This window comes from Notolepis coatsorum (assembly GCF_963971535.1).
Source record: "Notolepis coatsorum genome assembly, chromosome: 8".
NCBI classification, from domain to species: domain Eukaryota; kingdom Metazoa; phylum Chordata; class Actinopteri; order Aulopiformes; family Paralepididae; genus Notolepis; species Notolepis coatsorum.
In genome coordinates this window covers 48,557,325-48,629,413 of record NC_140172.1, presented here as the reverse complement: position 1 = coordinate 48,629,413, position 72,089 = coordinate 48,557,325, and the positions used below count along the sequence as shown (strand labels likewise).

The following is a 72,089-nucleotide window of genomic DNA, read 5'->3' as shown; positions in this document are numbered from 1 at the left end:
GGTTAAAAAATAGCAGTGTTAAAATAATTGTGGGTTAATGCGTTAATAAAGCTTTAACTTTGACAGCCTTAGTTATTACACATTCTTACACATACATGTATGTTGAACATCTGAGGTATTGATGAAGTAACAAAGGAAAAAAGCCAAAAGCACTTACTCCTCAGACATTATTTGACAATTTTACAGCCCAAAATACAAAAAAGATCCAGGCGGAATAGGTAACAAAGGGTTGAAGAAATATTGTCTGAACTGTCAGATGCAAACTGGCTGTGTGACATAATCGAGCATCTCGCTCAATTGAATAAGAAGCTGTAGGGACGCAAACAAGTCCCACCCAAAACTTGACCAATATAGTTGTGAACTGAGACAACCCTTATTTTGTTATTTTTGAGTACAGTTACAGTTGTGTGTTCATGCAGACACATAATAGCAATTTCATTACGAATTGAAAATGGGGGACCCTGATGTAAACAAGTCGAAAGTCTTTCTCTGGTCTGCATCCCCTTAACAATTGTGTGTATTGAGCTGTACTGTACCCATTTTGCAATCTGTTAATTAAAGTTAATTAAACTATCTTCCATTAGTTGGATGTATGGCCTCTGCAAGGTTGTGTGCAGCCATTTGTTTTTGTAACATCTGCTACATCTGTCCCACGTGTTCTTTGCAGCTCACAGTTGTTAGTTCTGCCCCTCTTGACTGCGACAAAAAGGTTTTGAACAAACTTAATGTCATATCTTGTATTTGATGATATTCTTCTTTGTTATTTACTTGAATGGTTTGATCATTGATTGATGGAGTAATATGGGGTTCTGATAAAATAAAATTATTTGTTAAAATAACATAAGCTAACATATATTTTTACATTTATGCAAATGCATATGCAATATGTATAACTTGAATAAGTAATAAATACAGAAACAACATGTTTAACAATATGTAAATGTGTAGCTACATTTATTTTATATTACATTAACATTTATACGGTCTTTGGCCCTTTGAGGGCAACCATAATGCTGATGTGGCCCTCTGTGAAAATGAGTTTGACACCCCTGATCTAGTGGGCCGCGACCAAGACTTGGGAAAAACCCGGGATTCTCTGGACGAGCGGATGCTTCTCTGTCCCGTGCAGGCCCCATCTTTCACATAAAAGTGAAAGTACACCCTAACGAGGAAATGTGGGCATAGGATCTTCTTTATCGGGAGTTCCATGCTTAAAGTCGGCTGCAGCCTGGATGGGAATTGTGCTGGCTCCGCTGTATGTCTGGTAAATCACAGTTGAAAACTGTGTTTGACATTCTTTTTCTCGTCCCTCTTAGGATGGGGAGGGACTTGGACAGCGGCCTGTCTGAAGTGTGGCTTGTTATGTCGTTGTGTACAGTTCAGGTGTTAGCTGCTTAGCTGGCGTGCTAGTTTGTGGCCTACTGTGTTAGCCAGTCAGCTGTTAGCTGCGGCGCTAGCTCGCTGTGTTTACCAGGCTAGTACACGTTAGCTTGTTTCTATCAGTCGGACGGCTGTTAGCTTAATGCTACACTGTTGAAACGATACTGTGACTATAACATGCCTTAAAACACTCTGACTACGACGTCATCTTTGACAGAGGATGTTAGTCGACCCTACACCCGGTTGCCAGTGCCAGCGAGGACTTCGTCAACATGGAGAATGGCGGCTGGGTGGCGTTGCGGACATACCCTCGTCACCGGCGCAGGAGACGCTGGGTTCAACTCGGTGTCCCGTTAACCAGTGTTGCTGTTCTTTCGGCCGGCGTTCTGGGTGAAGGTAGGAGTCCTCCGGACTTTAAACACTTCTTCTTTTCTTCCCTTATAAATGTTTTGTAATAACGATGTTTCCAAAACATGTGTTGCTGCAATACATTGAGGATACAATGCGTGTTGTGTGTGAATTGTCTTGTCACTGGTATAGCTTCTCTCTGTAGTAAATCGGCGTTGTTTTTTACATGTGTAAACATGAACTGGTTTGGTTGTGATGAGAACATGTGTGTTCATGTAACGTTGTACTTGTACCGTGGGTGAACTCACAACTAAGAGGGTTATTTAAACCTGTAAAGCTATGCTTAGTGACATGTGATTGAGGAATGAATCTTTTTCTCAGCCTGTGATGACAATGAACAGTATGTTCACACATTAACAGAGGTGCCTGTTCGCCTTGGTCGTATCAAGGGTAAGATGGGAGGGGTGTCCCCCCGGTTCCCTGGGGCTTCCCCCCCTCCTCTCAGACATGTTTGGTTACAATATATTGTGTCACTGTGTTTGTGGGGATACGATGTAACCCTCAGCTTAATTGCTGGGGTTGTGCTTTCTGCTTGAGAAACTATTTGTTGGTCACTTATCATAATGTGCTTAGCAAGGCCTGTGGCCAATACATAATCGAGGACTTCTGTCTTCTCTCGTTATGAAAAACGGCGTTCCTCTGTAGCAAGAGTGTACTTTTGCCATTTTTTGTTGTGATGAAGGGTTGTGTGTGTCTTGTGATCTACAACTGGGTTAGGTTTGGCCCACAGAAGCACATGTGTAAGTCTGGACCGGGGCTCTTAAAGGGGCCCTCTCTGTTCTGTGTTTTTTCCTTAGGGGGGGGGTTCCTGGTCCCACGCCCTGGAAGATTGGGCGTGTGCACCGCGGAAATTCCCCCGCCATAGAGTACGTCACTGAGCGCGTCTCTAGTGGTAAGACTTCCGTGGGTTGTTCAGGTCCATGTTATGGATCTGTTTCAGGGAGTTGTCAGAGCTCCTCCTCACAAAGCTCCTCCTCAGAGAGAAGTGCCTTCTGTGAGTTCAGACTCTCCTTCCCAGTGAGGGATCCTCCTCAGAGTTCAGAGCCTCCTCAGATTGTCAAGGTGAGTAGAACTTCAAAAAAAGGAGTTCTGCTCTATTGTGTGTGTATTCGATTCAATTCGATTATTGAGTGTGTATTGGTTCAGTGCCTCCTCCTCGGAGAGCCCTAACCCAAGTGTTACATAGCTCAATGTTGCAATATATTCTTTTCAATCTGTACAGCTCGCGTGGGAAGTCTCTCTGGGGATTTCTGTCTCCTCCCTGTGGCGAGGGTGGCAGGATGTAAAAATGTAAAAAAAAATTACCCTCAGCTGCGTCACGTGGGATTCATGTCAGTCTATGTTTCTTTCTTTTTTAAATAAAAAGAGGAAGGAACATGAAGCACGATGGCTCCGTGTCGTTCTCCCAGGCGACTTGGAGGAACAATGTCTGGTGTCTTGTTAGACTATCCATTGATGTGTTTGGGTCTCGACGCGTATATAGTGCTGGCTCGGGGTGTTTCTGTTAAGAATCACGCAGGGGGCTAAGTGCGCCTTGGTTGCTCGTTATTAAAACAGCGTTTTTATAGGGCAACTGGGATGGAGTTTTGTCTCTTCCGAGCGCCAGTTTACCAGGTTGTCTCGATGAATTCTCGTTCATATCTGGGGGATGATAACGGAATAGATCAGAACATAGGTAGAGGGGTCTCACGCCCTTGGGGTGGGCCACTGAGCGCGGTACAAATGGGACCGTCTGGGTGGCGCCCTCTTTTCATGTTTTTAGATCGACACGCATACCTACCCCCTCTTCTGGAGTGGGCATGTCGGCGTGGTTAGGGCACGGGACTGGTTCTGGTCACGCTGGTCCAGGTCAGTTAACCCGTTGTCCGCCGGGGATGCAGATCTGCTGTTCTGGTACCCTGAGGGACTTGTGCTTTTTTCGGGGGGGAAAATGCCGGGTCGGCCCGGGTGTCACAGGGTTAGGCGTTATGGAGACCCTTTGTTGGGTACACGTTGTACCTGGCCCTATCCTAAGGGACTGGTTCTCCTTTCTTTCGCTCCTCTCTCACGCATGGCGAAGAGGGGGCTGTTGGGGTAGTCTTCTGGACCTCCTCTGGTAACCTTGTGTGCTTCCCGAGCCGCCGGGCCCGGTCCGAAGTAATGTTTCGTTGAAACCGTAGGCCTGGGATAACCCTTTTTGAAAACTGAAACACTTGTACTGCGGTATAGCCAGTGTATACCCGCAGGTGTGTTTTGGAGTTTTTTCTTGAGGGGTTATAGGAACAACCACCGTCTGTGTACCGAGAGGGTGGTTGATTCCCTGGTGTGTTGGAGCAGAGTCAACTCCCGGGTTACCCGGTTGAGTGTGCCCCTGCACGTTCATGACGTCTGCCAATCGTGTCAGCCTTCTCTGCCTCGACCCCTCTGGAGGCTTTGTCATGGTGCTCAACAACGCCAGCATACGCCCCTTCCGCCGGGGGGGCTGTTTTCAGTTGACTCCTTTGGCGCCTGTCTCGTCCGTAGTGCTCCAGGCTCAGGTCTACAGCCTGCTGCCTGGTTTCCCCGGTGCGCTGCCTGCTTCCGTTGGTTAACCTTTTTTGAGTGCTTTACGGCCATGCTGACTGCCTGTTTTGCAGGGTCAGTGTGCCAGGCGGTGTACTATTGGGGGGTAAGGGCCCGCTCTTGGAGGGGCTCTATCCGAATACGCTGGCGATGTGGGGGGCGGTGTCACTAAGTGACCGCCTGGTGGGGTCTTGATGCCTGGCGTCATTGACCTCTCCGGGCCCCCTTTTTGCAGGGGATCCAGTCCCTTCAGTGGGTCTGGGTCTTCCTTCGCGCTCCGCTGCTACGGCCTTGCCACGGGGTTGAGTTTGCTCTTGACCCCGTGATTCTGGGGGCAGTAACGAGGGTTGTTCCTTCCGTTCGTTCCCTGGTGGCATGCGGGTTGTGCGTGTGTGTAGTCGTGGGTTCAAGCCACGGTCTGCTCAACCTGTGCGTTGAGTTGCTTGAGTTCCTCTTCGCACGGTCGGATCCGTCTCCCTCCCGTACGCCTCCAATAGGGAGGGTATCCTCCATTAGGGAGGGTCGGGGCGCTCGGTCCTCCCCGGTCTGATGGTTGTGGGGGGCCTCAGCGGGGTACATTTGTCGAGCTTTGGCTCCCGCTCAGCTCCTCTTGTGCAGAATGATGCTGAGCGGAAGCCATAATGAAATAGAACGTAAGGTTATGTATATAACCAAGTTCTATGAATTATGGTGACGCTCAGCATCAGGACGCCGCTGCGGCCCTTGATCTCGCCTTGTGGTGAAAGTTTGGGAAGGAGACGAGTAGGTGACCACACACCTGCTTATGAAGGTAAGCGGATAGGGGTGTGGCCAGACGAATGTTGGGATGTAATTAAGGTACATTGTGGAATTTTTATTCAGTGCTCGTGCACGAAGTGAAGTGCGTGCAGAATGATGCTGAGCGTCACCATAATTCATAGAACTTGTTATACATAACCTTACGGTAATTGTTTACAGTGTGGTTTCCTTTTCCTCATAGACTTCAATTCATTCAGCGTTTTTTTTCTTCCTGTTTTCGCTCGTGACTTTTCACCTAGATCCCTGATTCGCATATATCCCCACGTTGGGTATCATTGGAAAGCCACACTCATTGGCTACAACCCTTTCTAATAATTTTCGAGATCGCCAAATGATTGACGGAGCTAGAGCCCGGGGAGTTGGGGGTGGTAATCTGACTCTGCTGTGTACTTTGGTGCATGCCTCACATATCTGCATGTAACTCGAGAATCGTCCTCAAGAGGGCCCCCAGATAGCAAAAAATTAGTGAATCAACGTTGAAATAGGGTTAGGCAGAAATATTGAATCTATGTTGAAGCCTGACATCGAAATTATACAAATCGTTGTCTATGACTTACATGTTGAATCAACGTTAGGTGTCAACCATAACTGATACTATATCAATGTTGATTCAACCATCATCTAAATGGTAATCTACATGGACATTTTAGTTGATTTTATATTGAATCAATGTTAGGCATCAATGTTTATTCAACCATAATCTAAATGGTAATCTACTTGTACATTTGTAACTTGTACATCTACTTGTAACTTGTAAAGTTAAGGAATCAATACTGATTAATGTACATTTTACATTAAAATATTGCTGCTGATATGTATACATCATAACATTACATGTTTGTTTCCTGCTGTTAAACACACTATTGTTGTTCAAAATTCTTATATGACCATATTTCCAAAAATGTGTTAACAAAAATGACAACATAGCTTTAATATGAATATTTTTTTTTCCTTTCAAGAGGGTCTCATCATACTTCCACAGTGACCAGTTAACCTTTTACACAAACATTAAATAACAGACCTTATAACAGACCTTTCATTAACAATACTATATATAGCCACTGCCAGAATATTGACACACGTATCGTGTGTGGTGAGCACACGCATTCATGCACAACGAAGACAAGATTGCGTTGTCTCAATCATTTTAACTATAAATTTATGAGCTCAAAGTATGAGCTCACTGACTGAAATGTCCAACAAAAAGCATCAATTGTCAAATAATATTGATCACATTAACTAGACTAGATGTTTTTGAGGAAATTAGAAAGGGAACAACAACTTAACCCTTGTGTCTGATCAGATTCTTATTTGTTTGATAACTTTGCAGTGATTATGTTTGTAGCCAATATAATATGTGGCATAATCTTTTAATTATCTTGTATTTTTTTTTACTCTTTCATAAATTGTTTATTCAACTTCAGCCCGATCATAACCACCACATATTGGGTTTTTTTGTCATATTTAACAACTCTTTTCAGAAAAGTGGGAGTATTTCATTACAAAAAAAATATATAAAAAATGGTTATGATCAGGGCTGAAGTTGAAATATTTATGGAAAAGAAAGTGGGAAATTATTTCAACATAATCTTTTTATGGAGTTTTTCAATTTAGTCCCCTAATAAGAGTATAATACTTTAGTTTTCAGACACAAGGGTTAAATAACAATGGCAGAGGATTTGAATTTAAACACAGTGGAGCTCAGATGATCTACAGTTGTCCACGACTTATCCTCCAAGGCATCTGCTATATAATAATCTTCAGATTTACTTAAGTGTTATTAGTAGGTTACAGCAGTAAGCATTAGTTTGCTCAGTCAATTATGGCCAATTCGTTTTATATTGTTTAATACAGTTAAATAAATAGATAAATGAAAAGCAATTTTTTTGTACCCCCCCCCCCCCCCCCCCCCCCACACCACTGTACCGAAAATAATACCGAACCGTGACTTCAAAACCGAGGTACGTACCGAACCGTGGATTTTGTGTACCGTTACACCCCTAATGTTTCTATAACTCTCTCCCATATAACTCTCTCCCATACCCTTAACACCAACCGCTGAAGTGCCCTTGAGCAAGGCACTAAACCCCCAACTGCTCCAGTGGAGTTGCTCAGTGGCCAACAGTGTCAGACTGTGGTTGTACTGGGCAGCTCCCAGGTGTGAATGGAACTCTGTGAATGTGAAGCAGGCGTAGCTGAAAAAGAGCATCCGTGCTCAGCGAACCTACCCTGAGTAAATAAAGGTTAAAATAAAATAAAAACATTGCAAGAACAGGCTGAAGCAGCAAGTCATTCAAGTAGATGCCGTCCATGGAAGAACAGTGTCCATGAGGGTAATTCCTTGTACTGTATGAACCAGGGAAACAGTGTGTGCTGGGGTACCCTAAGTTTGACTCTGGTTCGCTTGACCTAAGTTTGGGTCACTTCGGTTCCAAGAACAGGCTGAAGCAGCAAGTCATTCAAGTAGATGCTGTCCATGGAAGAACAGTGTCCATGAGGGTAATTCCTTGTACTGTATGAACCAGGGAAACAGTGTGTGCTGGGGTACCCTAAGTTTGACTCTGGTTCGCTTGACTTAAGTTTGGGTCACTTCGGTTCCTTGAGATGCCTCCCTCCCGGTCTGGCGCATAACGAAGCCACTTCTTGACAGTTTCGCTGTAGTCCTGGTCGGTCAGCTTGGGGTCAAACTGTCGAGCAGCAGCTGATAGACACAAAAATAAAAAAGTGAGGAAGAGAGGTGAGATGATGTACGATGATAAGAGCACCCCTCACTTCACACGAGTGTGATTTTTTTAATCACTCAATTACTCACTCTGTAGGTCTACAGTAACAAGCTACAGTCAGCATCCAGTTAGACTGGACAGGAAAGAGAAGCAATCGCCTAGCCTGACACCATCTAGGCAATACAATGTGTATCCATGCACCTCTAGATCTATCACAGTGTTTAGAGGGTCTGTCACACCCTCTAAACACTGATAGACCCTCTAAACACTGTGACAGACCCTCTAAACACTGTGACAGACCCTCTAAACACTGTGACAGGCCCTCTAAACACTGTGACAGACCCGACAAACACTGTGACACCTCTAAACACTGATAGATCTATCAGTGTTTAGAGGGTGTGATAGACCCTCTAAACACTGTAATAGACTGTGATAGACCCTACAAACACTGTGATAGACCCTCTAACCACTGTGATAGACCCTCTAAACACTGATAGACCCTCTAAACACTGTGATAGACCCTCTAAACACTGTGATAGATCTATCAGTGTTTAGAGGGTCTATCACAGTGTTTGTCGGGTCTATCACAGTGTTTGTCGGGTCTGTCACAGTGTTTAGAGGGTCTGTCACAGTGTTTAGAGGGTCTGTCACAGTGTTTATAGGGTATATCAGTGTTTAGAGGATCTATCACAGTGTTTAGAGGGTCTATCAGTGTTTAGAGGGTTTGTCACAGTGTTTAGAGGGTCTATCAGTGTTTAGAGGGTCTATCACAGTCTTTAGAGGGTCTATCAGTGTTTGTCGGGTCTATCACAGTGTTTAGAGGGTCTGTCACAGTGTTTAGAGGGTCTGTTACAGTGTTTAGAGGGTCTGTCACAGTGTTTAGAGGGTCTATCAGTGTTTAGAGGGTCTATCACAGTGTTTAGAGGGTCTATCACAGTGTTTAGAGGGTCTATCATAGTGTTTAGAGGGTCTATCAGTGTTTAGAGGGTCTATCAGTGTTTAGAGGATCTATCACAGTGTTTAGAGGGTCTATCAGTGTTTAGAGGGTCTGTCACAGTGTTTAGAGGGTTTATCAGTGTTTAGAGGGTCTATCACAGTCTTTAGAGGGTCTATCAGTGTTTAGAGGGTCTGTCACAGTGTTTGTCGGGTCTGTCACAGTGTTTAGAGGGTTTATCAGTGTTTAGAGGGTCTATCACAGTCTTTAGAGGGTCTATCAGTGTTTAGATGGTCTATCACAGTGTTTAGAGGGTCTGTCACAGTGTTTAGAGGGTCTGTCACAGTGTTTAGAGGGTCTATCAGTGTTTAGAGGGTGTGATAGACCCTCTAAACACTGTGATAGACCCTCTAAACACTGATAGACCCTCTAAACACTGTGATAGACCCTCTAACCACTGTGACAGACCCTCTAAACACTGATAGACCCTCTAAAGACTGTGATAGACCCGACAAACACTGTGATAGATCTATCACAGTGTTTAGAGGGTCTATCACAGTGTTTAGAGGGCTATCACAGTGTTTAGAGGGTCTATCACAGTGTTTGTCGGGTCTATCACAGTGTTTAGAGGGTCTGTCACAGTGTTTAGAGGGTCTGTCACAGTGTTTAGAGGGTCTATCAGTGTTTAGAGGGTCTATCACAGTGTTTAGAGGGTCTGTCACAGTGTTTAGAGGGTCTGTCACAGTGTTTAGAGGGTCTGTCACAGTGTTTAGAGCAGGGGTCCCCAACCTTTTTTGAACCAAGATCTACTTTTTAATTTACCACCTAGCCGAGAGCTACCAGCCAAAATTGTATATTGTAAGCCGTCATTTGAGGCTTTATAAAAGCAGAATAATGAACACAAATCTGTCAGTGCCGAGTCCGACCTCATCTTAAATAACAAACAGCATTGCTTGTTGTAGTTAACAAGGAGAGGCAGAGTTGATTTTGCAAAAAAAGAAAGAAATTTTTTTTTTTTTTCTTCTTTTTTTAACCTAATTTTATTAATCGAGATCTACTTGAAACCAGCCCGCAATCTACCTGTCGATCGCGATCGACTGGTTGGGCACCACTGGTTTAGAGGGTCTGTCACAGTGTTTAGAGGGTCTATCAGTGTTTAGAGGGTGTGATAGACCCTCTAAACACTGTAATAGACCCTACAAACACTGTGATAGACCCTCTAAACACTGATAGACCCTCTAAACACTGTGATAGACCCTCTAAACACTGTGATAGACCCTCTAAACACTGTGATAGATCTATCACAGTGTTTACAGTGTTTGTCGGGTCTATCACAGTGTTTAGAGGGTCTATCAGTGTTTAGAGGGTCTATCACAGTGTGTGTAGGGTTTGTAATAACTCGTTTAGCATTTCAAATATTTTAATATTTAAATAAATAAAACTTACATCAACTCCGAGCAGCAGTTTCTCCGTAGGCTCCTTGAAGTACACCATAAGGAGTCTTCTTCGAAGCCTCTTGATCATATCTGGCCAGAACTTCCCTGATCTCCGGGTTGTCCAGTTTCTGGCAGAACTGCAGGATGGTCCGTCCTCTCTGACCCAGGGCATCTTGGATCTTTTGAAGGGCATCGGTGTCTGTCAGGAGGCCAAAGTGGGAGAAAATCCCCATCTGAGCGAAGAGAAAAGGCCATTCCTCTTTGAGCTCCACCATCATTGGTGCAGGCATTTTGTTCAAGTACCGCTGCAGGATGACGTAGGTCCTCTCCATCAGAAGTTCTGCTCTCTGCCCCACCCATCCCTTCCTCTGTGTACAGACATACAAATACATGTAATGAGTACCCAAGTAACAACAATTAAATTTGATGTCGCCACCTCTGGGAAATTGAGTGGCAAACCTTTAATTTCATGCTATCTCATCATTACTCATTCTGAATATTAAGGTGGCCTTTTTGCTTAATGTGGGATGTTTATTCATGTGTCAATTCACCAAAAGTAAAGTAGATTGCATGCCTGAGTAGATGTTCCGCAGATCCCTTTTCAAAGCCCCCAAGGCTTCCTCTGTCTCCCCGTCCGGTATGTCTGCTGGGCCCCACCTCACACACCTAGGGATAGGAAGGAATCATAGGTTAACTCAATACTATTGGGGGAAATTATATTTTACAAAATCTATACATAATTTAAACATTCAATCCAAATAACCTAAGTTAGTCTAGCATGGCAGTGCCCCTGTAACCCCTAATTGCTCCCAATGGAGTGTGAATGGAGAGGACACTGGCGCTGTTTTGCCACCCGTACACATAGGGACCTCTCATCAGCCTGGACTCTCCTGCCACTCCAGTGTGTCGTCTTCCCTCTCTGCGGCGTCTAGCCTTAATTCTTTAAATACAAGGAGACTAACACTAAACAGCAAACAAAAAAAATTATGATGCTGTTAAATGATAAGTTCACAATTTTACTGTAGACCCCTCTACCATGAACCTGAAACACAGAACCAATCATTTCACTCATCACTGCAGTGTTGAGCTTACTTCTGTTCATCACATATGGGACATAAGATCTCTCCCTGTGCAAGCTGTGTAAGGATGATGAACCTTCAACCTATTAAAGAAAATAATTTTCTTTTTAGAATCAGTGAAGCAAATGTGACCACTGTGTTTCTGTCCTGTGTGAATAACGGACACGGGAGTCAAGATGGATGGAGCACTTCTCTTTTACTGAGCTGTGAATGGGACACACAACCAGCAGGTTAACCTGTTCCATCCGAGTGTTGCATAAAATTAGCGTTTTTAATATCAAACGTATTCAAGTATTAACATCACAAACATGTCACAAAAGCATTTAGAATGTATATTATCATCAATACGTTAGTTTAGCAATAGGTTAAAAGTGCCATTAGATAGATTTAACTTTTCGATTTGCTGAAGTATATTCCGAGAGGGCGACCAAATTTTTAACCGTGGGAATTTTTCTGAACTACACTTCCTGGAAGATTATAATGGATTCAAGGTTCAGAGTTCTGTATGAATTATTTCAATAACTGTTATTATTTGGGATAATAAGCCACAAAAGGTAACGTTTGACAAATTTTAAAGGGGAACTATCTTATAAATGGCCTTTTTGAGTGTTTAGCATTGTTTCCTAGCTATGTGAACTTATATTAATATGATCTATGTCTAAAAATTCTCATATTGGCGCATTCTTCCAATTCTCCTCTCACAATATTCACCCTCACTGAACTGAGTCATTTGAAAATGTGCGCGATTTGTGATGTCAGAGAGACACCGCTGCATGTTAATGGAGACGTGCAGAATGAGCTGCACACAGTTCTGCTGCCCAGGCTCAAAACGGCTCGAGATCTTGAGGTAGAAAAATGCTGTTTTTGAGGACTTGATTAGAAATACAAAACAATGAATAAAAAAAATATATATATTACAGAGGTGTTCCATAGACTCACAGGAATTGTGTAAAAGTGCCCAAATAGTGAAAGAAATAGTAAAATAGTTCCCCTTTAAAACGCAGTTAATTTCTCTTCCCTATTGTTAAAGGAAAACTCCAACATTTTGGGAAATTAGCTTATTTAACATCTTCCCTGGAGTTAGACAAGAAGATACATACCTTTTTTGTCTCTGTGCGTGCATTTAGCTTTGGGAACAGTCGCTCCGTTAGCGTAGCTTAGCTTCATCACTGGAAGTGGGGGAGATCCGGAGCCTGACGTTCCCTTACACTGTATACAGTCACGAAATACACTCCAAATACAACTCCAAAACGTTCATGTAAACATGTTGTGACCTGTGTATTCACCACGTGGAGAAATACAAAATAATTGAATTAGACAATTACATTTTATAAGCAAATATACTTGGAACAATTTTTTGCCTAACCAATCCTCTCTGAGCGCAGTCAGTGATTTCAACGTGTCATCGTGATTGTTGACATTCTCATTCATTCAAAGGATCCGAACCGATTGAAGTTTATGGATACCATGACTTAAAATCCTCTTACCTTGACGATTAAAAGCCTCCCCAATTTAGAAAACAGTAATCCAATGGCTGGTATTGATAATATACTACTAACTACTGGACGCTCTGAGCTAACCGGAGCTAACACAGAACAGGATGGTAAAGCATATATAATGACTTCCTTTCTGGGGTTTTCAAAATAAAAGTGCGACGTTTATAGCAGCGGAAAACGTTTATTTTGTACATTATCGAACGTTAACACAAACCTAAACTAACGTTACAACTAACCTAAAGTTAGTTTAGGTTCGTGTTAACGTTAGATAATGTACAAAATAAAATGTAAAAAATACAAACTTTATGAGATAAAAGTGTGAATTTTGTGGAATAATGACCCCCCCCCCCCCTAAAACAATCTCCCAGTCATGTTCCAACCCCCCTCCCATTCACCTTTTGTCTCACACCTGATACCCCTCCCCCCTGGCCCCCCTCCAGTCCAATACCTGGGCCATCCTATCCAGAATCCCTTTCTCTCTACTATAAAGACCTATGGTTTACTGGATTCTCGAGCTCTCTGAGGATACGTCCGGCCAGTATCCACTTTGAGTCATTCGCCGTAACTCTTGATTTACTTGTACCTGTTTGGGTATAATAAACAGTTTTAACATTACTTAGATATTGATACTTTTGGCTTACTGTCACTGATCACCCTTTGTAAATTTCAAAGTGGCACAAGTTGTACTTTTTTAGTTATTCATCTTTTTTTTATTATTATTATTACCCTACACATGAATGGCACTTGTCTAGAGTGGGTGATGTCACAATGCACTCAGGAGTTCAGAACTGGGCAGCCTGAGGACCCTTGGCTGGGTTTCGCTGAAATTCAGACTCGGAAGGGAGAAGTAGACCGCACACCTGGGCTTTGAGTGGCTGGAGGTGGGCGTGGTCGGGCAAATGAAAGGTACATGTGAAAAGTTTTCATTGGACGCGCACAGGCGCTGAGTGTATCCCCATAGAGCGAAGCAGACAGCTACGCCAATCATATAACTAGGGTTATAGGATAACCTTCGTTTTCCAGTGTCCAGTTTAATCATAACAAATGCATGTTCATCTGATCATCTTGCTGTTGTGTTTACTTTATCTCTGGCACTCCCCACACCCAAATCCCCTCCCCCTGCACGTCTCTCTCGCAACATTAACCCCTCGACTGCCAGTAAGTTATCCGCTGCCAAGTAAGATGGCTGCCAAAAGTTCCACTGCAGACAATGGGCATTCTACGATGCTTTCTGTTCTACTTGTAACTGAGGGGTTACAAAACCCTGACTGTATTAAAGATTGTTTAGATTAAACCACTACTAAATATTATTATTACTTGCCAGACAGTACAGTTAAATATGGCAGACACTCAATAGACGGCACGGGGACAAAGAGATAACGTTTACAGTATTTTATTAGCAATATCAAATATACAACTGAAAATTAGTACGTTGCTCTTTTATGGCGAATGATAGTAGAATGTCAGAGTATCAAAGTCAGTGGGAATGAATAATTCCTAGGTTAATAATACTCGACCGGAACGCTGCATGGAGTGAGATGGCGATACAGGGCAAACAAGGGTATAGCTGGAGACTGGTGATTTCCCCCACGGAGTGGTAAGCTCCAGAGGAATTGAAGAATAGTCGGATACTCCTGCTGGTCACTGAAGAAAAGGGGGTCTCATACGGATCCAATCTTTGTAATCCAAGTGCTCGATAGCAGGGTAATAGCTCTTAATCCAATGCCCGACGGCAGTGATGATAGCTAGCTAGCTTCGTCCTCGAAGCTAGCCCGATGCAGATCTTCAGGTGTAGTTAAATCCAAACGCCAATGGTATTAACGATGCTCTTCTCCACGGTACTACGCTTACACAATTCCCTATAATACACCAACAATGGTTCTACAATATCAAGGTCGTATCTAAGGAGCTACTAGCTATCCGTAACGATACACCGCCGGTAGGTTCCACTGCTCACATGTCCAATCGTTCTGCTGTTAGGTTCACCTCGTGTTCTGATACTAATTATGTTAAGTCCACACACACTTGCTAAGGTTTACACTAGTTACTGGGTTCACTTCGCACTTCACGTGTTTAGGTTTCACACTACGGCTGCTGCGCCTTCCACAATATATACTCAGAGTGGTTTCTATAGAGCGCAACCGAATCTCTTGTCCGGAATCAATGCGCTGGCCAAGGGCATGTCTCAACTTGCCCGGGCTCGTCTTTGAACTTGTCTGGGGGGCGCGACTGTTGGCGCCGTCAATGCCAAGGGCGGTGTCCAATGAGGAAAGCGAATAATGCTATGATTCAAACGGAGGCTTAAAGGTATATAGCTTATATATATAAATAATATACAAGTTATATAAAATAATAAACGTATATTCTCAGTGTTAATCTGGCCCTTCAGAACAGCCGCCTCCTAATTAGTCCGCACCTAATTAGTAAATAAATGGGCACAGATTAATATTAATGTCCAGTCAACTTCTCCATACTGTGTTATGAGGAGTTGGAACAATCTACAAAGTCAGTGGGTCATGGTCGTCGTCAGGGGAGTCAGGGATCTCCGGCAGCTCTATCAACTTAGCTACAGGTCTGGTGTAAGTCCGCCCTTGGACGATGACTTCTGCCGCTCTGACCTTCCCATCGGAACCAGTAATCACTCTGCTCACACGGCCGGTCGGCCACGTAGCTCGGGGTAGTGACTGGTCTATTATCATTACGACGGTATCCACTTTCAGGTTGTCCCTGTCTTTTACCCACTTCTGACGGGCTTGAAGGGATGGTAGGTAGCGTAGGAGGAAGCGGGCCCAAGACTGGTCGATCTGTACTTGGTTGTGTCTCCACATCCTCCGTCCGTTCCTCTCGTCCTGTCTGTACACCGTCTGAGGAAGGGCCGGGTCCGGCCGCCCCATCAAGAGGTAGTTTGGGGTGATGGGTTCGAGGTCAGCTACGTCGCTTGGAGCGTAGCTGAGGGGGGTGGAGTTCGGAACTCCCTCTTCTTGAGCCCTCAGGTAGGCCACTATTCCGTACGCCACCTCTGAGGCGTCACTGAAGACGTGCAGGTCTGTCTGACCCTTCTCCAGTCGCACGGTAGGGGGGAAGTGACTCCGCGGGATGGCCACCTCGCGGAGTGAGATAAGTTCACCCTCCCACTCTCTCCATGGGGTAGCTAGGTACTCGGGTATGGGGTCTTCCCAGCCCTGCTCCTTGGCCCACGGTTCTCTCACCGGCATCTTCGCCCGCTTCAAGAGTGGGGTTGAGTATCTGAACACTCCGTCGACCTTGACTCTCGTAGTCTTCTGATCTAGTAGAGTGATGGCATACTTGTCCTCTTTGGGCCGAACCATCTTGCGTTCGGTCTTGAATGGCATCGCGTCTAGTGTCCATAGCCTCTCGACGGGCTGTAAGAGAGTGTTGTCTGTGTCGCTCACCTTGGTGTAAAGGCAGCGTGTGGTCGTTGGTTGGCGGGCAGGTCCGTAGAGGGGGCCCTGGAGCGTCCACCCCAGTCGGGTCTTAACCGCGGCTGGGCATCCTTTGGGTCCGATGTGGGCCGCCTTGGTTGGGACAATGAGGTCCGCGTGGTCGGAGCCAATGAGTAGGGTCGGCGTAGCTCCGCTGATGAGCGGTATGGGCAGTAGGCGTAGGTGGTCGTACTTCTCCATCAGCTGTGGGATGGGGTAGTCGTAGCGTGACAAACCTATGTCGTCGCTCATGAGCGCCTTGCTGATGCTGTACCGCTTCTCAGGGTGGTCGATCGCTGCTATGGTGAACGAGACGTTTTCACCTTTTATTGTCTTTAAGTCTCGACTAATGGTACGGAGGGTCATCGTCTCCTCTGGGCCCCGCAGGTCCAACTGGGTCGCGGCGGAGGCGAGGAGGAGTGTCTTCTCCGACCCGTCGTCGAGGACGGCGTAGGTGTCGAGTACCTTGTCTTAGTGGCTGAGGAGTACTCGTACTACCTTGATGAGCACTCTGGGGCTCCCACTATACGCGGGGTCGATGTGGAGCACTTCTGTTGGTGAGTTGCCTTGTAGAGCTAATCTTCGCTTGGGGGCCTCGCACAGTGATTCGTGGTAAGTGGCGTCTGGGGGGTCAGCCTCAATCCACTGATCCATATCGGCGATGGTCAGTCTCTTGAATGCGTCGCACTGTGCCAGCCAGTGTCCTCTGTTGCAGTAATAACATGCGATCTTCCATTCCTCTTTGGCGGGGGGGTTGTGACTCTTCTGTGTCAGATAAATATTACATTCCTCTGTGGCGGGGGAGTTGTGACTCGTCTGTGGTGACACCGACTCGGCCTGGTACGCGTTGCACCGTGACTCCCAGTGTCCGCTGCGGCAGTCAGTACACCAGGGGGGGGGGGGTCAAGACTGGTCTGTGGTGACACCGACTCAGCCTGGTACATCACTGTGATGGGCCTACTTTGGTCTCCTGGTGGGCGTTTATTGCTCTCGTGCAGTACTTCGAGGTGGGCGCCGTCACACTTGCCACACCGCTTCTTAAGGCGGCATTCTGCTGCCATGTGGCCGCGCGCGCAGCGGCGGTTATCTTTAAGCCACTGACTTATTTCGGCTGTAGTCAGTCCTTTGAAGGCGTCGCACTGTGACAGCCAGTGTTCACTGTCGCAGTATTGACAGGCAGCCTTCCATTTCTCCTTGGCGTGGGGGGTTGTGATTCGTCTGCCGTGACACCACCTCGGCCTGGTGCATCACGGTGGTGGGCCTGCTTTGGTCTTTAAACCTTCTCGTCCCTCTTTAGTGTTAGAGCCGCCCCACGCGAAGGTGTCGATCCGTAGGCTGCTGACCTCTCTGGCTAGGAAGTCAGCAAGGTCTAGGAGTGATTGTTCTGGGCCGTTGGGGTCACGGTGATCTCTTTGCCGCCGAAAACGTTCTTGGCGGGATGGGGGGAGCTTCTCTAATATCCGCTCCACGTTGGAGTTGGCGTACAACTCGTACATCCCCTTCTCTCGTTGTGACCCGAGCATCCCTACCAGGGATTGTACTTTAATGGATAGGTCGTCAAGGGCTCGATTGTCTTTAGCTGGGGGGAGACGTTCAATCTCCCGTATCTCCTGAATGACATAGTCCCATGTACGTCCGTAACGCGCGTCGAGGGCCACCAGGGCATCAGAGTAGGGAGTCTGTGAATTAGAGTATGCCAGCGCTATGTTGTGCGCTCTGGTTACTTTGAGGTGTTTAAGGAGGATGGCATATTTGTAGGACTCGTCCTGTACTCCGGACATAATGGTCTCTAAACACATGCGCAGTTCGGTATACTGCGCTCTGTCTTCTCGCGTAAAGTCTGGGAATGTGGGTGTCCCAATGTAGGATGCCATGGATGGCTGTGACACTGATGCGCGTAGGGGGAGAGGCCTCCTTGGCGAGTCTCCCCGTACGTGGGGTCGTGGGTTCGTGCTGGGTGGGAACCAGAGGCCGGGCCCCCAGGTACTGCTCCTCGGTGCTGTCTGTTGCTCAAACTCACCCCTGGGACGGGTTGGGGGTTCGTAACGCAGCGTGTCGGGGCTGAGATCGGGGCTGCACTGTTCCTCCTGGTCTGAGATGGGTTCGTGCGTGTGGGCTTTCTGTCCTCCCTCGTCCTCCGCTAGGCTTTGTAGTCGCTTGGTTAGTTTCTCGGCGACGTAAGCAGGTTCTTCCCGTTGGCTGGGCCCTGTGTATATTGGTCGGGGAGGGGAAGGTGCCCTCGACCCTTGTCGTGATGATCTCTGGGAGCTCCGGGTGGAGGAGTGGGGAGTCACCCTCTGGAGCGCTTGCTCCATCATTTGCGCCTGCAGACGGTCTCGTTCCGCCTCGCGCTGGGCATTGGCTGCGTCGCGCTGTGCCTCGCGTTGCGCATTGGCGCAGTCTCGCTCCATGTTTTTTTGAGCCTGGAGGCGCCTCTCTTCCAGTCTAGAATGTTCACGCTCACTCTGGAGGCGGTTACGCTCACTCTCTTGTTGCGCCTGGAGGCGGTCACGCTCACCCTGGAGGCGGTCTCTTTCGGTTGAAGCTGTCAGCGTGGCGATCAGGACTTGCGCTAGCCTCTGGTCGGCCTCGCTTGGGGATGACGCTGATGATGGTGATCTGGAGTTGACAGGGCTTGGCGTTGACCTGTTCTCTTTACGCGCTCCGAGGTCCATCTCGGGGGCGCTGTATCTTATCTTCTCCCGCGCTCCGAGGTCCATCTCGGAGGCGCGGTACTCTTTTCGCTGGTGCGCGCCGAGGTCCATCTCGGGGGCGCGTTCTTTATCCTCTTGCGTTCCGAGGTCCATCTCGGGGGCGCGTTCTGTACCTTCTTGCGCTCCGAGGTCCATCTCGGAGGCGCGGTCTCTATTTTCTGGCGCTCCGAGGTCCATCTCGGTGGCGCGGTGGTCTTTGGGCATAGTCAAGTCATGTCCCGCTTGTCCCCCCCCCGTGAGCTAAGTCAGTTTCGCTTAAACCTGCTTGGGTCTCTACCAGTGGGGCTGACAGGTCTATAAGGTTGGGCATACTTAAGCTATTAATTTTATCCGTGCTTAACGTCCTTTTAGATAAGCTAGGAGGTAGATCTACAGCGTAGTTCTCCAAGTGTGGAGGGGGCTGACGCTGGCGCCTAGGGCGCTCTAGTTTGGGAGAGCCGTTTGGAGAGTGTCCGCCGCTGGCCATATTATTATTAATATGATTATTATTACTGATACCATCCGGCTCGAAGGACCAATTGTAACTGAGGGGTTACAAAACCCTGACTGTATTAAAGATTGTTTAGATTAAACCACTACTAAATATTATTATTACTTGCCAGACAGTACAGTTAAATATGGCAGACACTCAATAGACGGCACGGGGACAAAGAGATAACGTTTACAGTATTTTATTAGCAATATCAAATATACAACTGAAAATTAGTACGTTGCTCTTTTATGGCGAATGATAGTAGAATGTCAGAGTATCAAAGTCAGTGGGAATGAATAATTCCTAGGTTAATAATACTCAACCGGAACGCTGCATGGAGTGAGATGGCGATACAGGGCAAACGAGGGTATAGCTGGAGACTGGTGATTTCCCCCACGGAGTGGTAAGCTCCAGAGGAATTGAAGAATAGTCGGATACTCCTGCTGGTCACTGAAGAAAAGGGGGTCTCATACGGATCCAATCTTTGTAATCCAAGTGCTCGATAGCAGGGTAATAGCTCTTAATCCAATGCCCGACGGCAGTGATGATAGCTAGCTAGCTTCGTCCTCGAAGCTAGCCCGATGCAGATCTTCAGGTGTAGTTAAATCCAAACGCCAATGGTATTAACGATGCTCTTCTCCACGGTACTACGCTTACACAATTCACTATAATACACCAACAATGGTTCTACAATATCAAGGTCGTATCTAAGGAGCTACTAGCTATCCGTAACGATACACCGCCGGTAGGTTCCACTGCTCACATGTCCAATCGTTCTGCTGTTAGGTTCACCTCGTGTTCTGATACTAATTACGTTAAGTCCACACACACTTGCTAAGGTTTACACTAGTTACTGGGTTCACTTCGCACTTCACGTGTTTAGGTTTCGCACTACGGCTGCTGCGCCTTCCACAATATATACTCAGAGTGGTTTCTAGAGCGCAACCGAATCTCTTGTCCGGAATCAATGCGCTGGCCAAGGGCATGTCTCAACTTGCCCGGGCTCGTCTTTGAACTTGTCTGGGGGGCGCGACTGTTGGCGCCGTCAATGCCAAGGGCGGTGTCCAATGAGGAAAGCGAATAATGCTATGATAAACGGAGGCTTAAAGGTATATAGCTTATATATATAAATAATCTACAATTTATATAAAATAATAAACGTATATTCTCAGTGTTAATCTGGCCCTTCAGAACACTACTGATTCTAGTTATATCCATGAAACGACAGTGTCAGGGTTATTATGGATTCACCCCGACCACCACTGTGTCCGTCAAAGATCCTATGTGTGTGAGCATGATAACTCTTTTCAAATTTGCTGTGAACATTCATCACCCATAGCGGAGGAACACTATTGATTTTTGTGACCCCATGACCTTTCCTCTAGTGCAGGGGTGGCCAACCCGCGGCTCGCGAGCCGCATGCGGCTCTTTGCCCGTCAATGTGCGGCTCTTCCATCCATAAAAAAAAATAAAAAAAAATAATTTTTTTTTTTTTTTTTACTTTTTTTTTTTTTTTTTTACTTTTTTTTTTTTTTGTCACTCATTCCATAAGGACGTAGAATAAACATTTAAACATTTTTTTAAATGGTCCATTTGCATGTTCTTGGTATCTGAATCTAGGGACATATATGGATCAGTGTCAGAAATAGTGTGTCTGTTACTAGGCTTGAGTAAATTGTAATGAACCAAAGGAGAATATCAATTCTATTTAAAAAAAAAATTATCTTTGACTGTAAATAACACCATGCTAAAATTGACCAGACCTGAAAAATCTAAGCAAATGAATAAAGGGAAGATGATTAAACAGAAGGTTTTGTAGATACAGTACTGAATTCTGCCATCTTTTTTATAATGTAAATTTCTCCACCATTTTTCATCATATTGCAACACCGTTTTTTGCAAGACGTTCACAGAAAGGTAGAGAAACTAACTGCGTTCTGTTTTATGGCAATAACGTTCAGGTTTGTGGGAGATAATCCCAAAAAATAAGAGAAATTAAAAAGTAAATCCAGAAGTCAGATGATTGACAGGGGCTGGTGTGAGCTGGGTAGGGTAGTTTTTCGAAATTTGAAAGCCCTGAGTCTCTTCCTTCAAAAGACTACACTCACTTTTGGCTGTGCCACTTCCTCCTGTCAATATGCGCCGGTTTCCGACTCAATGCCCTGAGATTTCTATAATCTTATATTTCACTAATAACAGTTAAAATAATTGGTAAACAAACATAATGCTGAAAATATACACTTTTACTGTATATCTCGGGCTTAAGAGGTTAACACTGTGAGGCCCAAATTAAAAAGAAATTAGCAACTTCAGAGGCCAGAGGGTGGGACATATAAACACATTTACTATCAAATAGCATTGTGAGGCTGAACAACAGGACCAATTGACTATACATGTGCTTAAAGGGGAACTATCTTATAAATGGCTTTTTTCAGTGTTTACCATTGTTTCTTAGCTATGTGGACTTATATTAATAGGATATATGTCTCTAATTCTCATATTGGCGAATTCTTCCAATTCTCCTCTCACAATATTCACCCTCACTGAACTGAGTCATCTGAAAATGTGCATATCTGTGATGTCAGAGATTTCTCAGCTGCATAATAATGTGGCAGTTGATGTGGCAGTTGGCACCAGGCCACACAGTGGTTGGAGCCCAGCCTCAAAACGGCTTAAGATCTTGAGGTAGAAAAATGCGGTTTTTAGTACTTGATTAGAAATACAAAACAATGCATTTAAAAAAAAAAAAAACCTAGGTGTTCCATAGACTCACAGGAATTGTGTAAAAGTGCCCAAATAGTGAAAGAAATAGTAAAATAGTTCCCCTTTAACATTTTTTAAATAAACATTATTTTTTTAAATGGCTAAAAGTGATTTTGTAATTTTGCAACCGTGGGTCTCACAGGGTACTTTTAACCCTGTGAGGCCCAAATAAAAAAGACATTAGCAACTTCAGAGGCCAGAGGGTGAGACCTATAAACACATGAAGGGTGCCATGACTGAAAAAAAAGTTGAGAAACGCTGGTATGGTGTGGCTCTTTGTGGTACCACAGTCATTTTTTGTGGCTCTTAGTCTCTGACTGGTTGGCCACCCCTGCTCTAGTGCAACCATCGGGCCAAACATTCAGTATTCAAAGTATCCATTATCTATACCGTCGTATAAATGATACCCAGAGATGCAGCTCCTCACGCAGAACACATTTCAACAACACCATCTTTTATATAATATAATTAACAGGGCAGGCCAAACCATATGGCCGCCAGATCCAATCCATGGTAAACAGGAGGTGATGTGTTACTTGAAAGAAATGAATGAGAATGAAAAAAGGATTTTGGATGACAGTTATTCAAACATTTGGATAGATTATTCAGGTCTGAGACAAACCCCATCTGGAATCCCTATGCTGTGGAAATGCCAACGACCGTCATTTTTACAGCCCCAGCAGCCAGATTTACAGCTCACCCACTCAGACTGTGACAGCTGCTACAAATACATTATTCATTATTTATGCCACATGCAACATTCCAAATATCTGAATGACTCCAAAATGATAACCTTCTCTGAATTCCTTATTCACACCACGTTATTAATGTCCATGTGTGACCAGAGGGATGAATAAAGAGCTATTTTATTCTGTCTCATCTGAGATCAACTTTATAAATAAAAAGGACTTTGACTCATATATCACTACTTTTCATGTTTACTTGGATCTAAATACATCTTTCAACGTTCCCAGCGTAGAACTTCAAAAGCACATGGGTGTCAAATTCAAAAGTAAGTATGCATGCATACAGTGCATACACTGCAGTGGTCTGGTCATGGGGTCAGCGGCTGGGTTAATGTGAGCAGGCAGCAGGTGTTTTATGATACATGGCGGTGTGACAACCAGACACCAGTACGATCAGCACAGTACTAACTATGCATGTACTGAGATGCATGAACAGCATGCAGAGAGAGAACAACAGAGGGGGAATGGTCAAAGAAAAGGAGAGGGAGGGGGGTGAAGGGGGCACTCTGTGTGTGTTTACTGTCATCATAAGCATCATGTAGTAGCCATCTCTAAATGAGGTCATTAACCATAAAGCCTGCCACTGCCGCACAGAGAGGCCAGTACACCAGTTCACCCAGCCAGCACAGAAATACTGTATACAGTAGAACTACACCATCCTCTAAACACTGTACTCACTTTACTGTACTCAGTGAGGAACTTGTTATTGAATGAAACCTTTATTGTCGCTAGGGGTATTTTCTTTGCACAATGAGCACAACAAAAACAGCACATAATACAACATTTAAATGTTAAACATTCAAATTAAATTAAATTATCCAGGAGAATAGAGGGGTCACAAAACCATTTAGAGATCTTTAAAGATGCATTCTGCTTGGCGTTCAGAGCACGGCACTAATAATATATAACACTGCCCAGGTTAGGCGTTTGATTACCACTGGATCTACCCCTACTGAAACATTTATTTAGTTATTCCATTGTAAGGCGCTTTCTGTACAAGAAAAGCGATACAGAATTAAAATAATTTATGGAAGACTATTATTGTTTAAATATATTGAGGGGGGGACAGGGACGGACGACAGCTACTTTAGTCCACATTGCCTCAGAAACGACAATAAAAATACAACTTCTAGCAATTCTCATATTCACTACTGTATCATGAAAGACAGCTGCCGGTTTGTATGCATTCTAATGGCCACTGATTTCTTATGCCCACCTCTAGCTAGCCACTAACACTGACGAAGGAGCTTTTGCTTCGAAACATGTTGTTCAAGGCTGCGATTAAAACTTTTTTGAATCTGAGAGTGCTGGTCCGGCTTCCTCCTGCTTTTTTCTATTATGCCCACCTCTATCAATTGGGATGGAACAAGAAGTTACTTAGGGGATGAGAAAAAAAATCCAGTAATATTAGCAGTAATATATTAGCACTTTGGGATCCTAGTGAACAAAAAGTGCAATACAAATTCAATTTATTATTATTATTTACGTAAGTAAACTTAGGAGATTCATATTTATGCGAGTAGATCCTTACAGGGTTCCCACGCTTGCCTTGAAAACATTTTCCATGCTACCTCCTGATTTTCCAGGTACCATATTAAGTGATGATCTATAGGCCCCTGAAGCTTTCCACCCCCATCTGCGCCCCCCTCCCCTCACACACACAACCCCCTAGGACACCTGACTACTTACTTGATTTAAAAGATGTGCCAGTCAAGTCTACATTGTAAATGCTTAGAGATTATGTCTTATTGATAATATCAATGCATGAAATAATGCAACAAGCTGTAGATCAGTGGTCCCTAAACTACGGCCCGCCTCCACATTTGGCCCGGCCCCCTAGAGCCCCGGAGCTTTAAAAAAAATTAAAAATAAAGATTTTTTTTGTTTAAGATGGCAGCATCCCCATTGTTGGTGCTGAATGTTTGTTAGTGTTTGATATTTTTTGTTTTTGTTTTTAGTACTTTTAAACATCCATTTTAGTAAGTAGTAGTTTTCATTTGATCCTATACATTTTTCATTCACCGATTTGTGGACTTTTTTTTTAGTGTCCTGAAAAGCGCCTTATAAATAAAATGCATTATTATTATTATTATGATCCAGGAGGGAAAGACACTTTGGATAGTAGGGACTGCATCTCTGCCTGTCCTGGCCAGGAAATACTTTGCAACTGTGATCTCCTCTGGCAGTATGGATATTGTAATGTGTGGCGAGGGGTTGCAGCAATTCCACTGAGAGAAACTGGTCTGAGGCTGGATGACATGCCTGTATGCCTCTCATAAGTTGTTCTCCAACTCATGAGAACCTGCTCTCAAGCTCTTGCAGCATTCTGTCGAGGACTGGATAGAACAGTCTGTCTCAGCTGATCTCCTGAGCTGAGGTCTGAGCTTGTGCCACAAGATGACTCAACTACATACTCGTCCATCCTTTTCTGCTTCCTCCTTTGGCTGGTAGTATATGTTCCTCAATACCAAGGCCATTACATATGGCCTTTGTCCTGTCATACATGTCCACTGCCATCTCTGAGGTGCGATAACCTTTGAGTGTGTCCTGCACTGTGCTTTTAAATAGTACAGAGCTAGAGCTAGGTGGTCTGTAGGTACTGTATATTTATTTCATAAATAGTGTTATTTATTTCATTAATAGTGTTATTATTTATTTCCTGACTTTTTTTTCTGTGAAGATCCCGGAAAGGGTTATTAATATTTGGTTATGTGTGGCTTTCTGGAAAACAATAAATGTTTACGTTTAGGCACCCCTGCGATCGTCACACTTTTTCTGTTACAAACTGACCCCGGCCCCCACCAGAGAAGGGAAAAGTTATGTGGCCCTCACAGGAAAAAGTTTGGGGACCCCTGCTGTAGATGAACAACAATTTATTGAACTGGAACTGAGACACATGAGTACTGGGATTGATATATGTTCTCTCTTCCACTCCTCTCCTCATCCTGTCCGCTCCGGTCTTCTCTTCCTACTCTTCTTAACTCCTCTCCACTCTTCTCCTCAGTCATCCTCTACTCTCTTATAAGTTATCCTCCTCCTCTTTCATCTTCGCCCCTCTTCTCTTCCTCCTCCCTCTTTCCTTCTGTGCCTTCCTGGCTCCTCCCCCTCTCCACTCCTCTTCCTCCTCTACAGTCTGAAGATCTGAATGATCATGACCAATGATTTTTCAAAAATGTCTCACCCCAAATGTTCCTATTATTAGTATAATTTATTTAACGAAAAAAAATGAAAAATCACAAAATAGTTAAAAGTAGAACAAGACTAGACTGGTCATGTCAACTAGTACAGAAGTAATGTCACAGCCTAATGTGAAAATGTATTGGTAGTTAGCTATCAATGCAAGCTAGCCAACACTAGCTAGTTAGTTAGCAAGCTGAATGTTGGCTAGCAAGATTGTACTGTATGTGTTTGCTAACCATCATTAATTAATCCAAATTCAAAACAAACTCCCCTAAATGTGGTGAATAACACGGTTTTAGGAAAAGTCAATGAGTGAAATAGTACATATGGGGATCAAACATAGTTCTAGTATTTTAAAAGCAAGGTAAAAATTACCTGAACAATTCTGTTGTGTAAGCCGCTAGCTAGCAAGATTGCACTGCTTACTAACTAACGTTGATACACCCAGGTTTACCACACAGTTAAAACACAGCTACTTGCATAAGAAGTTTCACTGTAGATGTCAAGGCTCCTGTGTTGGCTGGGAAATTGTATGTATTTGACCGTTCTATTGAGATCGCGAGTAACGGTTCTCGGTTATTATTCCGGAAGTCCACCAATCCGAAACTATACTTTTAAAGTCCATATCACCAGGTTGCCTGCATCAATTCCAACATCCAATATACCAGATATGATGCCAAGAGCATGCTCTAAAAGCTGTTCACATGTAAAGGGTTTTTATAAACTCATCTTAATTATGTGCTCAATAGTTTCATTTGATTACTATTTTACACATCATCCAATAACATTTTCCAGGACAACTGTTTCAATTTCCATGTAAGTGTTCACTTTTGCTCAGTTTCCATGACTTTTCCATACTGGAAAATGAAAAAATAAATTCCATGTTTTCCATGTTTTCCAGGTACCGTGGGAACCCTGCCTTAGCTGATGAACAAAAAACTGAACAGAGTGATGTGTCGAGTAATGTTAGTTGCATAATGGAACTTGGATGAAAGGGCAGCCTGTAAAGGTCAGACTCAGCAGGAGTCCGTCACCTTGATGGCCTCATTGAGCTGCACCACTCTGATCCGTCTTCTAAAGTTAACATAATTCTGCTTCTGTCTCCTGAAAAAGGATGAAAACAGATGAAATGTTGTTGCGTACAGTAACCCAATGGAGTGGTTTGAGAAAGAAAATGTTTATTATTAAGAGTACATTACAGTACATGTATACTGTTATGGGTTAGGATTATGGTCCCCCCCCTTTTTTTTTTTTTTTTTATTATTTTTTAAACATAACATAAAATTAGACACACAAGCATTAACAGTAAACATCCAATGTAAATCACAGGACTATACATTCCATTTGAATCAATATAAATGTAGTTTACAAGATATATACCCAATACTTGCTATCCAATACAATACATACATATGCTCTTGCTCGCTCTCCCCCTCCGGACCCCCACTTGGATAAACCATCCATTTTCATTCGTTTCAAACCAGGCACTACAATTCATATGCTAGCCTTTATTCTCTCCACCACCTTTTTTTTTTTTTTTTTATTGGTCTTTTTCCCCCTCCATTTTCCTCCGATTTTCTCCCATCCCAATGTTAGTCGTATGCCAATTCCCAGTCCCTTCCTGGTCGCTGCGCTTTACCCCCCACAGTCAGATCATTTGGGAGAGTGGAGGCTACCACGTGCTTCCTCCGACACACGTCCAGCCAATCACCGCTTCTTTTCACCTGGCAGCGCGGATTCTCATTGAGAGGGCGTAGCGTGTGGGAGGACCACACTATCCCCCTCACGTCCAATCCGCGCTTAGCAGGCGCCCCGACCGAACTGTAGGAGTCGCTGTTTACAACGACCCGGACCCACCCCGCCAGCTTCTCCCACCCTCTGATACAGCCAATTGTATCAGTGCAGACGGCCAGCCAAGCTGGTGACAACCCCGGAGCTGTGAGCTGGATTCGAACAGGCGAACCAAGCTCACAGCTCCGGGGCTGGTGACGAACGCAATCTCCGCTCGACCACCTAACCGCCCTTCTCTCCACCACTTCTAACCAGATTGCAATGTTGGTTTCACTGACACCTAAAATTCTTGCTGTAGATATCTCTAGATAAATCACATCGAGATAGGTAAGAACCCATACCTTCCGGCACATTTTATCCGGTTGAATCCATCGTGATGGTCTATCAGCTTTTTAGCAGCTGTGAGACCGGATAAAACTAGTCACTTTAGCTGTATAGGGGCTGCAAACTGAAAAACATCATTCAACAGCAATACAGAGAGGTGTACAGGTATGTTCAGAAATAAGAATTCTGATAATTGCTGGGTCACTTCTTCCCAGAATATCTTAACCGGTGGGCAATCCCAGTACATGTGCATAAATGTACCCTCATCCCCATTTGTACATAAGGAACATAGAGAATCTTGTCTAAGTCCCATTCTGTTCAATCTTATAGGAGTCAGGTATGTCCTATGAATATAATTAAGATTAATTTGTTGATGGTCCGGGTTGCGTGACGCAATTCGAACATTTGCCCAGACTTCTTGCCAATCAAAATCTATTTCCAAGTCTGGTATATCCCTCCTCCAGACTGAGTCTAGGGGAAGGATTCCATACGAAGACGTTAGTAAGTGATGATAAAAATCAGATACGAAGCCTCTCGATGTCTCTCTTTCATAGAAGAATGTGATATCTGTGGTGCTCAATTGGTATCCTTAATGGGACTCCATGAGCCTTCAAACATTCCAATAACTGTGCGTAAAAATAATGTGTAACTGGTGAGGTTAAATTTGTTATGTATATCTTGATAGCTACAAAAACCCTGTTTGTTGAAAACATCTCCCAATGTATGTATGCCTTGCTTCTCCCATTTGGGGTATCTGATAGGTCGTTTTACAATAAGGAGTGCATTGTTATTGAATAGGGGAGTATGGCTATGCCATTTATGTTGGTTCGAATATTTTTTTTGTGTTTCACACCATATCCGAATCACATGTGTAATAAGGGGGCCAAATTTCAATTCGCATTGCTTAATTGATAATATGGTGTATACTATGTCCTGCAGTCTATGTGGTGCTACTATATTTTCTTCTAAGTTTCTCCAGGATACAGATGCTTGGGAGTCAAACCAGGTTGTCAGTGGTCTTAAAGAGTACGCTTTAAAATAGTGGTAAAGGTCTGGAAATGCTAAACTTCCGTCGGCTTTGTTTCTCTGTGCGGTGGATCTTTTTATTCTTGGAGGTTTGTTATTCCAAATAAATGTATATGCGGTGGAGTATAATTTTTTCCAGTAACCATCAGGAGGGGGTAACGGTAACATTGAGCTAATTATTGAGGATTATGGTCCCCTTTCATATGTATATTAATCGGCTACATAAGAATGAACATTTAAAGTACATGAACCATAATATCTAGTCTTATAGGGTTCACTGCAACACTTTAATTGGCACAATGAAAAACACAATTCCAATGGCATACAAATAACGATAACAAAACCTTTGACATCATATCACGTTACCACCTTTTCCCTTTGTAGAACAGAACTGATTTAGCCCACCCACTGTTTTTATCCTGTGGTCTATCTTATACATTGTTGACCTGAAAATATGCATGCAATACATAAATGCAACACTTTCAAAGGACTTCAACTAGCCCGCTATCACACTAACAGCTTGACCTTCCAAATTGGCCTAAAACTAAATAACAACCAGTGTCACACTTGGGTTAGGAGTTGGGTTTTAGGTAATGCTTCAGGCTGGGTAATCTGCTTCCTGTTGCAGCCTTCCTCACTGTTCTCCTTCCTCCTCCTCCTGTTCCTCCATCCTCTCCTCTCTCTTCATCTTTTTTAGAATCAGTTCCTGTCTTCCTGTTGGCCTGCTTCTCTCTGTCGCCAAGAGATGATAGAGAAATCGAGTGAATGCAATTATGAATAGAATTATTAAACCAGTTAAAGAGGCAGTTCACCCAAACTATCCATCCAGATCGTTTTGGTGTGATTTGCCTTGTTTTGGAGATATCTGCCGTAGAGATGTCTGCCATAGAGATATCTGCCGTAAAAAAGATGTCTGCCATAGAGATATCTGCCGTAAAAAAGATGTCTGCCATAGAGATATCTGCCGTAAAGATATCTGCCATAGAGATATCTACCATAAAGATATCTGCCATTGAGATATCTGCCGTAAAGATGTCTGTCATAGAGATATCTGCCGTAAAGATATCTGCCATAGAGATATCTACCATAAAGATATCTGCCATAGAGATATCTGCCGTAAAGATATCTGCCATAAAGATGTCTGCCGTCACTCAATACAATTGAGCTGAATAGCACTGAGCCTGTGACGCTCAAAGCAACACAAAGAAATACATTTGAAAAACTCAGAAATCAGAAATCACGACCCGGTTACCCATTTGTGCTGGAGTGACGGGCGGCAGACATCTCTATGGCAGACATCTCCAAAACTAGGCAAATCACACTGAAACTATCTGGATGGATAGATAGCGCTCTGGATAGGTTAAACAGGATATGCTACAGATATCATTATTAGTTTCACAATAACTTTCATATCTGCATATTTCTTCACAATGCACTAAATCTAATTTAATAAGGGATTTTATAACCCTTTTTATAGCCCTTGAAATGAAGAACCATTATATGTTTTGGACCGCCCATGTATTTGCTTGAAAACTGAATCCAATCCACTTGGAGAGTGAATGATCCATCACCTGAGTGCTCAACATCTACTGCGAAGAATGAACACTCCACATCTCAATGAACACCTTACCATCTTTAGATCATTAGGTTTGACAACATTGTTCATCTGAAAACATCAAATGGGCTTATATCTTCGCCTGAGCTCTGCAATTTAACCCTTGCACTTAAGAATCATATAATTCCGTTTAGAAATGTTATGGACAGCCAATCTATTTGCAGTTGTAAAGTAAATCAAAATCACTTGGAAGTGTGAATGTGATGAATCACAAGAAAATACTTTAACTATGAATGAACACAACACTCTTTAAATAATAAAGTTTGAAAATGAGTTGTATATAATAAGATAATATGGTTTGTTTTCTCAGGTACTCCTGGAAGTAAACAACTCATGAGCTTCCAAGGGATCGACATGCTAATAACTGGTCTAAAGTTATAAAGTAACATTCTGGACCCAGTAGTGGTCACATGGCTGCTGAATTCCACTGTTCTCAAGGAAATGTTATTGTTTTTGTTTTTATTGTGTCTAGACTTTCTAGATTGTCTAAAGACCCTGGTGCCACTGAACACACACTAGTGGTGACACGGCGGAGTAGAACAATGGGCCTCATTCATGGAATGTTGAACAACTAAGCCTGTAACTGCTTGACTTTGTCTAAATTCTTCTCTAGATCAATATGTTTATTAATGAGTTCAAATGATCTTGCTAGACCATCACCCGGTTGTTCAGCTGTATGGCAGGTCAAGCTCGCTAAGCTACCTCTAGTCTATAGGGAGGTGTAGTGGTTACGTCATTGTTGTTTCCGGCCGGTCCACCTCGCTTGAAATCGCAATGTATTTCCCCATTGCCCATTTCTAAATCGTCTTGTTTAAAACAAATAAAGCATGAACATTTGCATGGTGTACCTTTCTGTGTATATTCATCCACAATCTATAGCTCAACATGAAAATATTCGCAATTAATCGTAAAATATTTAGTTCAAATTCTATTTCAACCAAAAATGCTTAAACAATAATGTTAGTGATAGAAAAGTATTCTGTACTTCTGTATGACAACTATTAAAGAAACTTGAAACTTGAACTTGAGAAGGGAACTCATTTTGTGCAAAAATGGAACGCTTGCCAATGTTCATGAGGCATAATTATTACAATAGCCGATAACCCATTTCCCCAATGATAAATCCCTAAACGGGTGGACCGCGCCGGTGGTCCAAAGTGACGTCAGACTACACCTCCCAATTCAATAATTATGCCAATCAGTATGCCTCTCTCACCTCTTCTGTTGGCTCTCTGGTGCCCCTCGTGGTTGAGTGGAGTACTGTCTCCTGTTTGCTTCGAGGGTTGAAGACAGCTATGGCAGTATAAACATTCCAGTCATGAACCATTCAGTCAGTCAGTACATCCTTTTTGTATATACAAACTTCACACACAATACTTTAGATATAGTGCATGTGTGTGTACTGAATATGCGTTTGTGTGTGAATAACATGCACAGACCAGAATGAGAGAGACACAGAGAGAAAGAGAGAGAGAAAGAGAGAGAAAGAGAGAGAGAGAGACAGAGAGAGAGAGAGAGAGAGAGAGAGAGAGAGAGAGAGAGAGAGAGAGAGAGAGAGAGAGAGAGAGAGCACCAACAACCTGCCACAATCTATTCTTGATTGTGGTAACTTACATATCCAGATAAGGTCTAGATATGGGTAATATGTTTGTTATTTTTATACCATATTGATATATATTTTTTTTTATCCAAATTGTAATGTGGTGCGATACCTTTTTTTCTATTGCAAATTCTCCATTATACAGTTGCAATGGGTCATTTGTATTATGTGTGCAGTAAAAGTGGGAAAACTGTGATTTTGAAAATTTAGCGGGATATATTCCGTGACATGCTTTCATTTATTTTTGACTGAACTATTGATACAGGGTACATGTAAAACTTGTATAGTATTTGCTGTATTTTGTGGCTGTAAAAGTATCTTGTGGCTGTGAAAGTATTTCTGTGGCTGTAAAAGAACGTTAGTAATATTTGTGAACACTGGAAATATAAAGAAATGTAGATTTCCATATACCCCCCATTTATATGATAAAAAAAACTCAATACAGAATTGTTTTAAATGTAACATTTTCTAAACAGTATATTGCAATTTATAATCGTCAATAATCCCCGTCTGTCATCTAAACCAGTGGTTCTCAACCTGGAGATCAGAACCCTCAAAGGGGTCGCAAGATGATTTTGGAGGTTTGGGGAAAGATATACATAAAAAAAAAATTATTGCATAAACACTCAAATCAAAAGTATTACACAATTATCAAAACCTTACACTCAAGGAGCAAAACATGTTGTGATTCTCCAAACATGTTCATTGATTTGGCTATATGGAGAGAAATAAATTATATTTTCATCAGTCTGCACTGCAGCATTGGTCTTGTGTATTGTTTGGTGAATTTATTGTATATTTGCACATTCTCTGTGTACTTCACTTACAGTACTGTCAGTCACTGATAAGTAGAATTGCTAAAAGTGTTTTAGGTTAAGCACAACATTGTGTAACTGGTTAAAACTGAATTAAGTCATATGCAACGTGTGTTTCATATGGTAACAAATGTGTTTTTTTTTTTATAAATTAGTGTATAGTTTTTACAAGAGTGTTTAATTTAGCAAAGGATCTGAGGTGTTCTTGTGTGTGGTTGTGTTAATTATAATATTTTTTTATCTACTTTTTCTCCCCATTTTCTATTTTTTCTCCCATCCCAATTTTGTGTTATCCAATTCTACCCTCCCCTGTCTCGAACGTTGTTAGACCATGCCTCCCACTGGTCGGCTGCAATGTGGACGAAGCCTTGCATCACGTGTCCCCTCCGGTACACGAGGAGGCAGTCATCGCATATTTTCACCTGCACAGCGCGATCTCTCAGTGGCGAGGAGTAACGCGTGGGAGGCTCATGCTGCCCCCGATACTTCCTGATTCTGCTGTACAGGCACACCAACCGACCTGTAGGAGTCACTGTCCACAACGTCCGATCCCCACCCACCGGCTTTCCCACCCCCTAATACTGCCAATTGTATTAGTATGAACGACCAGCCAAGCCGGAAGCAACGCCGAGAGCTGGGCTCGAACCCAGCATCTCCTCCGTTAGTGGCGAGCACCTTGCCCACTGCGCCACTTAGCCGCCCCTGGTTGTGCTAATTGTGTGTAGTGTTTTGAAACATCGGGCCCTGCTTTCAAAATCGTGCTTAAGCAAACGAAAAAAACTGTATTATGATTATAGATTTCTAAATAATGAAAATGTGAAGTCTGAAGCTCTCCGCCAATCATTAATCAAGCAAAATAGCCTGAAAAGGTTAAGTCTCTTTAGCACATAAAGAATGGAACATCTAATCCAATTTTGACCTTGATATAGAATATGAAAAATTGTGTATCATTACTTAGTTGCCACAACAGCTAAAAATAGCCCCCCCCCCCCCCCCCCCCTCCCCCTCTAATGGCTAATAACAGAGCTAGTTTAATAGCTCTGTTATTAGTAGAATGTTGCTGGATGCTTACCTTTGCTATTTCTGAAAGATAGGCTCGCCGCTCATCGTTGGTCTTGTGAAATGCCTGAGAGAATAGTATAAACAGTGTTATCTATATTATATTGCATTATTCATCTTTTTTCAAATAGGCTACAGTAATTGTGATGGCCTGTACAGTCATCAATGATTTTATTGCTCAATTTGTCTGCAGTATATATAGTGTGTGTGTGTGCATGCATGTATGTGTGTGTTTGTGTGTGTGTGTGTGTCTTCTTCTTCTTCTTCTTCTTCTTCTTCTTCTTCTTCTTCTTCTTCTTCTTCTTCTTCTTCTTCTTCTTCTTCTTCTTCTTCTTCTTCTTCTTCTTCTTCTTCTTCTTCTTCTTCTTCTTCTTCTTCTTCTTCTTCTTCTTCTGGCGTGTGTCTTTAGACCTGCAGCTCCGTTGAGGCAAGCCAGGCCAACGTCTCGCCGTCCAGTTCCATCAGACCGCGTTCTCCATACAGTGGCCGGTGTTCGGGGCAACTAGTGATGATATGTTCCACAGTCTGTGCAGGGGCTCCACACTCGCATGAGGCACTGTCCTTGAGGCCCCACCTCTTCATTGAGGCGCCGTAGCGTCCGACGCCAGTCCTTAGGCGGCTGAGGGTTGTCCACTGCTTCCGGGGCAAGTCCTGACCAGGGACGTCCAGAGGGTCATTGATGTAGAGGTGCAGCCTGGATGGTTCTGCTGACCTCCACTGGTCCCTCCATCTCGTCCTGACCCAGGAGGCCTTGGAAGTGTCAGATGGTGTTGTGTGGAGTAGCCTGTAGGCTTGCATGGAAAAGGGACGCCGTGACTTTAGGCGCACACGTCGTGGTGTCTCTGTGGTGGTATTGTGAAGGAGGTGGGATGCACTGATCTGTGCCTTGCGGGAAAGGGCCAGTGTGGCTGCTGTGTGTGTGTGTGTGTGTGTGTGTGTGCGTGTGTGTGTGCGCGCGCATCTGTGTGTGTGTGCGCGCGCATCTGTGTGTGTGTGTGTGTGCGCGCGCATCTGTGTGTGTGTGTATTTATGCATGCTTGCAGGATGTCTTCAGTGTTAATGAGGATTAGAGGGAGGATTACTGGCTGTTAATGCTGTGTGATAATATTTCACTGTTGGTTGAGGGGAACAATAAACAAAGACACAAGACCATTGCTCTAGTCTCACTAGTATTGGACAAAGGTTGTGTTCCACCTTGATGGGCATTCAAACAGAAATCATTATTGTGTGTGTGTGTGTGTGTGTGTGTGTGTGTGTGTGTGTGTGTGTGTGTGTGTGTGTGTGTGTGTGTGTGTGTGTGTGTGTGTGTGTGTGTGTGTGTGTGTGTGTGTGTGTGTGTGTGTGTGTGTGTGTGTGTGTGTGTGTGTGTGTGTGTGTGTGTGTGTGTGTGTGTGTTGCCACAAGGGAGAAAAATACTTTGTGGGGACATTGGTCAGACCCCACAAGGATAAGGGGCTATTCTAGGGTTAGATTAAGGTTAGGGTAAGTGGTCATGGTTAAGGGGTTACGGAATCAATGTAAATCAATGGAATGTCCCCACGAGGAACGAAAATGTGGCGGTGTGTGTGTGTGTGTGTGTGTGTGTGTGTATGTGCAGGCTTTACACACCTGGCCACAGTACTACTGTTTACCTCAAAGTAAGTCAAACTGCTTTTCTGATTGTTACATAATGGAATACATGGAGGCAATGTAACACTCAATATTCTCACTCAATATTCACACAGCGGGCATTTTTCTCTTATGTCATGCTGAGGTTGGGTTCCTTTCCACTTTCCTGTTGGAAATGAAAAGGAACCCAACTTGAGCATGACAAAAGAGCAAAATGGCCACTGTGTGAATTATGGTCAATAATGCTCAGCAGTTCCTAGTTCCAATAGTCCTCCAGTGGGCATCACAGAGGTGAAGACAGACCTTCCCCTCTTGTTCAATTCTAAGCCGACAGTCCATCAGTTGACTCTGGAGGCCAGACTTCTCATTGGTTAGATGCTTCAGTCGCTGTTGCAGTGTTTCCTGTGAAAAATGGTTAGAGGTAATAATCACTGCAATTCATATATATATATATATATATATATATATATATATATATATATATATATATATATATATATATATATATATATATATATATATATATATATATATATATAAAAGAGGAAAGGAGTACAATCAATCAATCAATCAATCAATCAATCAAAGAGTATGGTATGGTACACTTTATTATGTACCATAATCAAACAAAGGTGATCCAGTCTATCATAAGCATCAGGAAAATGGATTAAGCCTGTATGTAATAGTAATAGTAATAGTAAGTAATAGTTGAATAGTAGTAAGAAACACACCAATGGAGCTTGGCTCATTTCTGCACATAGAGCATTCATTGTGAAGCTACTGCTATTTAAAATGTCGTGTTCTGAGCAGAGCTGAATGCACAAATAAATAATATGTAGTTAATGTTATGGAGTGTTATGGATCTCACTGTCTGGTGATGTTTAAGAAAATATTGATGCTGCTGGTGACTGTGTTCTTATTGTGCGCTGCACCTACAGAACCACAGAAATTAAATCAATAGAGCGACCGTTTCTATCACACCTACAATCTGCTGTCGCTATAACATCCCATCGCTACATTTTCCAAAATCATATGATAATTATTTTTTTAATAAAAATTTCTATTTTTAGTAGAGCTCGGCTGATTAATCAGGTGATTTAATTGGTTGATATTGGCCTATCACAGCAAAAAACATGATGCAAAGAAAAATGCATTCATATACCTACCTATTACCTAAATATAAAGATAAATTAATCATTAGTGAAGATTAAGCTATTTAGAATATAGAATAGAACATGCAATGCAAACTAGTTTGGTTCCAAATATATTCAAATATAAATCAGTAAATTTTTCACACTTTATTTTCTTTTTACAGCTGAGGGTTGAAGAAGGTGTGGGACTACATACAAAAATATATATATATATATTTGATCATATCTGAATATTTTACACAAACACTCTATCTCAGTCGTACTCTACAATAGTTTACAGGCCTAGAATTCTCTCAGCCTCCCATTCCATGATCTTGCAGATCACAATCACTCTCTGGATAAACGAATGATCATCTGTCAGTTCGGCTTTGCTCACACTCTCTCACTCACTCACTCACACACTCACACACACACACACACACACACACACACACACACACACACACACACACACACACACACACACACACACACACACACACACACACACACACACACACACACACACACACACACACACACACACACACACACACACACACACACACACACACACACACACACACACACACACACACACACACACACACACACACACACACACACACACACACACACACACACACACACACACACACACACACACACACACACACACACACACACACACACACACACACACACACACACACACACACACACACACGTCATGTTTACTGTGCCTCTGTGGTCTGAGTTGAGAGTTACAACATTGTAATTAGTGTGTATTACTCTCCTATGGTCTGTGTAATCCAGTGATTACTGTGTGCTGTGATTAAAGTCTGTTTTATTCTGTCTGCATAACAGGAAAGCTGAAGAGCTGCAGCTGGCCTCTCTCTCTCTCTCTCTCTCTCTCTCTCTCTCTCTCTCTCTCTCTCTCTCTCTCTCTCTCGCTCTCTCTCGCTCTCTCTCTCGCTCCTCTCGCTCTCTCGCTCTCTCTCTCTCTCTCTCTCTCTCTCTCTCCTGCTTTAGCTGTTTTTCTGGCTCTCTGGCTCCCTCTGTTGGTCTGTGCCGCTACCTAACTTAGATTTCTTTCTCATGGAAAATCCCCACTGTGTAATGAGTAGAAAATCACAAAGTGCTTTTACTCAAATACTGTACTTGAGGTATTAAAGGTGGGGTAGGCAATTTTCTTTAGAACTATTTTGATATTATTTGTTGATTATATCTTTATATCCCAACAGCCACCAATAAATCAAATGTACTGAGGGAAAAATCAGGCCTCTGTAGAATCTCAGGGTGGCCAATCAGTAAATAATCAGATTGGACAAACATACCTACCAATCAGAGGCTGGGAAATATGAAGCTTGAAGCTGCCTGAGCCTCTGGGAGTCTGCACAGTGCACGGCGCCACCCCCTAGCCCCGCCCCTGCACAGCGCACGCCGCCAGGCTTGAAGAGTGATGCAGAGCTTGCTCTATTTCAGCTGACATGTAAGCTCCCTCTCACTTCTCCGAAATTGCCTATGCCACCTTTAAGTTCTAATGCTGAATAATCTTCTTCTACAACGTGTGGAGGGGCAACTGACTGTTCTCTCTTGGGTATACATGGCAACTAATGGCTCCCGTTTTTATTCTGTAATGAGGTTGAACGATCCCCATCACTCTTTCCACTAAGTGGCAGTAACGCATAAGGTTCAGTGTTCCAACCATAGATATATATAGAACACTAGATAGCTTAAGGCGGAGTCACCAGCGTCACTGAACCGCCGCCATCTTGCCCAGGTCAGCCTTGAGAGAGTGAGTGAGCTGCACAGACAAAAATACTCATAACTCGCTGAAATATTGACGGATTTACAAACGGGTTGGTTTGCTATAAACATCAAAGATGTAGTTATGATACTGCATACTTATAAAAAAACAATTTAAAGATATTTTTTTTTAAACCGCTTGAATCATAGCCACGTTAATAATGCTTGTAATAAACCAAACCGTTTGTAAATCCGTCAATATGTCAGCGAGTTATGAGTATTTTTGTCTGTGCAGCTCACTCACTCTCACTCAAGGCTGACCTGGGCAAGATGGCGGCGGTTCAGTGACGTCGCTCTCCATTGGGTGGCAGCGCGGGTAAGCTATCTAGTGTTCTATATATATCTATGGTTCCAACCACCAGTGAATATCAAATGAGGAAGAAGCAGTGTTGTCTTCTGGGTAGAAAACAAGGTGGACTTTTCAGAATTGTGTAGATAGGAATGACCCCCTCTGGCAAAGTAAAAGCAATGGCGTTCTGTATGCGATACACACAATGGCATCTTGTCACGCAACTTGTACAAGTTCAATCAAGTTGTCGTGCTGCAATCCTTAATCAATTTAGTTTTGAGTGAGGACTGTCTCAGCAGTATAGCATCATTAAGACATGAGGCTGTCTCAGCAGTAGCATATCAGATATACAGTACATGAGGCTGTCTCAGCAGTAGCATATCATTAAGATATGCAGTACATGAGGCTGTCTCAGCAGTAGCATATCATTAAGATATACAGTACATGAGGCTGTCTCAGCAGTAGCATATCATTAAGATATACAGTACATGAGGCTGTCTCAGCAGTAGCATATCATTAAGACATGAGGCTGTCTCAGCAGTAGCATATCATTAAGACATGAGGCTGTCTCAGCAGTAGCATATCATTAAGACATGAGGCTGTCTCAGCAGTAGCATATCATTAAGATATACATGAGGCTGTGTCTCACACGCACGCACAGACAGACAGACAGACAGACAGACAGACAGACAGACAGACAGACAGACAGACAGACAGACAGACAGACAGACAGACAGACAGACAGACAGACAGACAGACAGACAGACAGACAGACAGACAGACAGACAGACAGACAGACAGACAGACAGACAGACAGACAGACAGACAGACAGACAGACAGACAGACAGACAGACAGACAGACAGGCACGCACGCACACACACAAAACGAAATGCAACTCACCACTGGCATGTCATCATAGGATCGTATAGAGGCTAAGCGGTCTAAAAAATAAAAGATAATACAACAAAGTCAATATGTGCATGTGGCCCCCAGACAGTCAGTGTCTATGAGAAGATGTTGATGTTGACCTTTGATCTTACCCATTGGGTTTCCTCTTAAATCTTCCAGTCTCTCGTGGACATTTGTAATCTGTCTTTCCAGCTGTCCATTCAACTCCACCTGTGTCTCAAACCTTGTCTTCCACTCATTACCTGGTAGATTAGGACATATATACAGAGGAGACAGCTGATTGATTGATTGATTGAATTGATTGAAAACTTTAATTAACAGATTGCAGAATGGGTACAGTACAGTACAGCCCAATACACACAATTGTTAAGGGGATGCAGACCAGAGAAAGACTTCCGTCTTGTTTACATCAGGGTCCTCCATTTTAAATTCATAATGACATTTATGACATACACAACATAATATACAGATATAATAATCTAATCTAATCATCTAGATCTAATCTAATCATGACATTTATGACATACAGATATATAGTACTGTTACATTTGTGACATACAAGATATGCAAATATACAGTACTGTTAAACAAATCCTAACAGTAAATATATACATACGAGGGGGAGGGAACACATTAGGAGGGGGTGGGTGGGTGGGAGGGTGGTTCAGACATTTACGGGGGCCAGTTTTGAATTGCAGCCTATCGTAGGTGCTCTTTGAGAGCGGTTTTGAAGGTGGGTAGTGGGTAGGGCGTTCCACATTGATGTGGCATAATTACATAATTAGTCCCTTGTTTGAGCCGAATCTGGGTTGGACATGATTTGTGGAACTCCCTCTGTGTTGTGGTCATGGTATTCAGTATTCACTGACCTTTGGGAAGTATTTCGACATGTACATGGGTACCTTAGTGGTGTAGTGTATCTTGTAGACCAGGCCCATTGCAAATTGCTGTACTCTGTCGTCTACTCTAAGCCATCCTAGGTAGTCAAAGTGGGCAGGGGTGAGGTGGGTTCTAGGAGTAAGGTCAAGCAGTAGTCTGACCAGTTTGTTTTGTGATGTTTGTAATCTTGTTTTTAGTGCCTTTGAGGTGCTTTGGTACCATTCGGGTGCAAGCATAGTCATAGTACTCTTGAATGACTGCTCCTGTTAGAGTCTTCAGGGTATTTTTGTTTACCAGAGAGGAGATCCGGTACAAGAATCTTGTTTGTTGGTTGACTTTTTTTTTTATTACAGATCATTATAGTGGTGGAAAGTAACAAAGTATCTCTACTCTCAAGTACTGTAGTACTTAAGTACAATTTCGAGATACATGTACTTTACTTTTAGGGAACTTTGTACTTTTACTCCGCTACATTTCAAAGGAAATATTGTACTTTTTACTCCACTACATTTATCTGAACCCATCAGTTACTACAGTAGTTACTTTGAAGAAAAATATTTAGCATAATATAAAACATGTATGGAGGATAATGTACTTTCAATTAGTTGAAGCCTGCCCAATTCAAGAGGACATAACTGGACCACATACCACTTTAACATAACCTTTAGAGGGCAATGGCTCGATTATTGAATGCTCCTAACCACTGGAATACACAAACATCACTAATGTGTACTTTTACTTCAATATCAAATACTTCTCAACTTTTACTTACTTACCTTAAGTATAATTTTGAATGGAGGAAAGTCACTTTTACCAGAGTACTATTTTATCTGGGTATTTTTACTTTTACTGTGTACTTCTTCCACCACTGGATAATTTCGATGCATAAGGTGACCATTCACTCACTCTACAGTAGCTTTCCTTTTGTAAACGATGTTACAAATTACTGTAGATGGATGACACTACACTACCTAAAAGAAAAATATGTATGTTACTCACCCTCCCCATCCACACTATGGAGTCTGTCTTGAAGTTCAGACATGGTGCACCTCAAATCAGAAACCGACTCATCAAGCATCTCTCTGCAAACATGACAGGGAACAACAAAATAGGTCTGCTCTATTTGCACAGCAAACACACGCAAATGTTTTCGCTTTTTCTGTGTATAATACAACTTACTTCATTTCTCTCTCTTGTTCAAGTTCGGCCTGCAGGCGTGCCACATCGAATTTGCTGTAGTCAGTATCGCGAATCATGTTTCTTCAAGTCTCTGTCAACGTTTTGTTTCTCGTGATTCCCATGGTGACCCGGCGGGTGGAGAACGACAATGTGTGCTCGGAAATAGCCACCTAGCGGTGACCAAACGCGTTTGAATGGATTCATTGGAATAGTTATATTACTACTATATTAGGCTAATGGTATGCATGATTATACACGTTGTAGATAGATTTGCTCTTAAAATAATATTACTCCTCGAGGTCCTGACTGAATTCGGTCGTTAATTTAAAGAACCCAGGGCGCTTATCGCAAAGAGTAGGGATTCCCCGACGTTCCTGGCCAAATTCCCAATCAGGTTGAAAATGTACCAGATTGCAGAATGGGTACAATACAGTACAGCTCAATACACACAATTGTTAAGGGGATGCAGACCAGAGAAAGACTTTCGTCTTGTTTACATCAGGGTCCCCCATTTTCAATTCATCATAATATCAAGGCCACCTATCACCCCTTCCGCTTTGACAACCTAGGATGGCTTAGAGTACAGCAACTTGCAATGGGCCTGGTCTACAAGATACACTACACGACCAAGGTACATGTCAAAATACTTCCCAAAGGTCAGTGAATACCACGATCACAATACCAGAGGGAGCTCCACAAATCATGTTAAACCCAGATTCGGCTCAAACAAGGGACTAAACACGTTTCGCAATTATGCCACATCAATGTGGAACGCCCTACCCACAGCTGTAAAGGAATGTGAATCACTACCCACTTTCAAAAACACTCTCAAAGAACACCTACGGGAGACTGCAATTCGAAACTGGCCCCTACAAATGTCCTAACCCAGTTGTACAGTAAATGACCATGGCTTTGTCAGTATTCCAATGTACAGTGTCCCCCCCCCCCCAATGTACAGCCCCCACCCCTCCTACCCAATGTAGTTTCTACGTCAAATGTATACACTCTTTTTGTATCACAAACAGTACTGTATTTGCAAATCTGGTATGTCATAAATGTGTAGATGTAGCAGTACTGTCTATCTGTATGTCGTGTGTGTCGTATATGTTATGATTAATTGAAAATGGGGGACTCTGATGTAAACAAGACGAAAGTCTTTCTCTGGTCTGCATCCCCTTAACAATTGTATGTATTGAGTTGTACTGTACCCATTCTGCAATCTGTTAATAAACTTTTCAATCAATCAATCAATCCGCTTAATTGGCTGATATCAATCCCTGTCTCCTGAGCCGTTCAGCCATTGTGTAGTCTGTAGTGTGATGTGTGCCTGGTGCCAGTGTAACCTCGTTCCCAGTTTCATCTCCTCTGTGAGATAAAGACTGGTAAAGCACTACGGCCGAAAGTGTGTATGGGGTAGAATTTCCGGTGTATGTACTTCCCCTGGAAGCTGCCTCCGAACGGACCAAACTTTTCCCGAATCCTGTCGGCAAACAAGCTAGAACGTCCCGGTCATGTAGTAAATTCTTCAGGCAAAGCCGTTGCAGTGGCTTAAACGAGAAAATATTGTGCACTCCACACGTTTCTATAATTGTTTTGTCGAAACCGGAAAGCCTGTAGTACTGTCTATCTGTATGTCGTGTATTATGTTATGATGAATTGAAAATGGGGGACCCTGATGTAAACAAGAGGAAAGTCTTTCTCTGGTCTGCATCCCCTTAACAATTGTGTGTATTGAGCTGTACTGTACCCATTCTGCAATCTGTTAATAAAGTTTTCAATCAATCAATCAGCCGGTACTCCCTGTACTTCCGTTTTCACACTTTAGGAGGCATAGCTTTACCAGCCTAGTGCCAGTGCAGCCATATGAGCCTGTGTAGCCCAAGGTTGGGTGCTACGTGTGTGAAGGAGGCAATTTCCACCCTACATTGTGGGGAGTGCTTTGAGTGTCTAGAAAAGCGCTATATAAATGTAATGAATTATTATTATTATTATTCTGTAATAATTTCTGCAAGTAACCTAGCCAAGGCCTACTCAGGAGGATAGAAAGCCCCATCTTTCCCTCAGATACACAATTGAGACACACACAATTAGGCCTACAGTAGTACTTTAGACTACATGTAGACTCACTAGCCTATAGTCTCTACAACACCAAAGCACACCCGCCCCAATGTTTGACATTTTATACCGGTAAGGGCCATTTTCATTAATTTTGAAACCTGTTCATAAATGGCATATTTGCATATCACTAGAGATTATTTATAGATTTTTATTTTCATTTAATGTTGTGTAATATTGCCCACCGGTCATCAACCAATACAATGTACAGAAGGATAGCCAACATAATATATTAATAATGTAAATACAGGCAGAATAAACCATCATTAGCCAGTACATTTTCTACTTACAATGATTTCCCCTAAACAATTTTGAAATGAGGCCAAGACACTATAGACATGCTTATATTCACATATTCTGACATTCACAGTTGAAAAAGAAATTCATAAACTTAAATACATTTTAAATAAGATTAAATAGTCTTAAGCAGCCAATATTAAAGGTGCTGTAAGTGGTATTTATTTGTTAATATGTGTTAAATAGCTCTACATTCCAACAGCCATCACTGATATAGTGTTTGGTCAAACATAGGTCTCCCAGTCCCTCCACTCTGCAGTAAACACAAAATAAATGTTCTGGTATCCCTTCCCATTTTATCCAATCAGGAGAGAGGACCCTATATATCTTTTCTTATTTCAAGAAATCTTGCCAAGCAAAATTAGCTTATTGCACTGGTAGATTATTTTACTTGCTTCTTATTTTTGTCAGACCATTTTTGCAGTATGGAGTGGATAAAGTGGGAACGGGATACCAAAAATAAGATTTTCTGTTTACTGCAGAGCGGAGGGACTGGGAGACCCATGTTACTGACCAGACAATCTATATCAATGATGGCTTTCAGAATGTAGCTATTATTTTAACATGTTAACAAACAAAGAAAATACCACTTACAGCACCTTTACAGTAATATATCTATTTCTCCTTCCCTCTCCCCCTCAGTCTCTGTTGGTTGTTCGTTTTCCTTGTTTTGACTGTATTTGACCACAGCCAGGTCTGTCTGCTTCTTGGTGGTGTTCATGTTCAGGATGGCTTGGAGGACCAGGTTATCAAGGTTGTATGCTGCCACGCCCACATTGGCCACCGACTGGACAGCCTCGTCCGTGGCTTTTCCTGCGTCATCGCCATATCTTCACCATAAACAGTAGTTAGGGACGAGTAGAGGGGTAAAGGAAATTAATAAGGCCATGTGAGACATGCATCATCCACAGCGACACATCTAGTATACATGTCAAGAGAATGATGGAATCATGAGTCGTTTCAATTTATATATCAGTTTTATTAGTAACAAAGCCGGTGAAATCGACACTTACAAGAGCACCACCACCACCCACTACAAGCAGTCATTGACACACTGCCACTGAAACAGGCATACCAGGAAGGACACACATGTCACACACACACACACACAGACACACACACACGCACACGCACATAGCTGGCACTGAGTCAAAAAAGAACCCAAAGCGCAGAAAATGGTTTGATCCAAATGAATGAAATGGGATTGGTTTCACAAAGAAACCGTGATGGTTCATACCAACTGCATCAGACTTCTGGAAGGGTTATTCTCTGGCTTGATGTGAGTTAGTAGCAGATTAGGGAAAAAAACACAATCAGCAAGGTTCGTTGTTAGAGTTGTTAGTTGACAGTTATTTGCCTTTACTCCCCTGCAGTCAGAGTTGCTTGTCATGTATTTTAAGATTCTCTAGACCCCTAAATCTGAAAGAGAGGTGTGACATCAGGTCAGTACCCAAAAGAACCAAGAAGTACAGGATGGTAGTCTGGTTTCTGAATTTAGCGTTCTATTGTTGCCTTGTAAAACAATGACCAAGCGGGTTAAATTCAGAAAGAGGCTAGCAAGACGATGGCGACAATCAAAGAATGTTTTTTCAAAATAGAAAACAGCCCAGTCATGGGTAGAGAATATCAGAATCTAAAGATGAAATGAAGGAACAGAAATGAAAGGGATCCAACGTACTTGTACTTCACCGTCGTGACGGTCTCTGATGCGACACTTTTGCCAACGTTCTTAGCTCCGGTCTCCAGACCAGTCCACATGGTAGAGAGACCTGGTTTGGAGGCACACACGTGAAGGTTCAGGACTCCAAAAAACACTTGTACCATCTGACCTTACATGTTACGGTCAGTTTAAATATCTGTGTCGCACACCAATACAAGTCTGTGTACTGCCACACAGAAGGGGTTGTTTTGTATTGTGGGTTCCATAGGGCTTAGTTAATTATTTGTCACTATTGTCCTAGAAACCATCCCAAACTAGTTATATTAGTCCAGAACTGTAGAGTATAATTGTGTAAATCTAAAGAATGACGCTGTGTATGATCTACCCTATACCCTCCTGCGACCATCTTGCGACCCTACCCTATCCCTGATCTATCTGACCATCCTGCGACCCTATACCCCATCCCTAAATGTGTACTTCAGAAATCTATGCATATGAGTGGTTGCTGACAGGTTTCAATCAAAAGGAGGTACTCCGATTGGTCAGTTATACATGTGCTGCAAAACTAAAAAGCCGACATGCTGTCCCCAACAAAAACAATGTGAATCACACTAATCAAGCCTTAATTTACGATTTACGATTAATTGAAAATGGGGGACCCTGATGTAAACAAGACGAAAGTCTTTCTCTGGTCTGCATCCCCTTAACAATTGTGTGTATTGAGCTGTACTGTATTGTACCCATTCTGCAATCTGTTAATACACTTTTCAATCAATCAATCAATTAAAGACTGTACATTAAAATCAGTTTATGAAAGCATCCCATAATATCAGTGTGTGTTTATACAACCACTCGTTTATCCACCCTGCTCCCTACCCTCCATACCCTTGATGCTGCTGGATGCCACCATCATGGCCCCGTCCAGGTTGGAGGCACGCCCATCTTTGCCCTTCTTCATTGACTCTGGGAACAGCTTGGCGCCATGTTTCTTCACATGGGGTGCCAGCTTGTCCCCCACACAGCCTGCTACTGTACACACTCCATTCACTGTAAACACACAGAAAGATACACACGCACAGGTCTATTTAATGCACCATCAAATGCACACAGCACACACACCCACACGCACACACTCACTCAAACAAACAACACACTGCAGCACCCACTCTCCACACTTTACACTTTATATTTATTGATAAAGGATTTGCACTACAACTCGTACACCTACTGTGAATTGTACCTAAATTGCACCTCGTCCCATTTCTGCCTTGCACTATATAGTATTGTATATTAGTACACTGCACAGTATTGTATATTGTATGGTAACTACGTCTATTCTGCATCGAACATTGTACATATGTCTAAACTGAACACTGTGACCTCATTTTTTTACTTCTAATTTTACTATGTTATTTTATTTCATACTTATCTTGTCTTGCACAGTCTCTGGGGCGTAACAGTAAGAAGCATTTTGTATAAAAGTATTCTGTACTTCTGTATGACAAATATTAAAGAAACTTGAAAACTTGAGAAACTTGAAGATAAGATAAGATAAGATATTCCTTTATTGATCCCCTTGGGGAAATGCAGGCATCATATCAGCATGGGGGAGGGGGGGTACAGGTAGTAAAAAGCAGTGTAAACAATATAACAAATCAATATAATTAACATAACATAATTAACGTTAGGTTATGACTCTGCGTCACTCATGCACTGTCCTCGCACACGTGCACGCGCACTGAATAAAGACCACAATGTACCTTTATATCCCAATATTTGTCTGACCACACCCCTATCAGCTTACCTACATAAGCAGGGGTGGGGCCACATACTCGTCTCCTTCCCAAGCTTTCACCACAAGGTGAGATCAAGGGCTGCAGCGGTGTCGGACGCCGAGCGTCACCACTATTAACAGAATCGTTCTGTATACATAGTGGCTCCGCTCGGCGTCACTCATGCACAAGGGAGGCCGAGCGGGAGCCACCGGCCGACAAATACACCCCGCTGAAGGCCCCCCACAACCATCAGAACAGGGAGGGCCGAGCCCCCCCGACCCCCCCTAATGGAGGGCACCCCCCCTATTGGAGGTTTCCCGGGAGGGCGACGGACCCGACCGTGCGAAGAGGCACTCAAGCAACTCAACGCACAGGGTGAGCAGACCGTGGCTTGACCCCACGACTGCACACACGCACAACCCGCATGCCACCCGGGAACGAACGGAGGGAACAACCTCGTTACTGCCCCCAGAATCACGGGGTCAAGGGCAAACCCAACCCCGTGGCAAGGCCGCAGCAGCGGAGCACGAAGGAAGGCCCAGACCCACCAAAGGGACTGGACCCCTGGAACGGGGGCCCAGAGAAGTCCATGATGCCAGCATCAAGACCCCACCAGGTGGGCACTTAGTGACCCCACCCCCCACATCGCCAGCGTATTCGGACAAAGGCCCCTCAGCCGAGCGGGCCCTGTCCCCCCAATAGTACACCGCCTGGCACACTGACCCTGCAGAACAGGCAGTCAGCATGGCCGTAAGCACACAAAAAAGGTTAACCAACGGAAGCAGGCAGCGCACCGGGGAAAAACCAGGCAACAGGCTGTACCCTGAGCCTGGAGCACTGCGGACGAGACAGGCGCCAAAGGAGTCAGCTGAAAACAGCCGCCCCGGCGGAAGGGGCGTATGCTGGCGTTGTTGCATGACCAAGCCTCCATTTAAAAAAAACCCACCCAGAGGGGTTGAGGCAGAGAAGGCTGACACGATTGGCAGACGTCATGAACGTGCAGGGGCACCCTCAACCGGGTAACCCGGGAGTTGACACTGCTCCAACACACCAGGGAATCAACCACATTGGTGTTACCCAATGCGGTGGTTGTTCCTATAACCCCTCAAGAAAAAACTCCAAAACACACCTGCGGGTATACACCGGCTATACCGCAGTACAAGTGTTTCAGTTTTCAAAAAAGGGTTAACCCAGGCCTACGGGTCGACAAAACATTACTTCGGACCGGGCCCGGCGATACGGGAAGCACAGGGTCACCAGAGGAGGTCAAAGACCACCCCAACAGGCCCCTATTCGCCAAGCGTGAGAGAGGAGCGAAAAGAATGGAGAACCAGCCCCAAGCACACCATACTTGTAGGTACCAGGACCAACCTGCGTAGCGGCCGAGATCTGACGAGATCGAGCGTGTACAGGTTGGCATGGCCGTAAGCCATTACGACAGTGCAGAGTACAAAATGTACCCAACCAGGGTCTCCATAGCGCTTAACCCTGTGACACCCGGACCGACCTGGCATTTCCCCCCCCGAAAAAAGCACAAGTCCCTCAGGGTACCAGAACAGCAGATCTGCATCCCTGGCGGACAACGGGTTAACTGACCTGGACCAGCGTGACCAGACCAGTCCCGTGTCCTAACCACGCCGACATGCCCACTCCAGAAGAGGGGGCAGACATGCGTGTTGATCTAAAACATGAAAAGAGGGCGCCACCCAGACGGTCCCCATTCAGACCGTGCTCAGTGGCCCACCCCAAGGGCGTGAGACCCCTCTACATATGTTCTGATCTATTCCGTTAACATCCCCCAGATATGAACGAGAATTCATCGAGACAACCTAGTAAACTGGCGCTCGGAAGAGACAAAACTCCATCCCAGTTGCCCTATAAAAAACGCTGTTTCAACAAGCAACCAAGGCGCACGTAGCCCCTGTGTGATCCTGTAACAGAAACACACCGAGCCAGCACTATGTATGCGTCGAGACCCAAACACATCAATGGATAGTCTATCAAGACACCAAACATTGTTCCTCCAAGTCGCCTGGGAGAACGACACGGAGCCGTCGTGCTTCATGTACCTTCCTCTTTTTATTCAAAAAAGAAAGAACACAGACTGACATGAATCCCTCGCGACGCAGGCTGAGGTTAAAAATTGTTTACATTTTTACATCCCACCACCCTCCCATAGGGAGGAGACGGAATCCCCAGAGAGACTTCCCACGCGAGCTGTATAGATTGAAAAGAATATATTGCGTCATATTGCCATATTGAGCTACGTAATATTGGGGTTAGGGCTCTCCGAGGAGGAGGCACTGAACCCATACACACTCAATACTCGAAGTGAATCGAATACACACACAATAGAGCAGAACTCCTCTTTGAAGTTCTACTCACCTTGACAATCTCAGGAGGAGGCTCTGAACTCTGAGGAGGCTCCCTCACAGGGAAGGAGAGTCCTAACTCACAGAAGGCCCGAGTAGGAGCTTCGTGAGGAGGAGCCCTGACCACTCCCTGAAACAGATCCATCATATGGACCTGAACAGCACACGGAAGCCTTACCAACAGAGACGCGCACAGTGACGTACTCTATGGCGGGGGAATTTCTGCGGTGCACACGCCCAATATTCCAGGGCGTGGGACCAGGAAACTCCCTCCCCCAGCCCCCCCCCCCTCACCCTGTAACGTGCCGAACAGCAACGTGACAGGAACCTTGAAGGACAGGCGGGTTTACCCCTGACCAACAGAAAAAAGGGGGAGGAAAGGTTACCAGTTCACCCCTTTACGACCCCACACCCATGATACGATGTAATGACAAAAAGAGTATGACGCAGTCATAGTCAGCCCCATGAAGCGTCTAACAGCTTCACACAGCGCATGTGCCAACCTGCTATCTGATTTTTACTAAGGAAAAAACACAGAACAGAGAGGGCACCAGACTTACACATGTGCTTCTGTGGCCAGCCCAACCCAGTTGTAGGTCACACGACACACACAACCCATTATCACCAACAAAAAATGGCAAAAACACTCTACAGAGGAACGCCGTTTTTCATAATGAGAGAATACACAATTCTCGAGTAGTATCGGCCACAGGCAGGTACATAACATGTCTGTGCTTAGAGGAAGAGCTGTCACGTTCTTCCAGTCCTTGTCCTTTGGTTTACACTAATAGTTCCTTGATATAGTAGCATTTTGAGTTAGAGCACAGGGTTTTGGTGTTGGTTTGCACATAGGTTGCGTGCCTTTGAGCCAGGGTCGTAACACTAAGCACACACGAAAAAGTGACCAAACAATCTTTTCTGTAGGAAAATAAAGTTTCTCAAGCGGTTAGCACAACCCCAACAACTAAGCTAAGGGTTACATCGTATCCCTACCACACAGTGACACAATATAGTGTAACAACATGTCTGAGAGGAGGATGAAGAAGTCCCCAGGGAACCGGGGGGAAACACAACCCTCCTACTTTACCCTTAATACGGCCAGTTAAACAGGTAAACCTGTCAATATGTGAACACACTGTTCATTGTCATTACAGGCTGAGAAAAGAATCATTCTTTACTCATATGTCACTAAGCATAGCTTTATAGGTTAGTTTAACCCCCTTAGTTGTGAGTACATGGTACATGAACACACAATGTGTCTCAACACAACAAACCAGATCATTTTCACATCTGTAACAATAACCCGATTTGCATGGAGACCAGTGACAAGACAATTCACACATAACTCGCGTCATATCCTAAATGTAGTGCAGCAACACTCGTTTTGGAAAACATCGTTATTTACAAAACATTTAGAAGGGAAAGCAAGAAGAAGTGTTCAAGGTCTGGTCAGGACCTTGCCTACCGGGAGCGCAGATCAAGCGAATTGCAGTCTCTAACATGGCACCGAAGTAAACACAGCCTCCTGTGTTTGACGACACGGTCAGCTCGCTGCTCCAACCCGCCGCTACGGTGCTCCTTGTTGACGCAGTCCTCGCCGGCCTGGCTCAGGGCAGATTCGACGAACATCCTCTGTCAAAGATGACGTCGTAGTCAAGAGTGTTTAAAACATGTTATAGTCACAGCACCTTCAACAGTGTAGCATTAAGCTAACGGCCGCTCTCGGCCGATAGCAGCAAGCTAACGTTACCTAGCCTAGTGACACAACAGGCTTGGTAAACACAGCGAGCTAGCGCCGCAGCTAACAGCTGACTGGCTAACACAGTAGGCCACAACTAGCACGCAAGCTAAGCAGCTATCACCTGAACTTGTACACAATGATATAACAAGCCACACTCAGACATGCCGCCGTTCTGAAACCCTCCTCACTGTTTAAGAGAGAAGAGAAACGAGATGTTAACACAGTTTACAACAGTGATTTTACCAACATCCGACGGAGCCAGCACAAGTCCCATCTGGGCTGTAGCTGACTTGAACACGGATCTTCCGATAACGAACAGCCATGCCCATATTTCCTCGTGAGGGTATACTCTCATTTGTATATGAAAGACGGGGTCTACACGGTGACAGAGAAAAATCCACTCGTCCAGAGAACACAGGGAGCACCAGTGTTACTGGTCGTGGCCCACTAGTTGACTATAATGGGCTTCAGACCAAGGTCCTCCGCCGTCGCCTAAGAGGCTGAACAAAAGACCCTAATCTGGGGCCGGTTTTCGTAAACATTGTCAGCTAGCCCCCATAGCACTAACAGACAAGTGAAGCTCGCAAGCAAACATTACTCACCAACCTGGAACCCACCGCTTCTCACAACAGCGGCGCGTCCTACAGTCCAGCTGTATCGCTGGAGGGTTTCACCCCAACCAGCCGCAGCAAGGAAGACTGTAGTTGGGAGGCATGTAGCGGCGTGCTCCCAATACGAAAAACCGGTGGAGGTTTTTAGAATGATCACCATCTTCCAAACACTCCAGTGACGAAGACAATATCGCTGTATTTTCTCGAAATAGTGAGAGAGAAAATAAAGATATGATGTCAACGTATCTCTTGTTTTCCAACTCTTCTCCTACCATCACATCACGTCAAGTGGGGATCTACCGAGGCACTACCTTGTGGTGAAAGCGAGAAGGAGGCGAGTATGTGGCCCCACCCCTGCTTATCTAGGTAAGCTGATAGGGGTGTGGTCAGACAAATATTGGGATATAAAGGTACATTGTGGTCTTTATTCAGTGCACGTGTGCGAGGACAGTGCATGAGTGACGCCGAGCGGAGCCACTATGTATACAGCACTCTGGACATGTGCGTAATGGTCAACAAGGTGCAAGATGAGGGTATGTATGCCCTCAGTTATATTTGCCCTACAATAAATAGTTACAATATATAATCTAATCCAATAATCTAAATCTAATATATAGTCTTTTAACATGTATATAGTAACATATATAGTATTTAACTGAAAAAATAAAAATGCTAAAAGCTAAATATATGATCTGATGAAGTATACAGTATTCAGTATTCACATAAGGTGCGGTATGCATAAGGTAGTATATTGTCCTTTTAGGTTCCTAGTAGTTGGATGCCTGGCAGCATCGTAGTACAGTATGCCTCTAGTTTGACAAGTTCAGTCTTTTTTTCTCATTGTTTTGTTTCCTTGATGTTTGAATCACTGCCATGAATGATGAATTTCCTCAATTTGATGACATTGTTGTCTTGTCCTTCTCTTATTGGTGTTAGTTCTCTTACCAAGGAACTGGCTGACCCGGACTGCGCCCCCAGTGGCCTGTTTGGCCACCTGCAGACCCTTGGTGACCCGGGGGCTGACCTCTGAAGGCGTGCTCTCTGGAGTAATATGGTCCCTCAACTTAGACGCTCCCTTATGGATGGCTTTACCAGTGGCCTCTGCACCTCTCACAAATCCTTTGCTCAACCACGTGGCACCTAGGGAGGGAAACATTTGGGGATGTGAACGCGTGGACCACAGGGTGAATGAATGAATGAATGAAAACTTTATTTAACAGATTGCAGAATGGGTACAATACAGTACGGCTCAATACACACAGTTGTTAAGAGGATGCAGACCAGAGAAAGACGTTTGTCTTGTTTACATCAGGGTCCCCCATTTTCAATTCATAGTGACATTTATGACATACACAACATACATGACATTTATGGCATAGGGACTAAATTGGGTCACTGATTATTTTACATACAAGATTATGAAATGAGTAGTGGATTGTTCGGTCAGTTTGGTCATAGTTGATCAATACTTAGTTGGTTGATTAGTCATTTTCTTTTAATGGTGGGGGGTTTCCATGTTGAATTTAGTTATTTGCTGAAGAATGACGAGCAATCTCTGGTAAGCACTAGACTTAAAGAAGTCCTTCTGCATGACTGCATGTGTGAAACACAATTTTACAGATTTGTTGATTAATTCAACTAATCAATTAGTCAACAAGTCCTATGACTATATAACTATTAGAATTTATTTAAATCAAGGAATTGATTTCAAACTAGTTCATTGTGAACTATGCCAGTTTATTAGCTATTTATTTGATACAAGCAATTCATTGCATCAGCAATTCAATTACATAACTACACCCAGTACTGAGAGGAATTGCTAGAAACAGACACAGGACAAATCCTATGATTTCCAAGGCAATTTATCAAGAAATCTGATAGGATTGTCGTTGCTTTAATGTGAATTTTTCCACACACACACACACACACACACACACACACACACACACACACACACACACACACACACACCTGCCAAGATGCCATGGGCCATCTTCTCGCTCCACTCAGGAAGTGGTGGTTTTCCTTCCTCTCCTGTTGCCATGGTGAGTTCTGGTCCCTCCCTTGGACCCAGAGAGACTTTCTCACTGAGGTTAATGACCTCTGACGCCATCCCCTCCTCTGGAGCCTGGCAGACAAGACATGAAGTCATATTGAGAAATCATTGAGGGCAGGCCCTCATTTACAATGTTGAAATTAAAAGACACACAATTAAAAGAAAATAAGAGATAATCAATTAATAGATTTTTCTTTTCTTTTATTGACTGTTTTATATATCCGTTTTAATTAGGGATGTCCGATATTATCGGCCGAAATTGGCATTAAAATGTGATATCGGAAATGATCGGTATCGGTAAAAAAAAAAATAATAATACATTTATTTAACCTTTATTTACCCAGGCAAGCAAGTAAGAACAAATTCTGATTTTATTTATTGTCAAACGTATGCATAATGTTGTGTTAATTCCACAACAAGAGATATGTAAGGGATAATGTATAGCTACGAGGTCATTGTTGCAAAATAATTGACCGACACAGAGTTTAGAATACCGAGGCACCTCGCCGAGGTGTTCTAAACATAGTGAAGGTCAATTATTTTGCAACAATGACCGAGTATAGGCTATACATTATCCCGCTTATTACATGGCTAACTTACTAACAATATACCTAATTCATTTTACACCATCGACAAGACGAGATCAAATGCAGACGCAGTTGTTCTGTGGCTCTGTCAGCCCAAATAAAGTTATTATTATTATCGCCGGCAGCCGACAGGTGTGTCTGATTGCACTGATGCAGTGTGTGTCAGTGGGCTTGATTGCTCCAGCTGCGAACAGCGGTCATTATTGCTCGGTTGCCCCTGGCAGCGGTCCGTTATCGAGTAATAACGGACCGCTGCTATGGGCAATCGAGCGCTATTGACCAATCACAAACAAGCATTTCGGCGAATGTTAAAACGCCATGTAATAAGTAATGTTAATTACCTGAAATTATTCCGTTTTTGGGGGGGGGGGGGGGGGACCCTGCATATATCAGTATCGGTTGATATCGGTTGATATCGGTATCGGAAATTAAGAGTTGGACAATATCGGTATCTGTAAAAAAGCCAATATCGAACATCCCTAATTAAAATAGATACAAAAGATAGAATTGTTTAAAATCATGGATTTAAAATGTCAGAGCTCTTGATTCTTAAGGTATCTTGTGGTTGGAGCAAATAAACTAAAGGTAGATCTTCCAAGCTCAGTACAAACTTGAGTCATCGTGATGTGATCATGATGTAAGATGGCAGTTCAATACATAGTAGATAAACACATACATATGTCTAACCCAACCATTTCATACAGGATGCAATGATGAGTGCTATAAACATCACCAGTAATAAACCTAAGACCTACTGCCTTTTTATTCAATTTTTATTTTGACTTCTCCACTGTACTATAATTATGTGACCTGTACCTGTATGTCTTCTACTACCTGTACCTCCCCTCCCCCCACGCCATGCTGCTATGATGCCTGAATTTCCCCAAGGGGATCAATAAAGGAATATCTTATCTTATCTTAAGAGCAGAATGATGAACAGCATCCAAGGGCTTAAGAGTAGAGGCAGAGGCATGCCTATATATCACATCACCATAATCCATTACAGAGGGAAAAACAGCTTCAATAATCCTTTTGCTACACAGCATGGGAGGATGTGTTCTATTTCTAGAAAAAAAAATGCTTTCATCATAATCTATTGACAAGATTGTCTATGATATCACTATGAACAGTATTTTACACAAATCTATTTTATCTGTTACCTTGCAATGCCACTGTGATGCCCTAATTTCCCTGATGAATTAATAAAGTACCTATGTATGAATTAATGAACAAATCAATATCTATATATCCATCTATATATCCATCCATCCATCCATCCATCCATCCATCCATCTACTTATCCACCCCGAGAGTGAGACTCACCTGGACCCTGAGTTCAGTGAGCTGAGCAAGTAGGTCCTGAAAAATGTCTCTGTCCACAGCAGGCAGTTCAGAGGACAGCACTATGCCCACATAGCACCCTGGGGTCTCCACCATGGTGTCAGGAAACATGAAGATCCCAGAGTTAGCTAGCAGCACTGGGGTGTCCGTCGTCAGTGGGTAGAGCCAGTCACACACCTTGAAAGCACACACACAGAAATGCAGGAGAGGGTTCCGATTGTTATTAATAACTCTCATCGAAACGTACAAAACCGTCCAATAGCCTCAATAGAGATGACAGGACTGATGAAGTCCTCTTCTTTTGTTGTGGGAGTTTGTCCTCGTCTTCACTGACTGGTCAGGCTCCCCATTGTAACGTGGGCCTGTGAAGCCCTTCAATATACCTGATAGATATTAGTAGTGTAGTGTATATTCATAGTGTTGTCGTGGCGTATTGTGCCAGACAACGTGGCACGAATCACGATGCCACAACTCATTGGGCACCATGATAATCACCTGCTATTTCATTACAATCACCTGTTATTTGTGATCAAATGCTATGAATACTAACTGATGCTGATTGACCCGGATGCAGGTCATGGTCATTTGAATATTCAAGGTATTCAACTTTATTAGATTTTTGTCTGTGTCTGTAAATGCACAGTCTCTGCTTCCTACAAGCTTAGTGTGCCCTGGCTACTGCCCTTACTGTTTGGTACAGCTATGACTATGTGACTACTATAACAGTGTGACTACTGAAACAGCTATGACTACAGCTATGACAGCATGACTACAGCTATGACAGCGTGACTACAGCTATGACAGCGTGACTAAAGCTATGACAGCGTGACTACAGCTATGACAGCGTGACTACAGCTATGACAGCATGACTACAGCTATGACAGCGTGACTACAGCTATGACAGCATGACTACAGCTATGACAGCGTGACTACAGCTATGACAGCGTAACTACAGCTATGACAGCGTGACTACAGCTATGACAGCGTCACTACAGCTATGACAGCATGACTAAAGCTATGACAGCGTGACTACAGCTATGACAGCGTAACTACAGCTATGACAGCGTGACTACAGCTATGACAGCGTGACTACAGCTATGACAGTGTGACGACAGCGTAACTACAGCTATGACAGCATGACTACAGCTATGACAGCGTGACTACAGCTATGACAGCGTGACTACAGCTATGACAGCATGACTAAAGCTATGACAGCATGACTACAGCTATGACAGCGTGACTACAGCTATGACAGCGTGACTACAGCTATGACAGCGTGACTAAAGCTATGACAGCGTGACTACAGCTATGACAGCGTGACTACAGCTATGACAGCGTGACTAAAGCTATGACAGCATGACTACATCTATGACAGCATGACTAAAGCTATGACAGCGTGACTACAGCTATGACAGCATGACTAAAGCTATGACAGCGTGACTAAAGCTATGACAGCGTGACTACAGCTATGACAGCGTGACTACAGCTATGACAGCATGACTAAAGCTATGACAGCGTGACTAAAGCTATGACAGCGTGACTACAGCTATGACAGCGTGACTAAAGCTATGACAGCGTGACTACAGCTATGACAGCGTGACTAAAGCTATGACAGCGTGACTACAGCTATGACAGCGTGACTAAAGCTATGACAGCGTGACTAAAGCTATGACAGCGTGACTACAGCTATGACAGCGTGACTAAAGCTATGACAGCGTGACTAAAGCTATGACAGCGTGACTACAGCTATGACAGCGTGACTACAGCTAATGACAGTGTGACTAAAGCTATGACAGCGTGACTAAAGCTATGACAGCATGACTACAGCTATGACAGCGTAACTACAGCTATGACAGCATGACTACAGCTATGACAGCGTGACTACAGCTATGACAGCATGACTACAGCTATGACAGCATGACTACAGCTATGACAGCGTGACTACAGCTATGACAGCATGACTACAGCTATGACAGCGTGACTACAGCTATGACAGCGTGACTACAGCTATAACAGCGTGACTACAGCTATGACAGTGTGACGACAGCTATGACAGCATGACTAAAGCTATGACAGCGTGACTACAGCTATGACAGCGTGACTACAGCTATGACAGCATGACTACAGCTATGACAGCATGACTACAGCTATGACAGCATGACTACAGCTATGACAGCGTGACTACAGCTATGACAGCATGACTAAAGCTATAACAGCGTGACTACAGCTATGACAGCGTGACTACAGCTATGACAGCGTGACTACAGCTATGACAGCGTGACTACAGCTATGACAGCATGACTAAAGCTATGACAGCGTGACTAAAGCTATGACAGCGTGACTACAGCTATGACAGCGTGACTAAAGCTATGACAGCGTGACTACAGCTATGACAGCGTGACTACAGCTATGACAGCGTGACTAAAGCTATGACAGCGTGACTACAGCTATGACAGCGTGACTACAGCTATGACAGCATGACTACAGCTATGACAGCATGACTACAGCTATGACAGCGTGACTACAGCTATGACAGCGTGACTACAGCTATGACAGCATGACTACAGCTATGACAGCGTGACTACCGCAATAGCTATGACTACAGCTACAGTATGACTACAGCTACAACAGGATGACTACGCTGCAACAACTACTGACTACAGTTGTCTTCGATTTTTCTGTTAACTTGCCATTTATGAAAGCATGGCCAAGATAAACAGTTGTTACTCAGCTTCAGTGTGGAAGTCCCAAATAATATTGCCTCAACAACATCTTCTTCCGTCAGCAATAGGCAATTAACTATTATTGTATCTTATTCCTTGATAGTGACCGCTGAGCGGAAATCGGCGGCACTAGTCAGTTCCAGATAAGAAAGGTTTTGGCCTGTGGTTCCAGAACACAGGGTTTGTTTGTTATTGTTGTCAAGTTAAAGTTAAACCACACCTTTGACCCCAAACCTGCTGCTCTCAGAGTGAAACACATTATAGGATTATAGCCCCATTTGGATCAATGCCAGCCGGTCATACAGGCGTGCAAACAGATCGATTTGCTGGTCCACTATAGCAGTGGTATGCAGCCTGACAGAATGACCGCTGTGAGGACATAACCCAGACACAGACGACACAACAGAAGCGCAGAGTCATCTGTTAACGGGACCATTGTGTTGCTGGGACACTAGAGCAGGCCAGAACACAGGAGAGCAGCCACCACTGACCTGCTGGCACTGAGGGAGAGAGACACACATGGACTGTAGTATGAAGACTGGTTATGTATGGGCTATTTATATTAGGGCCGTTGTTGGAATGAATTTCAATAAACAAATGTCATTCTAAAAAACTAAAAACATATGAAAACCAAAAAGTTTTTTTTTGTGATTTTGTTATTGTAAATATTCAAATGAAATTAGAATCTGCCTCATTTCAACCTATTCATATTCGAAATGGATTCACTTAGGGACAATTCCCCCTCTTCCTTTTTAGACAAAATAGAGCACCTTTTCAGGGGAAAAACTCTATCAGGACAATCAATGCAACATTTGTGGTGTAGTCCTAATTAAATATGGATGGATGCGCAATATGTTACGGTCTGTGATGAACGGAGACAATTACATCAACCAATATCGACTCTTTGTACATTTCTAAAACTTAATTCAGTAGATGGATATTAAGAGGAGCCTGATTAAGACTTTTGGCATCTGTGTATTGTAGAACAGTGCTTCCCTGGTTACAACAAGTCCAATTGGTTTCACAGGGGGTGAGACCACTGTGGTCTCTTACGGCTCTGGAGAGCAAAGGAACTGGGACAATGTGACCTTCTCTGGAGTTGGACATCACATGCTACTGATACAAGCATCCTAACTGTCTCACGCACTGGTCAAAGCCATCACCTGACAGTCACCTGACATTGGTGATGTGCAAAAAGCATAGATGTTGTTGCACAAAGTGTGGGTTCAAGTATGCTGATCCTCAGGGGGGTAACAATGCATCGATCCTAAGGTCGAATCGAATCGCATCGAATTGTGGTCAAATGAATATTGAATCGTTGCCTGAAGAATCGTAATCGAATCGAATCGTTGAGGGGTCAAATATTTACACCCCTATTATTGACCTATAGTCCATTCATGCTGAGTGAATCAGTTCCCCCAGACATTTGTGTATTAAAAATTTTGGGGGGGAATTAACTGATCGAAAATTAATCGAATCGAATCGTGATCAAATGAAGAGATTTCATGATGCATTGAATCGTTGACTGAAGAATCGTAATCTAATCGAATCGTTGTGGGGTCGAATCGTTACACCCCACAATGCTCATTTGAGTCATCTTCTTCTACAACGTGTGGAGGGGCAACTGACTGTTCTCTCTTGGGTATACATGGCAACTAATGGCTCCCGTTTTTATTCTGTAATGAGGTTGAACGATCCCCATCACTCTTTCCACTAAGTGGCAGTAACGCATAAGGTTCAGTGTTCCAACCACCAGTGAATATCAAATGAGGAAGAAGCAGTGTTGTCTTCTGGGTAGAAAACAAGGTGGACTTTTCAGAATTGTGTAGATAGGAATGACCCCCTCTGGCAAAGTAAAAGCAATGGCGTTCTGTATGCGATACACACAATGGCATCTTGTCACGCAACTTGTACAAGTTGAATAAAGTTGTCGTGCTGCAATCCTCAATCAATTTAGTTTTGAGTGAGGACTGTCTCAGCAGTAGCATATCATTAAGACATGAGGCTGTCTCAGCAGTAGCATATCATTAAGATATACAGTACATGAGGCTGTCTCACCAGTAGCATATCATTAAGATATACATGAGGCTGTCTCTCTCACACACACACACACACACACACACACACACACACACACACACACACACACACACACACACACACACACACACACACACACACACACACACACACACACACACACACACACACACACACACACACACACACACACACACACACACACACACACACACACACACTTGTAATCCATCTTACATGCAGAAATGATGATGCTCTTCCAGAGGACGCGTTCTTGTGCTGATTGTCAAACCTGATGATGCGCAGGTATCCTGGATAGGACAAGGAGCTGACCTGCCCATCTGGCGTCACAAAAAACATCTGTACTCCGGAGGGAAGGAACAGCAACTCCTCTCCGTTCCCCCCCTCTGTTGCTCCCATGTGCTCCCCCCTGAAGCACCCTCTGGCAGGACCGCTAGCCAGGCTATGGTGGCCTGCTGTGGGTTGCGGTGTGTAGGCTGGGGGCTGGTCTCCTGGGATGGCCAGGAGGAGTTGTGGCGGTAGGACAGGCAAAGCAGGGGCCATAGTTCCTTGAGCCCCAGAAGGGAGGTTTGACGTGTGGGGATGAAGGGATGAGACTGGGACCGTGGTCTGGATGGTAGCGGCTGGCACTGTAGGGTAGAGGTGGTGGACGCTGCTGAGGGGAAGCTGGATGTTAGCTCCCGGCATGGGGTAAAGATCCATCAACACCCGGCCCCTCTGGCTCTCTGTCGTCAGCTCAGCAGTCCCCATATCGGTGATGTGAGTGCTGACATTCCTTAGGGTCTCCGTCATCTTCTGCTGGAGCTGTCTGCCGGTGTCCCAGTGGGCCCCCCGCTGTCTCTCTGCCCCAGCCGCCACTTCCATTCCTTGGGTGAGATGTTGTCGGCCCTTCTTGTAATACTCCAGGGCCTCTACTCTTCTCCCGGCATCCTCGGCCGTTAGCCCCCTGTTCAGGCAATCGAATGCCCGTTCATACTGGTCCTTGATGAGCAGCAGCTCAGGGGGTTCAGCCATACCTGGATATCTAGACTAGGAGGGAGCGAACAGAAGCCGGTGAAATGTTAGGGTGGCGGCCAATGACTGGATGCTAACCAATATAGAAGAACATGTAGCCTATAGTAAGCTGGTGTGCATGTGCGTGTGTGTGCGTGTGTGTGTGTGGAGGGGGGGGTCTCTATGAGCCAATCAGTGATCCAAATGTAAACAAATAGGCAGCCGAACCACCGAAAGGAAGAAAAAAATAACGTTTTCATTCTCTAGTTGATTGACTGAGCTCTATAGGAGTTTTTACATTGTATTTGCTGTATGTTGGGGATCTTGTAAAACATTGTTTACATTGGTAATGCGTCTAAGAACTGGAGTAAAAATATTCTGATTTATAATGTGTTAAGAAAGTTCCAGACACTATTTTGTCTGTCTAAATATCAAGTCAAAATATATATGAAACTCTTTCAGAGTTTATCTGAATAATATACGCCACACTGATATAGTCAAAATAACAATACACTTGTTAAACATATGAATTTGTGTTATGTTCACATACATTGTGAAAATTTTATTTGTAGATGGGAAATTTACCTTTTTTACCCCATCAAATATCTAAATCATCTATTATATGTCTGTTTTTATTTTTAATGGTTACAAACCTTACCAACATAAACAAACCTACTATTACAGACACAAAACACAGTTTTAAAACTTGCCTATTTCTTGTCTAGTGTTTGTGCTCCTATCAGGAGATGGGTCAATCAACTAGCATGAAACTGTCTTATTTCCTGTGTTGTTTGCTGGTGGGGCTACCCATAGATATCTATGGGGCTACCCATTTGCAGTGATGGTGATGATTTAAAATACATGTTGCAGTAGCTTCCTAGTTGTCTCAACTAAATTCCAATTGGCAGTGATTTTAGCAGAATTTTTTGTATAATTTTGAGGTGGATTTAACTACTGGAACAACAATTTTGTGAAACCCCTGAAACCAACCAACCCCTGCATGCACCCACTCATTCTTATACAAGATATTCCGCTCTGACAACTGTCTAAAGCTGAAAGGTGACAATTGTCATGGTTGAATTGCTAATAGTCTAAAAAAGTGCCAGCTCAAGATAAACACGTTTATCTGGTTATGTGTAAGAGAAGTAGCATACACTTACAATTTAGTGGTATTTTTGCATACCACGTCACGTTACTTCATTTTTTGTTATAATTTTGTATTGCATTGCAGATGTTTTTTATGAAGTAGTTTGAACTGCTGTACATCTTCAAAAATGATTACAGTGCCAGAGCGCCTTATTGAACCATTTGGCCAGAGTTGATGGTGTTGATGAGACAAAACTCTCAGCTATATCCGCGGGTGACCGTCAAAACTTGAAAATGAACCAATAACACACACCTCTGTATTGAGCTGTACTGTACGATTCTGCAATCTGTTAATAAACTTTTCAATCAATCAATCAATCAATCACCTCTGGTTTTACCTGTACAACCAACCAGACAAGCTGTGCGTGTGTATGCTCGCAGTCGAATAAGCAAAGTAAAATGTAAGATTGACTATTTACCTTTGCAGCCAAACTTTACCACTCCAGGAAAAATCATAAAAAATGCGACGGTCTCACAACTGTACCATCTGAATTGTTCTGTATTCCCTGTGACTTCCTTATATCATTTCAACAAGCGTCCTGTTCGCTGTCCCTACATTGCAGCTCCACCAGCGCGTCGTTGAGACCAGACCATAGGGACCAGCTCCACCCTGTTACCGTAAACCCCTACCCGTGGCTACCACTAGAGGACGCACTACAATCACCTATCAACCTCTTCAAAAAGGTATTTTCAAATAGCCTCTAATCTAGAATACACGGTATTCTCGTATGGCACAACGCCTGCTATTAAATTACAATTAGACTCCGATCTAATACTATGAATATAATCATGACACAGGTCCACAATGATGACCACAATGTACAGTCCCCCCCCACCCCTCCTAACATACCTCCTCCAATGTACAGTTTCTACGTCAAATGTATATATTTTTTAACTCTTTTTGTCAAACAGTACTGTATTTGCAAATCTGGTATGTCATAAATGTATATATGTAGCAGTACTGTCTATCTGTATGTCGTGTATGTCATATTTATGATGAATTGAAAATGGGGGACCCTGATGTAAACAAGACGAAAGTCTTTCCCCTTAACAATTGTGTGTATTGAGCTGTACTGTACCCATTCTGCAATCAATCAATCAATCATGACACAAAACAAAATCTGGGAAATAAAACGTCCGAATTTAGTTTTTATTCACTTTGTTATTTTCCCAATAGAACAACAATAATACACACAAAAATCATTGTAGGTAGGTCAATTTCATTTGGACTGCTAGCTATTTAGTGAATTCATATCATAGGAACTAACCTTAAAGCCCCAATAACTTGGTGATATAGAAGACTATATCAATATCAGGTATACACTTGTGAAGAGTCTGGTCTCTAGATGGACACTTTTTGGAACTTTTTAACCCATCAGTCAGTTTAACTCCAGTGTTTACAAAAATTACCAACGTAAACAAACTTATTACAGCTCCAAAATACAGAAAATACAAGTAAAAACTCATACATGTTAGTCTTTGTATCAAGAGCTCAGTCGAAGAGAAATCCTACTAAATGTCATGAGATTACAACCATAATATTCAACATTTGCCATAACATGAATCGTGTTTAACTAATGTATTATTTAACCAGATCTTTTTTTCGTTGTGATGAAATTATTTTACAGTCAAATGCTCCAACATTGACAGCAACCTGATAGCTTAATTCTTTGGCAATATTATGATATTTAAATGTAATTTTATTTGAAAGATACAGGGATCTGATATAACTAAGCAATCGATCAATCAGCCATTAAAAAATCACAGAGAATTTGATCACTATTACATTATGCAACAAACAAAACAAAAGGAAGTTGTGTGTTGTGTTCCACAGAGGAATGTCCTGGCAGCAGCCTACAGGATGGAGCATGGGTTCATGAGAAAGGCAGAGCAGCAGGTGGGGTGAGCAGTGACACTCTATCATACCTGTGGATAAATTATATTAATAGATTAATTACCCAGCCATGCTGGTAATCATAGACAGAAAGTCTATGTAGTGGTTAAAAGCTAATATAAGGAAATGCATATAAGCCTTCAACAGAACAGTGAACTGGCCCTCAGTGGCAAAGAACTTCAACCAACTACTTACTTTGAGCTCCTGTACTTCTCTATGATGGCCTGTTGGACTAGATTATCCGCACCAGTGTAGAGCTTGTGGAGGTCCTTCAGGCAAGGTATAATCTGTTCCAAGGTGTAACCACTGAAGGTACGCAAGGCATCAGGCTAAAACAAGGGGGAGACAAGTTACCATTAAGGCAAGTGGATCAATCCCTCAAGTGGGGGGGGTCTTGAGAAATTGTTCTAACAGGGCTGCATACCTTATCTCAGGGGTTCTCAAACTCTTTTATACCACAGCCCCATTTTGTTTAGGATTTTATTTTGGCGACCCCACACTAAATGTATTGCGTAATTTCAACATGGAATTAAGGAATATCAAAATAAAAGCACACGTTGTTGAACTTGATCATGCATATATTTTTTTTTATCAACTTTTTCTCCCATTTTCTATTTTTCTCCCATCCCAATTTCGTATCGTCCAATTCTACCCTCCCCTGTCTCGAACGCTGTTAGGCCATGCCTCCCACAAGCCGGCTGCAATGTGGACGAAGCCTTACATCACGTGTCCCCTCCGGTACTCGAGGAAGCAGCTGTCGCATCTTTTCACCTGCACAGCGCGATCTCTCAGCGTCGGGGGTCTGCGTGGGAGGGGCACGCCGCCCCCGTCGCTTCCTGATTCTGCTGCGCAGGCGCACCAACCGACCTGTAGGAGTCGCTGTCCACAACGTCCGATCCCCACCCATCAGCTTCCCACCCCCTAATACTGCCAATTGTATTAGTATGAACGACCAGCCAAGCTGATAGCAATGCTCGAACCCAGCATCTCCTGCATTGGCGGTGAGCGCATTGCCCACTGCACCACCTAGCCGCCCTTGATCATGCATATTTATTAGACGATTTTATTACAGCACTATGTTATCGATACACATTTATAAAACGAGGCATATTTAGCCAAAATATGTTGCCAGAACATAATATGTTATATATTATATTATATACTTTTTTTTTTAACTATTGATTTATTCTTTTTACTTGCCACTGTCACCTACCCACGACCCCACTTTGGGTCGTGACCCGTAGTTTGAGAACCGCTGCCTTATCTGGTATCAAAATGAATGGTGTTTCAGAGCAGCTTACCCAGAGAGCTCTGTTGACAGTATAGTTGGCCAGGCAGTACGCTGCAGCCGCCAACACGGATGGAAGGTACTGTAGGAAGGGCTCCATTTCCAGCAGGCTCAATTCTGCCACATACTGAGAGGGGAATAGTATATTGACGTCACCGTTATGTCCAGAAAACAATCGCATCTTATATGTCGATATCATTGGTTGAAAATGATGGCCAAGCCACGCAGAAGAAAGCCTGTCACTTCCAATGCCATGGCCCAGAGAAGAGAACCTATGGCTCACCAGTGCAACATTCTGTGTCTGGGAACAGACGGGCTGAATGGCCATGAGCTGACGTAGGAACTGGTGTGCGGTGGGAACAGCCATATTAAAGGCCAGGCCGTTCAGGATCATGTGCTCCATGCGGATCAGCTGCTTCTTGGTGTACGTGCAGTCTGTGAAGCTCACAAGGTCATCCAACTCGGGAGGACAGATCTCCTCGTATTTCCTACAAGGTGATAGAACAGGCAACATCAGAGTTGCTTTGTGCCTCCTCTTGGCGAGTTGAAAATAAGAGAGGAGGAACTCACACCAGTGTTGGGAGAGGAACTGACCACCATGAAAATAGAGTAGCGTGAAGGAAGGTAGAGAATACTTTATTGAATTGCCAGCATTTCGACATGACAGTCTTCTTCAGGTGTTATATTCCCCGAAAGAAGACTGGCATGTCGTAACGTTTGAGGCTACAACTACAAGTGTTCTCCTCTTCGCAAGTTGCAGTCACTCACAAATCACCCAAATGGATACATCATCATCATCATCATCATCATCATCATCATCATCATCATCATCATCATCGTGTACTCTTAACACTATGGTACCAAACAGGCTTTGGCAAACAAACATGAGTAGCACTTGGATTGGACAGGCACAGTAGTAATTATCAACACACACACACACACACACTCACACAGGTGCACACTTACGCAGCCAGTAGTATGGCGGCTGTGCCGAACAGCTGCAGCATGCCCAGTCTCACAGACCTGGTGCCGGAGAGGTAGCGGTCCAGGTAGTTGACAGCCAGGTACAGGGTCTCACTACAGTAGTGGTACTCCTGGATCACCTCCACCAGCCAGTCCACCACGATGGTCCGCATGCTGTCGGTGATCTCTGGATGAGCCCCCAAGTAACCTGGGTTTGGCCTGAACTTCAGCTGGGATTGGAAACAAAAAATAGTTACCATGAGCTTATCCATTTGCTGCAGTGCATTCCAACCTGGCTTCTTCACAAAGCTTTTTACCAGGATAGCAGCAGATAAACTGCTTTACCTCTTTCTGCATTCAGGTTTTCCTAAATACAATTTAATTCTAAGAAAGGTCCGGTTCCAATAGTTTTAAACCAACCTACAACATCACACAGTACTTTGCTCTTAACACTTTCAGCGCCAGCCGTGTAAGCCATCCTTGTACTCATTGCGCCACCGCTGTAAGAGATAGGGATTTTCACTGTGTGCCGCGGTGTTTGCAGGGCTATATATCTATATTCTATATTATAGCTATGGAGACAATACTATGGCTCATTTGACATTAACTATCCATCGTTCAACAAAAAGGAATACATTTCTTCATGTATACGTTCGCGTGTTATACCATGGTGAATATTGTATAGTTTCAGAGTGATCCTGGCTAATTCCTGGTAACTGTGCTATGGAGCGATATGTGAATTTTGCTAAAAGCGTTCGCTTTGCTCGCCTGGACACACTACTATTTCCAAATCAAAGGTATATAATAGGTATTATGTTTCATCATGAATGCATGAAAGGGGGGGGGGGCATTTTTTTAAGCTTTGATCGTCAGCAACGGCATACGTTTTGGAGTACGCTTTGGAGTATGTTACATCGTTGCGATCGATGTGAAATCATTGTTGGATAAAAGTAGGAGTGATGTCATATAGTCCTTACCTTTACTAGGAGGTATCCCAAAAAGAATATTCCAATTGTCTGATCGCGATTTCCAGTATTGATGTCGATCGGTCCCTGAAATGAAGTAGCACAAGATATGCCTCAAATGTGCTGAACGCGTTTCAAAGTGCCCGGATGAAGCGATTCACTTGGCTTGGTCTAAATTCTCCGCCCGGACGAAATTAGATGTGACACACAGTGAGAAATAAGGTTTCAAAGGGTGGGCAATACCGCCACCTAGCAGGATGCGGCCGGTATTGCACTCTAGGGATCTCAGAATGATTTCCTATGGTAACACGAGGTCCGTGAACCTGTAATGAATACAAAAAATGTATAAAAGAAAAAACTGCCAAAACCCGACTATACTCTGGTATGGCGCTCAACCGCTGGCGAGATAACCCGACTTTACTCGCGTCTGGCGCCCAATGTGTTAAAAGGGTAATACTGCGCCCCCTGGGCTAAACTGTCGAGTTCTGAGTTCTAACAGCTTGTTGAAAGCTTGCTAGGCTACTGGTTGCATGGCAATTAGACAGCTTGCAAGTCGTGTATGACTCACAAGATACCTACTTGTGACAGATTACAAATAATGGTCCTCATTCTCAAACATGTTCGTAAGTACCTTTGTAAATATCTTGGTAAAAATGTCGTACTAACAAATTTACTAAAATCCACCTCCGGATTCTTTAAAAAAAATTTTGATCCACTTTTTCTCCTTATTTTCATCCCATCCCAATTTCGTGTTTCCAATTCTCCCCTCCCGTCTTGAACGTTGCTCGCATATGCCCCCCACTGGTCGGTTGTAGGGAGGATAGAAGCCTTGCATCACGTGTCCCCTCAGGTACACGAGGAGGCAGCCTGTCACATCTTTTCACCTGCCAGTGCGGACTCTCATTGGCGAGGTGTAACGTGTGGGAGGCTCACACTACCCTTGCCATTTCCTGTCTCTGCTCAGGCGTCCCCCAACCGACCTCTAGGCGTTGCTGTCCACAACGTCCAGATTACCACCCATCGACTTCCACCCGCTGACTCTGCCAATTGAGCCAGTATGACGGCCGGCCCAAGCCGGAGGCAATGCTGACACCCAGATTCGAGACCGGAGTCTCTTGCATTGGTGACGAGCGCAATCTCCACTGCGCCACCCAGCCGCCATCCACCTCCGGATTCCTGAACGCGTGAAACGGTCTCCGTAAGTGGCCAAAATCTTCGCAGCTGGGTTCCCATGAATGAAAAACGTTACTCATTCTTAAACTGCAAACGCGTTCTCGTACACCTGCATTTGCATACAGACACACCTCGCCAGCTCCTTGTAAGGCAAAGGAGGCGTGTGCAAAACAGCAGAGGGTCGGCTTTGCATCTGCACCATGCTGACCCATTCAACAGGTAGCGCAGAAGCGATTTGCAACTGATCTAAAAATGAGGTTAGATTCAAATGTATTGTCATTATAAGCACAAGTACAATACAACATCCAACCAGAGTGCGAATGTAACAGTAAAGTGCAATAGTAACATACAATGCACAGGTGATTAAACTGGGTATAAAATATATAAATACTACTGAGTAATTATTTTTGGGGGGCCAGGGTGGCCGCAATCGCTTCCATCACCACCGCAGTCCTCTCCTGGCTGTTAGCAACCCTCTCCTGGCTGTCCAGCATCGCCACGGGCACGTGTGGCAGCGCTGGTGGACAGGGGGAAGCGGTGTACTTGTGCTGTATGATGACAATACATTTTAATCTAATCAAATTAGCTGGAATGTTTCTTCACTGGCTCTTACAATGTATACAATAAGCAATGTAAAAAAATAAATACAAATAAAACCAACAATAAATAATATCATGGAGAACAAGATGGTATATGGAATATTAATAGTCTAGGCCACTATAGCTACATCCTCCGATTGGGTTCAGTTCTTATTTATTTATTTATTTTCGGACATGGTTCGTTGAGTCATGACTATATATGTAAAACGTGATTGTTAATGATACAAATATTGTCGTATTTATTATCATTATAATTAATATTAAAATTAAAAATTAAAAATTAAAAATTAAAAATTAAAAATTAAAAATTAAAAATAAGGATGGCAATCCCCAAGGACTTCTCCCACAGACAGCTGCGCACACCGGTCTGTCCAATTTTTCGACTGCCTTTTCGAGTTCGTAAATCAATTCGAATTTACAATACGAAGCCGTTCAAGAATGCCGAATAAGTGCGTAAATCGAGTTACGAAGGAATTCCTTGGTAACTTTCACATATGTCTGTTCGAGAATGAGGACCAATGTTTGTTAAATTTTTTCTTGGGCTGTCTTCAATCCAATGTTAGGTGTCTAAATTGGCCCTCAGTCATCAAACCTTTGAGAACCCTCTTTGCACTAAACACTTTTGTTTTCTGTCCGGTATGCATCCACTTTCTGGCCGATTCCTAAGAGTGTGGATACAAATTGTAAACAGCCCTATTTGGATCAGTTTCTAACCTCACTCATCCTCAAGTGTTCGTGGATATCCTTTCCATAATCTGACCAACACAGTATGTCTTCCGATGTCATGTCTTCAACTGGTAGAACAGAGGTACCTCCAAATGAGCCTGCAAATCACAAATGCATACATATGGTCATTGGATGAAAATCCTTAAGAAAGCATTCAAAATGTAACAAAGAACACCAATGCTTTACATTAACTGGATATTTGACACATTCACTGCAGCTTAGGAAGCTTGGAGCTAGACACAGCTGGAGGCTTGGAGCTAGACACATCTGGAGGCTTGGAGCTAGACACATCTGGAGGCTTGGAGCTAGACACAGCTGGAGACTTGGAGCTAGACACATCTGGAGACTTGGAGCTAGACACATCTGGAGGCTTGGATCTAGACACAGCTGGAGGCTTGGAGCTAGACACAGCTGGAGACTTGGATCTAGACACATCTGGAGACTTGGAGCTAGACACAGCTGGAGACTTGGAGCTAGACACATCTGGAGGCAGTGGTGCAGTCGTAATATGGGAACTGGTTCCACGCCACATGCACGCGCATACATGTTCCCTCAGTTGCGCACAGAACAGATGATTATTATGCATAACAATGGAGATCAAGCAGCCCCCCACCTTCTCGTAGGTTCCTATTATTATGCAAAGTCTAGGTGAGAAGTGCCGGCCGCCGGCCGGGTAGCTTTCTACAATGGCCGGGTACTTATCATTGCGCGCACTTCTGCCCTGAGTGACTACTAATAACACGCCGTGTAACCGCGTGTGTGCACGACTGCACCCCTGGCTGGAGGCTTGGAGCTAGACACATCTGGAGACTTGGATCTAGACACAGCTGGAGACTTGGATCTAGACACAGCTGG

At 43.6% G+C, this 72,089-nt stretch overlaps 2 protein-coding genes across 3 annotated transcripts; both read right to left on the bottom strand.

Moving 5' to 3' along the window:
• Positions 1-27,129: 27,129 nt before the first annotated feature.
• On the bottom strand, positions 27,130-42,225 carry ccdc169 (coiled-coil domain containing 169; the record flags this gene model as incomplete). The annotated part of the gene is made up of 8 exons (XM_084320412.1): positions 27,130-27,217; positions 32,086-32,162; positions 34,357-34,410; positions 36,255-36,353; positions 40,082-40,122; positions 40,222-40,332; positions 41,969-42,051; positions 42,149-42,225. The coding sequence occupies 8 exons, from the start codon at positions 42,223-42,225 to the stop codon at positions 27,130-27,132; spliced, it is 630 nt and encodes a 209-aa protein (XP_084176538.1).
• Positions 42,226-44,470: 2,245 nt separating this feature from the next.
• Positions 44,471-64,175, bottom strand: sparta (spartin a). 2 transcript variants are annotated; one of them, XM_084319847.1, is made up of 8 exons: positions 64,046-64,175; positions 61,704-62,516; positions 56,686-56,880; positions 54,691-54,847; positions 53,665-53,859; positions 47,106-47,267; positions 46,239-46,329; positions 44,471-45,390 (listed from the first exon to the last, which is right to left on the bottom strand). In XM_084319847.1, the coding sequence occupies exons 2-8, from the start codon at positions 62,499-62,501 to the stop codon at positions 45,162-45,164; spliced, it is 1,827 nt and encodes a 608-aa protein (XP_084175973.1). In that variant the 5' UTR covers positions 62,502-62,516; positions 64,046-64,175; the 3' UTR covers positions 44,471-45,161. The 2 variants fall into 2 exon arrangements, with proteins under 2 accessions (XP_084175973.1, XP_084175974.1); XM_084319848.1 differs by having other exon boundaries at positions 61,704-62,511; positions 64,046-64,172.
• Between the last annotated feature and the right edge of the window lie 7,914 nt (positions 64,176-72,089).

Bases quoted from the DNA above. Each gene is read 5' to 3' on its own strand.
- sparta (XM_084319847.1), bottom strand. From the start codon at position 62,501: ATGGCTGAACCCCCTGAGCTGCTGCTCATCAAGGACCAGTATGAACGG. The intron at 46,330-47,105 runs GTATGGAGGGTA...CCTCCAAACCAG, and splicing joins GGCATCCAGCAGCATCAAGG to GTCTCTCTACCATGTGGACT. The intron at 45,391-46,238 runs GTACGTTGGATC...TTTATGGTGAAG, and splicing joins GTCACGACGGTGAAGTACAA to ATATGGCGATGACGCAGGAA.